A 72,089-nucleotide genomic window follows, 5' to 3' on the forward strand; every position below is an offset into this window, starting at 1 on the left:
TGGCACCAGAGACACAAGTCCATTTCAGTGTCACTAGGCCTGAAGAAGAGAGGTTTTTATTTTCAAATAGGCCTAATGACCCTTCCTTCTCATTTAGACCAGTAAACCAATCTGAGGTTCTCTATGGACTGTGTAATTCCAAGTGTATGAAAAGCTCTCTGGGTGCAGATCAGTTCGACCCACATCTCTTAAAGATTGCAGCCCCTGTCATTGCTGAACCTTTAACTCACATTTTTAATTTAACATTCTGCTCTGGTTCTATTCCAGAAGTCTGGAAATCAGCCCTAGTGACACCTCTACATAAAGGAGGAGACCCAAGTGATTTGAATAACTATAGGCCAATCTCCAAGCTTCCATGTTTAGCTAAGATGTTAGAATCCTTTGTAAATGAACAGTTTCGTTCCTTTTTGTCATCATATTCTATGTTAAGTCCTTATCAATCTGGTTTCAGAGCTGGTCACAGCACAATTACAGCAGCAACTGCTGTAGTAAATTATATAGCTACTGTTGTTGACAGTAAGAAACAGTGTGCAGCTTTGTTTATTGACTTGTCAAAGGCTTTTGACACTGTAAATCACAGGTTACTTCTTGAAAAACTAACCTCTTTTGGTCTAGATGAAGTTTCCTTTAAATGGTTTAAAAACTACCTCTCTAATAGAACACAGTGGGTAGATGTGACAGGATCAACCTCAGAGCCATTGAGACTAAATAATGGTGTTCCACAGGGCTCAATTTTGGGACCACTGTTGTTTACATTGTATATCAATGACATCTGTGCTTCAATAGAAAATTGTAAAGTGCATTTCTATGCAGATGACACAATCCTTTATGCCTATGCACCATCTGTAGAGCAAGCCGTGTCATATCTTCAATGTGCATTTGATTGTGTGCAGAAATCCTTGAAAGATCTTAAACTGGTTCTAAATGAAGCAAAAAAAAATATATGATCTTTACTAGACAGAGAAAGTGTGACCAACATTTGTTTATTGAGCAAGTTTCTCAATACAAATATCTGGGCATTTGGCTAGGTAACAAACTAACATTTAGAACACATGTGCTTGATCTCACAAAAAAGGTAAAAATTAAATTAGGTGCACTTTACAGGATTAGGTCTTGCTTCTCTTTAGAAAACAGAATGACCATTATTCAAGCAACTATAATGTCAGTCCTAGACTATGGTGACATTGTGTATATGCATGCAGCCCCTTCCACTCTGAAATCACTTGATGCAGTTTATCACAGTTCACTACGTTTTATAACTGGAGATGGGTTTAAAACTCATCACTGTAAATTATACCAAAATGTAGAATGGTCTTCCCTCTATGATAGGAGGGAAAGGCACTGCCTCCTTTTTGTTTATAAGGCATTACTGGGAAAGTTACCTTTATACCTAACTTCTCTTCTGAACATAAAATCAATCTGCCACAATACACGCTCACAGGGTTTTATATCTCTTCAAACTCCTCAAATTAAATCTAAATTTGGTAAATTAGCTTTTACATTTTTTGCATCAAATAAATGGAACAAATTGCAAGAGTTATTGAAATTAGATAGGTTTGTGTCACTAGACCAATTCAAGGGTATGATTGATGATATGGCTGTTGCACAATGTTCTTGCTTTGACTGATATTTTAGACCTTTTATATCATTATTATTATTTATACATTCCCCTTCTTTTCTTTCTATTTATTATTATTATTTTTATTTGATTTTTGTTATTATTACTATTATTATTATTTGCCTTTTGTATCTTTGTATTGTTCTTGTTTTGTTGTTTTGATTATTGTTGTTGTTTTGTAACTCAGGGCATTGCTGTAAAAGAGCTTGATGCTCAGTCAATTTCTCCCTGAATAAAAAACGGTTGATGATGATGATGATGATACATAATAAGACAGAGAGAGAGAGGCAATTAAATTATGACAGACATAATGTAAAAATGAAATTTGCATTTATATTGTGGAACCATATAATCAACATACAATTGTACCAACATACAAAAAACATGTAGCCTACAAACATGGGGCAATGCACACAAAAAAATCAACCATGAAATATTACATTATTACCATCAATTACTTCAACTAAGGCTTGAAAACTGCCAGTGGTACCCAGGTCAGACTAAAATGTGCAACTCCCGAACTCTGAACTCATGAAACATTGTAGCCTAGACTTTGGCGCGCACGCACACAACCACATCATGATGCATTGTAACACGCTGTCTGTAATACACTGTAACACGCAGCCCTAGCCAGCCAGGACGTCAAATACATTGAAACACGCAGTCTAGCGCGCACACAGCCCAACCACATCAAATACAAACAAGGGGGGTGTCGCAGCCGATAACGGTAACGTTGTCAGGGACAGGGGTATGCCTAGACGTGGACTTATCACTATTTTGATCCTCGTTTTGAAAAAAGTGGACAGGGCGCCTGCAGGAATGAATGCGATGGTACGCACACACCCACCTAAACCATACAGAAAAATAATATATTCACATATATGCAGCTTGAACATATTCCAGTATAAGCACATCTATGTTAAATAAATATATTTACATCTATGTGAAATACATATATTTCCATGTATGTATCAATATATTTCAAAATATAAGTAAATATTCAATATTGGCCACTTTCTTATATTTTATGCATATAATTAAATATATGGCAATAAGAAGCATGATCACATGACCCTTGATGAAGATTCTGATCACATGATCTATATATTTCAGACATATATTTCTCTATTATAGTTCATATTCTACTATGGTTTGATATTTTCCGCATTGATCATTAAATATTTCACTATTGTGTTTACTTAAAATTAACCATAGTATCAGTATAAAGAGGAAGAAACACACAACACTTCTGTTATCTTTTATTCTATTTTATTGAAAATCTTTGTTTTTGTTATGTCTCAGTTCTGTCACTTTGGCATTTATTGCCTGGCCCAGCAATCTGGAGTGAGTGTCTGGCCTGGGAACTGCTTCAGGGTGGCCTCTGAATAAGACAGAACATACAAATAGAACATGCAAAATATTAGTGACACAAATACAGATGCTAAAGTGCAGAAACACTGTTGTGTTATCACGATAATTGGAGATAAATACAAAGTGAGTTGGAGAGAAAGACATACAAATAAAATAAACTCACCAATTATCGTCTTAGTCCTCTTAGGGTCCAGGCATTCCCTCTAAGTGCCTCCTAAAAAATAGCACAATCAATTAGGACCTCAAATAGTTACAGTTTACTAACACAGAAAAGATCTATGATGGTGAGGCGAAAATGGGAAGCAGTCCACACAGACAGCCTAACACTTTTAAATGAGACAACACAACTAATATATCATATACACAGAAGAGAGAAGCACACAGATACACACTGAAAGGAAAAGTTAGTTTCATCCTCAAATTTTTACTAAACTTGTACAACCAAGAAGCTGCTATTTCATTAAAGTTAAACATGTACATTTTAATGTAAAAGTTCACATCTGTATGAAAACACTCGACAAACCTTGTTGAATAAAAGCCTTCAGACTCACAACCTCCTCTTGGAGAGCCATTATCGCCACCTCTTCTGTAGGTGGTTGTCAGTTCTTGGTTATCTCCCACAGCTCACACTCATAGAGAGCTCTACCAGCCTTCTCTGAAACCTGCAAGTGAACAAAATATACAGCATGAATGAGAGTGGCGTTGGTAAAGGGTATACTCGCGTAATATGTAATGTCCTGGGATATTCCCACTCATGAAGTGTCTCCCATCTGAGACTGTAGGGAAGCTGTACCAACCATCATAGAAAGATATGGTTGGAAAGGTATATTCTCAGTTCACTTTGTGTCCCCAGTAGCTTGAAGCTAATTTCTTTTCATTCAAAAGATCAAAACTACTCAAACAAATGTATAAATTCTCAGAAACAAAAGGTTATGTTCTGCATTCGAAAATAGACCTTTAACAAAAAAGTTATATTCATAAGTAAACATTAATTTTTGATTACCTTTGGTCTATGTGATGATGAAGCATCAACATTTGTCAGTGAAGCATACTATGGGTTGGGCTTGGGTCGTCTTGGTCTCAGGTCTTCTGGTCCATCCTCCGGTGTCCTTGATGTAGCTTTCGAGTGTTGCCTCTCTAAAATGTAAAAAAAGGGGTGTCAGTGCTCAAATGCACTACATGACCATACATGGTCCTTTTCAATACAACAATTCAACATTTACATTTCCATAATTTAGCACTGGTGTAAATGGTTTTGCAAGAATGTCAGTGCACAAAGTAGTTTGATGGGGCACAAAAACAAAACACATTACTTGCAATACCATTTCCATGAAATTAAGCACAGTACTTGTGTCTTCAATTTCTACACGTCCACTCTAATACTCTCCAGCACATAACGTTACCACATTACATCCTATCTAAAAAAAAAAAAAGCTAATGTTAGCTCTAAGTGTTGTCCATGATGCAACAATAGCAGCTAGCTAGCTAAACCACAGTGCATAATGTCTACACAAGGATACAAGGAAGTTTATTGTCACATGCATATAGTTACTGGAAGTAAGAAATGCAGTGAAATTATGTCTGGTGTCAGCCTATTTGTGCATCTACACCTTCCAAAAATAATTCAGTGGAAATGCATGGATTCCAGTTTCTTCCAGTAGCAGCAACTGGAATCCATGCATTTCCACTGAATTATTTTTGGAATCTGATCCCTTATCATAGCTGTTCATTCTTACTCGTTGCTCGACTTATCGTGACTAAATTCAAGATGGCTGTAAACGCTAAACTTCGTGAAGATACTGTCTGTATAAATCGTCTTGTAAGTAAACTACCAGTGCTTTTTCAAAGTTCTCAATGTCTCGTTTTAAATGTCAGGGCCCTCGGAAGTCTACCAATGAAGTGTGGAGATACATTGAGCCTCGTAAATGGGTGTAAAACAGTGATTTATTTGCATGGCTAGCCCGATGCCGAAGCACCACTATTGAAAAAGATGTTGGTAGCATCGGCTAACTAGCGCCAGATTTTGGAGTGCAGGGGACAAGCCGAGATGGGCTATGAGACATACGTTCACACTCGGTATCATGTTTCGATACACTTTAGGTCAATATCACACCGGAATTCTCCTTTAAGCAGGGAGGTTGGTAACGTTAATGCTGCTAGCAGTTAGCATAGAAATCTAGACACGCCCCTAGCGTCCCCTAAGGCTAGCTAGCAGTGCTAATTAACATTAGCTAGGCTACTGTAGCCTTCATACTGTATGATTCATATCAATCATTAGCCTAGGAATACTTTGTGCATTTAATGAACATTTTGTGTAATAATTCACGGCAAATTAATAAACTGAATATGGTGGTCCAAGAGCAGACCATGCACCAGTCCATGCATCAGCCCGACTGAGCAGTGATGACAGCATAGGATGAGTCAGGTAACGTTACGAAGCACTGCGCGTTAACGTTAATCGCGTCCACACACACAGGATATAAAATACACGATGATAAATATAAAATTCAATATCAAAACACTATTATTTACACGATTACTCATGAAATAACTGCTATTAACTGCACATTCACTATATAAAAATCACTGTTTGGAGGAAAGGGTTCGCGTGCTGTCGCCGGTTGGAAATGGTGAAAATAAATCGCGCTGATTTTGCCTATATTATTCAGTGAGGCGCGGTGGTTTATGGGATGAGTAGTTCCTTCGCTCGGAAATGAAAATATGTACACAGTCTTGTACCTTTGACTTTTTTGGGATTTTCTCCTCGTTTTTTCACTCAAAATGATATGTTGTATGCTTATGAGTTATGCCGTAGCTGGTTAGCCTAAGACATGCTGTAAAACTCTTATACGGATTTTTCCAAACGTCAATGGGCCAAATGAATGGGAATCTTACATCCGGCACCTAACTGCATTTTGGCTGTGGGCGGGACTGTGCAGCTCTATTGAATATATTCACCATACAGTGGGCAGTGCTTCGACTTGGCCAGCTTCACTTGCGGTCCGCGCGTGGGATCACGCGGTATCACGCGACTTTAATTTGTATTTTTCCAGTGAGACGCTGCAACAACCCAAACAACCAGTAGATGGCTCAAGTGAGCAGGGTGTCTCGTAAAAAGAAATGGAGCCTGGAAAACCCTACACAGACTTCACTACAGACTTTAGCAGACTGGTTTAGAAATAATGTAATAGCCAGAAATATGCCTGCCCTGCCCTAATAAAGAAATATTTGGTTAACTGCGAGTGAATCCCGTTTGCAGCCGTAGAGACGCAGGACAAATGAAACATTCTGGTTTTCTCCGAGTGCAACGATGATAGACAGACATCATTTGGAGTATTAACCTTCGTTGCTCAGCCAAATGCCTTCCTGTTACGTCCTGTTATCACGGAGTTACAGGCGATCAATTGTCTTCCGCCCGCGCCACAGCCACACACTTTGTGATAACGTTCTTAAATCAATCTTTCCCGTGAGCTTGCATACCAGTCCTTCCTTTTCAAATGTGTTGCGCCTGTTTGCACAATTTCACAAATAATCATATGTGATTAATAGTATGACAAATAATCCCTGTGCACGGGGACCGAAACAATGCATGGCAGCTTTTTCCGTGTTTATCACGTATTTTAACTTTCCCCGCTGTCTTGCCGTTTTAATGTTTTCCCGTAGAATATCCCATATTTTAATACTCTCATAACAGCCCTGCCATCGGGCCTGTCTCTGTGTTGCCCTGTTGCTACCCCTTGCCCTTCCAAAGAAACAGATGTCTTCAAATCATCGTTTTCATCGTTGGGGTGTCCCAAGCAGCTTTGAGAACATTTCAATTCACCCGACACTAATATTCAAAATGTTGAAAACTATTTCAGCATAGCCTATAAAGCAGTTTAATTAAATGGAATGTTAGTTGTAAACAAACGAGCTACTTGGTGAGGCTTGGCCTCACAGATGCGCTCGTGCCTTAGATGGCAGGAAAAATCTTCACGATAGGCCTATTAACTAACCACCCGATTCACGTTGGCTGGGGGGAAGGGGGGCCATCAGACAATTGTGCCCAGTTAATCCGGCCCATCCCCCAAAAAATCACACCTTCCCACCTCTGACAGCTTAAAAGAAGTCAAGAGGACTCCTTACTCACAGACCTATTCACAAACCTGCTGTTTTGAAATCCTATGCAGCTACAGGAGCTTCCAATCGCGAGGAAGCAATTTTGCATTGTAGGCATAACTAACATGCAATAATGCCGCCAACAACAACCAAAACTAGGCTAATCATTGTCAACATGTAAATTAAATGTAACATTATTGTGAATCAAATTAAAATGTTCTCTTTTGCAAACGTAGGCATAGTAACAGAATAATTTAATAATGTTACAAAGATACTACATCAATCCGTATGTTTCATTGGGCTACTAGGCTATTTGTTTTGCCTTGATTCATTTAGGCTAGGCCTTTTTATTCAGGGGCCGTATTCACAAAGAATTTTAAGGCTAAAAGTAGCTCCTAACTGGCGAATTTAGGAGCAACTCCTAAAAATAATGGGCGTGTCACTCCTAACTTTAGGACTCCTAATTTTTTTCACAAAAAGTAATTCACGAAGCATTTTAGACCTAAAAGTAGCACCTAAGTCTGGGACAGCTTAAGTCGAGAGGACTCCTAACTCACTAAGACCTATTCATAAACAGCTTTTTTGTGACATTTTACGTTGCGATGTTTTGAAATAGCCTATGCGATGTTTTGAAATAGCCTATGCACAACAGGAGCTTCCAATCGCGAGGGAACAATTTTGCATTCATAAAAGGGATGCAATAACGCCACCAACAACAACCAAAACTACTCATTGTTAACATGTAAATTAAATGTAACGTTTCATTGTGAATCAAATTAAAATGTTCTCCTCTTTGCAAACGTAGCCTAGGGATATGGTGACAGATTAATTTAATAATGTTGCAAAGGTAGGCTACTGCATCAATCCATAGGCCTATGTTTCATTAGGCTACTAAGCTATCTGTTTTGCCTTACTCTTTATTCATTTAGGCTAGGCCTTTTTATTCAGTTATTAATCATCTTCCGTCCTTCGCACTACTTGTGTAGCGCACGCATTCTCCGACCTGTCACCTGTCAGTCATCATCGGAAGAGAGGTGTTGGGAATTCCCGCGTTACAATCGTCAGCCAATCAAGGTGGTCACTTCAGTCAAGCTCGTGCATGAGTAATGACATCATCCATAGCCACGAAGACTCACTCCTAGTTTAGGAGTTGTCTGAAAGGCTTTGTGAATAACTTTTAAGAGAAAACTCCAATCTAAAATCTGTAAGTGCGATTTAGGAGTAGCCTACTCCTAGTAGTAAGATAAAAGCCTTTGTGAATAGCCTACGGCCCCAGTTATTCATCATCTTCCGTCCTTGTGTAGCGCACGCATTCTGAGACCTGTCACTCATCATCGTAAGGGAGGTGTTTGGAATCATGCCCGCCAGCCCGCGTTACAATCATCAGCCAATCAGCCAATCAAGGTGGTCACGCTTGCCCATTTACCCAAATTAATGGTCGAATATTACTGATGATCATTGTTATTTAAGAACATGCAGTGTGCGTAGGGTACCAAAAACATCTTGCTCGTAAAAAAGCATCATAACGCACATTCTGGCGGGTATGTTATTTACTGTAGGCTGCGCAAACCACATGCCTTTATTTTGGGCAAGCCTGCATTCATTCATTCATTCAACCTTTATTTATTCTCGGAGGGTCATTGAGGGAAGCCCTCATTTTCAATGAAGCCGAAATTACAGAAGCGAAGCAAAGCGCCCCACAAACAAGACAACATTCGAGGCCTTCTGTTGAAGAATTTTATATAAAGCCTGCGCTGACAGTAATCCTCCTGCCCCTGATAGGCCTACCACAGCTGTGGATAGTGTGGAATGTTCAAGTAATAACACAATCCAATGTGTGTCTCAATTGTCCCCCGCTGACCACCTCACACATTTCTCTAAATTTTGCAACGAACTTACATGACACAATGTCATAAAATATGCCAGTTTTAGGACACAGAATAATGTTTGTAATGATACCAGGTAGGCCAGGTATTGTCGAAGGTGCATGGTGAAGTGAAATTCTTACTTTGGAAAACAAACATTTGCCGATATCATCGCCGATCATCAGAATATTGCAACAGATTCTGTGTTCTGGACTGTAGGTAACTTGTTAAGCCAGTGGTTCTCAAACTTTTATTTCATTCCCCACTTTGATCAAGGGGCATGACTGATGATAGTGGAGATAACGTGTTATCCCGAGGCTTTTGCAAGTCAGCGTCTTCGACGGTAGTCTATTAAAAATATAAGTTTTCGATGTCCCAAACGGAGAGCCATACTTTATTGTTTTTAACGATCTCTATGCTACTCACAAAAATGTAGGCATGGGGACATGATGAAGTAGGTTATCCAACTGTCGTGTGTTAAATTATTGTGATTACGAGCCAGTGGTTTTCAAACATTATGCGTGACTCGGACATCTAACTAAATGCAACAGGCTCATATCGTCCGTGCATTCGCAAAATGAGGATGATTTTTTATGATAGTAACCTATACAAAAAGCACTTCATACTATCTTAATCTTGGAATATGGGGAGGGAAGTGGCGCGTCTGCAGTCAGCCAAATATGAATGTAATTCTGCGGCATAAAGCAGATGTAATTGTTTATTGTCAATTGACTACATTGCAGTCAAGAAGTAGGGCAAATTAATTTACGAAACCAAAACGTGGGTCATAGTTGTCTAAGCCTCTATTGCGTAGCCTGTTAAAAACGTCGCCAGATAGTATTAAATCGGCAACAACATTGTTTTCTGCAGAAGCCTACCCAAGGCTACAGATTAATTCTGAACAGTTATTTCTCTACTGGCTCAATTATCACACCACTGTTTTGATTTGCGTAGTTGCGTTAACCCCAACACTGACAATAATGTAGACAGCACATTTCGATTTCGATTTTCGTGTAGTCAAGCCTTAAGCACCCAAGTAGCCTAAATCGAGGTAATGTTTAATTATGCATGATTTATTTTGTTATTGAATTCGTAGGCTGGGATTACTCTCGGCAACAATTATGTAAGGGACGGCAGGCAGAGCGATGTACAGTGGCAGAGCGACGCACAGTGTCTGAAAGTGGTACTAAAGCTTCACGCAGCTTCACGCCGCGTAATGCGCGAATGAAGTGGTCATTTGAAAGCGATGCCCACTGTATATGTTCATGTAAGATATCCACATATATGTTACATTGCTGGGTCCCACATATACTTGCATATATACATTCTTGTACTATATATGTATTAAATATATTGTAGCCATCTATTTAAATATAAGCTGGATGTAGCTGCATATATGTGAATATATTTTTTCCCTTGATTTTTCTGTATGGGAACTTTCAACGCTTTGATAATATTTGTCCCGGTTAGGTTCCTGCATTGGTCAGTTAAAAAGTAGCCTACATACTGTAGTAGGCTAATAACATCCACATCCCAGATAGCAAAGGGGCGTTGAATCGACGTTGAATCAACCTCCGCCGCTTCAACCAAACCGCATTGAATCAATGTTGAAGCCAGTCGTCGATTCGACGGCAATTTGCTCATGCTGTTCCACGTCGAATCACCGTTGAAAAGGGGGTGACTGGTGACAGCGAATCGACCCCCCTTCAACCTTTATTCAACTAGCGATTATGGTCGAATTTTGGTCGATTGATTCATTCAGTTTCACTTCCTGTTTTATCTACAACAGGACATCATGAAATTACTCTTACAATAGGATAACAAAGACATTTTACTTAATCTCCTTCAAGGCAGAGTGCCAGATCTAGGCTACTAATGAACACACAGAACATCTTATCAAACACATTTTTGTTTATTTATGTTCCATCGGATCCAGGTTTATTTTTGTTCCATGTCTTGTCTTGTCATGAAGGCGCCTGAAAAGAAATAGAGAAATATTAACATTTGGTAGGCTACAAAATATGTCCAGCAATACGCCTAAATGAGATTTCTAAAAAGCTCGACTAGCTGATCTACCTGATCTTGCGCTGGCCTGCTTCGCCTCCCTACGCCTCCGTCTCTCTCCGGAACGTACTTCAACCACTTCTTCACCGTGCCTTCATAAATCATTATTGTGCTCCCTGGCAGCTGTTTTTGGAGTGCAGCTGAAAGAAAGAAACAAGACAAGACAAACGTTAAAAGAAAGGAGGACATTCTGATATAAAACAATTTTGAACGACAAAACATGAACAGGAAATTATACGACTCGTTTTTGGATGGTCAACCCCGTCAAGAGTGATCAACGTGGTGCAGGTAAGCTGTAACATTTTAACCTCTATACATGTCAATCATTTAGTTTACAAAGAAACTTAATTGAATTAATCTAACTTAGAATAAAACCCTACTAAAATGGGCACAATATCAGAATGCCTGGTGCAGCATTAGGCGTGCACGAGATCAAGAAACTAATCCCTGAGCCAGGATTGGTCAGTAGCCTAGCCATGAAGACAGAAGGTTGAAGGAGTTTTGTAATAACACTCTAAAGGTAATAAATTATATTATTGTTGGATGTAGTTTGGGATTAGACTATCTAGCCTAACCATTTTCTGAAATAGCACCAACATTTATCGTTATTTATTAATTTTAAGAATAGGCCTAGCCTACAGAAGGAGAATTGTTAGTTTTCTGGTCAAATTTGCTCGTAGGTGCGCAATCCGCCAAGTTCAACAGGTGTCAGAATGCTGTGTATTGACAGTCTAGCCCAGTGTTACTCATTGCGCGGCTCGTCAATCTATAATTGGTGGCTCGCATGCAGCTTCGGCGAGATTTTGCCAAATTTGGTTTTACTCATTTTGAGTAGGCCTAAACTGTTCGCCAAAGGCCATCATCTTGATAAAAACAAAAGTAGGCTCTGATTTAGCCTAGTCTACTGTGTGACTTCAACGAGGTGATCTTTAGTTTCGTTCTGCTTACAGTATCTCAATGCCACTTGCAACGCCTTTGAATGCAGTCCGCTGCCCTGTTTACCGGCAATGCTACAGCGGACTTAAACTGCCACCTTGTGGCGATAAGTTGTAAGACATTTCATACAGCTGCGTGTATCACGGAAAGCGCAAATGTGCTATGTGGCCGTTTCTAAATGGGACCCACTGTAGGCTATGTGGTAACACAGCCAATATATTTTTTCAAATGTGCTTCATAAACATACAATACTGCACTACAAAAACGCAAACATCTGAATTATACTTCTCCCTTCACCCAAATAATGAAGGTGAAAGGAAGTTATTAAGCCTTGGCTGTATATATTTAGCTATATTGGCTGTGTTATTTCTTTTTTGTGGGATATTTATTTATCTGTATTTATATTACAATATATATATTATATGTAGAAATGCACATTTGCAAATGTATGTTGTCGTAAAAGTGGCTCTCTTTTTGATTTTGCACTGCCAATGTGGCTCTTGTGTAAAAAATAGTGAAGATCACTGGTCTAGCCCATTCTGGAGCCAACTGAAACCCCCATAAGCATAACCCGGCTGTCATAGTGCGTTTTCAATAGGCCCCATCTCATACAAGGTATCTCAGTGTACAGTAGCCTACTTTACGTGATGCAGCGGTGCCAATGCGCTGCTTGTTCCTTGGAACAATAACAAAAAGATAGGCCTTCTTGTAGCAACAATTTGCATTTAGACTTCTCGTTGCAGGACGGCTGCAACAGGTTGAGCTTCTTGTAAAGACCCAGGAAGAACCGGGGCACACCGGGTACTGAGCTTTTGACGCTGAGGAAGACGCTGTGCGTCAGTTATTTGCACCAAATAAAGCAAAGTACCCCGTGCTCCGGTTCTTCCTGGGTCTAGTCTTTAGAGTTTTGCTGTTTTCCATCAAGGCTAAAAGTCAAAAACACATAATATGTCCCCTATATTAAAGACTTTTGAATCAAGAATGAACCAAGAACACATACTCATAAACTACATATTTTCTGAAAGCTCTGATCTCTCGATGTATACATTTTGACTTGTCACAACTTCTTTTAGTTACATTACTTTGTTAAAGTAATTGAAATAGTTACACTACTAGCCTATTACATTTTAGATAGGGTAAGTTATAATAGTAACACATTACATTTTTTGACAAACATACCATACAGTACATCACTGAGCATCGTTTCTTTAAAAGGTTTCTTGTGGCCTTTTCCTGCCCAGTTGAAAAGGCTAGCCAGGTTGTTGGTGAGGCCATTCTGCAGCATCCGCCTTACGGTCACTTCAGCAGTGTGCCCACCAACAAGAGTAAATGTAGAGATCTGACAAGACATAATGAACCAACAAACAAACAGATGAAAAGAAACATTGCATGAATAATTATGTACCATATTAGCGAACTCATCTGTGTCACATATTGAGTAATGTGTTCCTTTTGTTTTCAAGGATTATTCCTACAATTACTGTGAGTGGTGTAGTGGATGGCTGGAAAGAAGAGGTATGTTCATAATAATTTAAATTGATGTAATGTAATGTAAGTTAAAGTTTTTTGGTAGTGCTCATTTAAGTACCATTTTTTGCTTCTTGAGCGGGTTTTCCTTGATGAGAGCTTCTGCCTGTTCAAACTCCTCCATTGTGTTGAGAGACAGTTTGATGTTTGACGGGGAAGCTTCAGGGGTTGCCTGCCTCACCATCTCTCTCCTTAGGGCCCTAATGTCACTCCCCAGCTTGCTGATTTCCTCTTTCATTTGTCTGTTTTCGTCCAGCACTTGCGACAACAGCTGTATCACTTTTGTTAATCCAATATCTGTCAATTTAAGTTACTTAATATTAGAAATATGTTTTCTTACTGGTGTACTTTCACATTTCAGCTCATTCTGATGTATATGACTATGAATGTTTGTGTCTCCTTAACTTACCACGCAACAGCTGTTGGTGTGGCTGACGTGCATCTATATTTGAAAATCACAAGGTGCATCGATTAGATTTTTTTCAAAATTGGTGTATCTAAGGAAGAGTTTGTGTAAAATTTACCTTGTGTAAAATGCCCTTCATGTGAGTCTGCATGGTGTTTGAGAGAAAAGAAAAAGAGTAGAGTGTTAGAGGGCAAAGACTGGCGTAGGGTGTCAATGTTTCAGTAGTGGATGGGTAGGAAGGGTTAGGCCTAAATTACCTCTTTGGGTGGTTGATGACCCAAATAGCCACTCACTATTGATGTCTGCAAAGGAAAAAACACTTTAATACAGAATAAGATAATGGTATAGTTAGCATTTGAGTGTTACTGGAAATGGCATTAAACAGTAAACACACAAATGTTTAGCCTATCCTACCTGGCCCAAAGTCAATAGCTGGCCTTGCCGTTTTTCTAGGGGTTGGCTCATCCTCATCAGTGTCCTCACCTTGAAGCATAGGAAATGGCAGTTGAATTTCAGACTGGCCTAAATGGACAATCAGATATTTGTTTAATTCTGAAATATGTGTTATTGCTGTAGACCCGCACCTCCAATAGCCTCTCGTGGCAAGCTCCAACTCCTGGCTGTAACTGATGAGCCCGCTCTTTCAAGATTGCTACCTTGCTTGTAGCGTGGGTTTGCCCTTTGGAACAGTCATGGTAGTGGGTCAGCAACACCAGAAATATAAACAGAACACACTGAACTAACTTTTTTTATATATATATTTTGTGAGCTTTTCAGTTTTGCTTAGACAGGACAGAATTTTTTTTTACCTTCTTTTCCTCTTGTCCGGAATCTCAGCCTCTGACTGGAGATCTGTAGTTGCACAGTCAGGTTGCAAACACTTATCCAAATAGTCTTTGGCCTTACCATATGTTGCTGAAAGTGAATGACATGTGTTAGTGCAATGTAACATGTTGAATCTTAAAGAAATGTTTTAATGCAGTATGTTTCCTTACCACAGCCTACCAAGACCCTCACGTCATCAAAAACATCCCAGTTTTGACCTGGTGGAAGGTGGTTTAAAACGGATTTTTGGAGCCGCCAGTGGTCATAGGAGCCAGGCCAGTAACACCTCCAGCTTTCCCCAGCCTCCTCGAGCCAGCTGGATGGCACTACGGCAGCGCCTTTGTCCGTGAACTCGACCACCTTCCACATCTGTGCCATCTAATAAGGTGAATGAATGAAACACTTGAAAAAGAATAATATTTCTGAATGAATGAAACACTTGAAATAGAACAACAGTTCTGATGAGTTTTGAATGTGTGAAAAATAACCCTTGGAAATATATTTCCAGAATTTCCTATATTACAAGTATCTATCTATCTGTCTTAATCTACACACCAAAGTCACTATTGGTGTATATGCTGCAAGTGATCACTATGTTAAGTGATAGGTAAACTGCCTGTAACTAATCATAAACATATTAGCTACCTAAGCCTAACTATCTTCAAAGGCTTGCCGGGCTCGAGGCAGATGCCCCCTCCCCAGAGTTACCTTTACATAAAAGACAAAAAAATGAAAGAAAAATAAAGCACTTCGCAGGAAGAGTAGACGACGCTACTCAGCTGAAGCACTCTAACTACTCAGAGCATTCACAGCATTTTGTCAGATAGATAGATAGATAGATAGATAGATAGATAGATAGATAGATGGATTTTTTGTTATTTTTATAGGCTATATGTTTTTTTTTTTTTCATAGGGAAACGAAGAGACACGGTCAAGGGCACCAAATTGTCGGTATACATCAGTTAGATGTATCACCTGATGTATAGTAAAAAAAAAATTCCCCTTCACCATATAAGTCTCCAAAGTTTTTTAACAAATGCTGTCAGTACTCTATTGGCAAAATCAATCATGGGTGCAGAGAGGTTGGGACTGAGTAATAAAAACACACCCACAGAGAACAACAGTTTTCTGTTTTCAAATATCTCTCTTGGGAGAATGTGTTTCAGAACCACAGGCCCACTGTAGACCATGAACTGTCTTACTGTAGCTCTGTGGCCTTCCATCGGTCTATTTCTGCATGTTCTCGTGGTTTTCGGGCAAATTCAGTGGGAATATGGGGACGGAGAGCAATCAGTTTTGATGATATTGCTGTGATCACTCTAGATGGCTGTCTAGTGGCCAGATTTTTTCCCTTCATCCAGAACAGAATAAGTTTTCGAGTTACACCCAAACAGCACAGGTGCATGTAATCGATTGGAAACTGTGTTACCATCAGGACAATGCCAGTAAGGGGACTAGGATGTAGGTGGTGATCTGTGTCTGACATCAAAGCAAAGTCTTCATCAGACCTAAGCCTGGCATTCATCTCAGGGTATGTCATTTTATTTTGCCACACACCTACTTGATGGCACTTGTTGCACCCAGAGTAGCCATTGTGGGACTTTGTCTGTTTTATGTAAGCCCGTGCTGGAGCATCACATATAAAAGAACACACCATCACCTTCAGAGTTTCACCTCTGTAGGTCAGTCCATCTTTCAGTAACTGGGTGAGGTCATCTACAAATGTCTTCAGGTAATCATGCACATTAGACGGTTTTGCATTACCACAGAACAGACCCACAATGAAAGTTTTTTTCGTGTAATCGCAATCAATCATTGACAGGATTGGCCAAAACTGAACTTTAGAACTTTTGAAAATGGGTAAACCATCGATGTTAAATTGCAATCTGATTGTCTGAAGGCAACTAGGTAGGTGGATTGAATTCAATTTGGACAAAATTCCCTTAGCCAATCCAAAATGGTGATATTCACCCCCACCTAATGTTTCCACAGCTATTCTCCTTTGAGTGCCAAGAAGTGTCCTAGCATCTCTAGGCAGCTCTGGGTGGTATACTGTCAATATTGACAGAAGAGCAGTAACTGCAACGAGATTAATGCCAAAAGTCGCTGCCCATTGCTTAAGTTTCTCTCGTAGACTCATCTCCCCAGGATCACTTTCATCAGAGCTGGATGACTCACTAAAATCTTCGCTGTCTGTACTGTCACTGACACCACTGTTTGTACTGTGTTGACAAGGACTGTTCGCATAGTCTACAGCTGCCTCACAAAGTGGTAGATGTGATGAGCTTTCACTAAGCGGAACCTTTTCGGCCTGACTAATTGTCACATTGAATTTCTGCCAAATCTCATTCTCTGTCTCCCTTGCGTTTGACAAGACTCACCTTCTTTTACTTCAATAAGAGGCCATTTTTGTGTGTATTGGCCACTATTGAAAAATAAATTAGGCTGATACCTTTACTGTGAGCTTGAAATGGTCTTCAGTTTCCCATATACATGCAAATGGAAGGGAAAAAAACAAACACAAAATTAGTTTCAATGGCATAGTGTGGCAACGATTGACAATTACATTTAATATGACACAGTGAAATTAGGATGAATTTAAGTGTTAAATTAAATAACGTGATTTATAGTTTTGTAATATATTAAAATGGTATTGCCCAAGTCCCTCCACGTCGAAAAAAGCCTATGCATTCTTATAGGGCCTATGCCAACAACATATTTAATCAACTGCGCTCAGATTGGTTACTGCCTGTAATTCACTTCCGGTTCGATGCCTTTAAAACGGAGGGGGAGCGGCACAGCGCTTAGATGCTGCGCCACGGATTTGCCAGCTGGATAGATGAGGATGCTGTTGGTGGTGGATGGATTTTCACGTGGCATAGCAAGGTTAGCAGAATTGTTTCCTAAGCGTAATATAAAAGATTGAGTCGCAGTATTTGGTACAATATTATGTAGAATGGACCGACATGTCCACGGGTCGATTTCCCGTAGCGAATCGACCCTTTTAATGTCTTAAATTTATTTTAGTTTAAGCATGGGCTAACATTAGCTTCGACAGTTTCCCGGGGATTTAGTAAGGAACGCAGCGCGCCATGCTGACATCACTCAATAACGTTCTCTCTTAGAAAGAAATTGTACTAAATACCAATATTATGGATGATATTCGTAGTAATATTGGTATAGTAATACCGTAGTATAGCAAACGGAACAAATTTGTAAACATGTAATCGGTCATATTTTATCGACAATTGCCTTGGGGAAAAAACCTTAGACTGCGGTGTTAACTGCTGTAACGTTAACGTTAGCTAAACTGTCACAAACATTGAATCAAACTATTCCTGGCTAAGTGGCCCGCTTATGCCTCGCGCATTTTCGCTGTATTAACGGACATTTATTCTTTAATGATAAGGTAGTACATGTAGGCCAACTATAGCATGTTTTGATTAAAGTTCGTCAGCTAACGTTAATGTAGCCTAATAGCCAATCATAGCATTCTATATCCCAAGGGGAAATTCAAGGTCTCAATTCTAGTAGTGCTATTAACTTGATACACAAAATACCCGTCGGAAATGTAACTTAACGTTAGGCCTTCAATAGTTAACTTGACTTATATATTCATGACATTTATTTAAATGTCATGTGTTATGTTGCATTGCTAGTGGACTGTAATGTTAACTTTGTTGCATTGCTAGTGGACTGTAACGTTAACTTTAAACGTTAACTTCACTTTTAACGTTAGATATCAAGTCTAATCAACTCCGAGTTAACGTTTGCCATAGCTGATGGCGTTGGTACAAAAATAGCCCATATTCGTCGTAAATGTACAACATCTACATGTCGTGTTATTGGATAACGTTAACGAGAGGTGAAGTTGTTGACATTATCAATGGAGATCAAAGGTGCTCGCGCAGCAAATGTTCTAGGTTGTCGCTGTTGCCGTTGGCTAATAACGTTAGCATGCTAGTGTTAACGTTAGCACACTAAAGTGACTTTTTAACATTGTAGTCACTATCATTACACTTAAACTTACCTTTTCAACAGCTCAATGAAGGAAAAAATTGCTTAAACTATTTAACGCTATCTAATACTATACGCTATCTAAATTAATCTAAAACTCTTATCTATCTATATACAACAAAGATTACACTGTGATTAATAGTTAACAATATAAACAAACAAATATATATACAAAATCTATTCTACCTATCTTCTATTCTAAGCTAACGTTAATATTAATATAAAAACAAATCAATCTAAATATCGCTATGTATTGCTAAAAATGCTGTGTCTTGTCTGTCTCTTGTCTATCACCACCAACGTCTGCGCAGATTGTTGGTAGCTGGGGCTATTATAGTAGCAGCTGGTTGGCAAGCACGCGACTCTTAGATGTGCAGTATTCTGTTAAATAATCTGATAAGTGAAGTGCTCACATGGCACTGAACTCTTCAATTTACCCCCACATTTCGCTGAATTGTAACGGGCTACACCTCTGCGTTTGCTAACTAAGTAGGTTAGGTTGACCTAGCACCTAAGCAATGGAAGGCAATACCATCAAATGCATTACAACCATTTGTTCAGTAAATATCTTTCTTATTCCAGAGGTGAGGAAAATGACTTGCCTCTTTCATGCATCTCCTTTGTCCATCTCCTGTGTTCGGGGAATGTCATTTGAAATCACTCTTCAGGTCGTGATGTGATTAGAAAATGCATAAATTAACCTTAATAGTTCTTTTCAATTGAGACTCATTGAGTTCATATTTTTTAAATGAAGAAAGACAGTGAGTGATTCTGGTTTCTCTCTTCAAATAAACTAGGGCTGCAGCTATGAGTCTTTTTGGAATCGAGTATGCTAGTGATTATTTCATCGAATAACAAAATATGTATGTATTTATTTCTTAAAATATATTTTGCAAATTGATTAATATGCACAATAAATGTCAAGCGGTAAACTAGCCCTAGTCACTTCCAAGTAAATTTATTTATTTTATGTATATTTGTGCATCTGCAGCATCTACCTTTCCTACCAAATTACCTCATTTACAAAAAATATCTGCAGTTTTCACAGTGCAGTTATTCTACAATACAGTGCAGTAGTATTTTCATGTTTAAAATACAGAATTTCTGCAGTAAAGTACAGCAGGCTTCTGTGCAATGCAGTTTTGACGTCCTTGTCTTTTCTAGGTTTGAAATGATCTCAAAACTTTGGACATCTGCTGCCTTTTATGGATGGTTTCTTTGGTGTAATCACGCCAACTGAATTCTGAAAGTGGTGTGCGCGTTGGTAATAACAGTCCGTGTGAAACAATAACCCCTGAGCTGAGCAGGCCACATCGCAAGTGATGGAAATTAAGCGAAGCTTCGATGCAGATCATTTTCATCAATCATTTTTTGTAATTTAATTATTTTGAGTTACTCAAGTAATCAATTCAGCCCTAAAATAAACCTTTAACAATTCCTTTCATAATCAGCTTTCCATCACTACCATCTCCAGTTGTTGTGGAAATTGTGTTACCTATTTCAATCACAACTAAATAATATAAGCATGTGTTACCAAGCTGGACCTAAATTGATTCTGAGTCTGAACTATCTGAGCTAGATCAAGTTATTATGTTAGGAATGTGTTAAGTTCAATTCACTGTTAATAGGAAATGAAATTGGTTCATGCATAACACTGCTTTTGAAATTGTATCCTTAAAATTATTATCTTTTATGATTCCTTTTAGGAGTATTTGTGATGCACACCACACTACTCTGTGAAGTGTTCCTGACCTTCAGAAGGAACAAGGATCAACTGGAGGTCAACCTGGGAAGAGGATACTTGAAGCTGTTGCTGCCACTGAATGGCGCAACCCTGTTGTAAGAATTGTGCTTTCATGCTCATCTTTCATACACCTTCACTTTCAGCAGCTTACACACGTTTTGGATTATAACTTCTTATTCCACTGCTTGGTTGGTTGTATTTCCCATTGTCCTACGTAATTTAGAATGACCATTAACATTGTTATTTGAACACCAATGAAGTAGATCCAATTTTTTGAACGCATCACACTTGTATATTAATTGCTGGGGGGGGGGGGGGGGTATACCATGTCATAGTGTTAATTGTGTGGGGTTTTTTAGTGGTTAGGATAGCCAAATGTATTTACTTTCCATTATTTTTATTTTTGCTCCATACAGAAAGGACTCGAGCTGGAAGTCAAGTGTGCTGATCTTGGCAGACCTGTGCCATTGTGAGGTGTTGAGTGCGTCTTGGGAGAGCTGACATCTCTTCACAGCAAGAACCTTGATTGGTGCAGAGCTGAAGCATCACACATAAAGGAGTGCACAATCACCTTTAGAGGTTTACCTCTGGTCACTCCATAGACTCCTGAAATTAACGTGTTAAACCCTCGCAGGGATGACAAAATCAGACATTCAAATGTTTGTTCTACACACTTTTGTCCTCTGTCTTTGAGTGGATACTGTGATCTCCGGTATGTGAACGCTGCACACTTTGATTTTTGCTACCCCATATGGGATAGGCAGGGGTAAGTGAAATGTGATTCTCTGAAACTTAGGTCTTCTGTAGACTATAAAAACTGAACCAGACACAGACAAATCTTTTGTGACTGTAATTCAGCAATGCCAAACAGTACAGAAAGGCAGAGACAATGGACCATCCTGGTGTAAGTCAAACAGAAGGGGCTGTATACTTGGAGGTTAAGTCAAGGTATCAGACACCTTTGACAACCTCTTGACCACCTGTTGTAATGGTAGATTAGGCTTAGGTAATAAAAACACACCCACAGAGAACCAAGAAGTTTTCAAAAATCTCTTGTGGAAGAATGCACTTCAGAACCACAGGCCCACTGTAAACCATGAATTGCCTTAGCTCTGTGGCCTTCCATCTGTATTTCTGTAAATACAGGCGATGCAACTTGCCATTATGTTAGTTAGCAAGTTAGCTCTGGTGTAGCAAAAATCAAAGTTTGCAGCACTCGCGTATCGGAGATCACAGTATCCGCTCGAAGGCAGAGGACAAGTGTTTAGAGCAAACGTTTGCATTTCTGATTTTGTCATCGCCGTGAGTTCAACAGGTGGGATAATCCCAAATCCCTATGTAATTTTCAGTTAGTGATCACTGTTGATCTTGCAACATGTACACCGACCGTGACTTTGGTGTGTAGGCCAAATATGTTTCTCATGGTTCTCTTTTTCACACACTCAAAACTATTGTTCTTTTTCAAGTGTTCCATTCATTCACCTCTTTATCAGATGGCACAGGTGTGGAAGGTTGTAGAATTCCGGGACAAAGTCACTGCCATAGTGCCATGTAGTTGGTTGGAGGAGGCAGGCAATTTTTGGAACTGTTACTGGCCTGGCTCCTATGACCACTGGCGGCTCCAAAAATCAGTTTTAAACCACCTTCCACCAGGTCAAAACTGGGATGTTTTTGATGACGTGAGGGTCTTGGTAGGCTGTGGTAAGGAAACATACTGCATTATTACTGCAGTTCCTATGAGCACTGGCTGTTATTTTCCCATAGGAAAAATCTCAAGATCTCTAAGCAGCTCTGGATGGTATGCTGTCAATATTATTAATGCTAGAACTTTTGAAAATGGGTAAACCATCAATGTTAAATTGCAATCGAATTGTCTGAAGGCAACTAGGTAGGTGGATTGAATTCAATTTGGACAAAATTGAATCCAATCCAAAGCCAATCCAAAATGATGATATTCACCCCCACCTAATGTTCCCACAGCAATATTGACAAGAGCAGTAACTGTAACGAGATTAATTTCAAAAGTCGTTGCCCATTGCTTAAGTTTATCTCGTAGACTCATCTCCCCAGACTCACTTTCATCAGAGCTGGATGATTCACTAAAATCTTCTGTCTGTACTGTCACTGACACAACTGTTTGTACTGTGTTGACGAGGTCTGTTCGCATAGTCTAAAGCTGCCTCACAAAGTGGTAGATGTGATGAGCTTTCACTAAGGGGGACCTTTTCGGCCTGACTAATTGTCACATTAAATTGCTGCAAAATCTCATTCTGTGTCTCCCTTGCGTTTGACATAATATAAAACAATAAGAGGCCATTTTTGTGTGTGTTGGCCACTATTGAAAAATAAAATAGTTATCTTGTAGATTTTTGCTTGGTATGCTGTATTGTTTGGTTTACTATACCTCTTCATTAGCTGTACTTGTCTGTATGTTTTGATTTTATTTTAAATAAACTATTTCTTTCTGTTTACAATGTTGCACTACATTTCTCTTGATGTAATTTTCATGTATTCCTTTAACATGCAAGTTTTTTCAATTTTGTTTAATGGGTATTGAAACCTTTATCTGTGAAATCAAACTCTTGAGTAATTATTTCAAGGAAGGGGGGTCTGGAACTTCAATGGTGTATGAGTGGGCTTTGTGACTTATGTCTAAACTTACCTTTGAACTGTGTTAGATTATAAGCACATTGTGCATTGTTGAATAGTTTTACTAGGATCTCTAAATTGCAGCCTGTGTGTGCCCCCCTCCCTAAATGCCATTGATGTTGCATGATGTTAAGCACCGTGAGCTTAACAAAAATGACTAGATATACATATAGGCTAAAAGGAAAGTATATAGGCTAGGCCATAGTTTTCATTTCATGCCAGAAGTTGTACCAGGGATAGTATGACCATAGCCTATCTGCAGCTTAGGTAGGTAGGCTACAAGAAATTATGTTTTTCTAAACAAAGTTCGGGAGGAGCCTTCGGGATGATTGACAGCAATTAACTCACCCACTGCCGCCGCAGGGTAGGCCTATTTAAGCCGACCTCCTTTTCTATACGTCACACGCTCCGACGTTCGCGAAATCAACCAGTCCGCGTATCGTTTGCTAAAGACAAGACATGGAACTGGAAATCCACGCCTCTTCCAGCGATCTGGAGGACAACTTCGTCCCGCCAACACCCGACACCCAGGGCCCTCCGCCGGGCAAAAATAATCCTTTTCGTTCCCCTCGCTGCCAGCGTAGGGAACCCAGGACACAGGGTCGCAGAAGGTGCTCCTCTTCTGCCCCCGTGCGGGGCACTATTTCCCGCTCAGCAGCCTCAACTCGCGGCAGCACCAGGACCCAGCACCATGACCCTACCCAATGGACAGTGGCTCGCATCCGCAGTTTCGTGGTCGTGCTTCAAACAGTTCCATGCAAAACACTCACTACCATTTCCCAGTTTCGATGCAGTCACCATATCATCATTTATCACCTACGCCCACACTTCACTCGGGATCAAAGTCTCTTCCATTAGAGTCTACCTAGCTGGCATTCATTTAGTCTACAAACTCCTCCACGGCTCCGAATGCCCTTCCTTCTCTGACACCAGGATAGGCTTGTTAATCAAAGGTATCCGTAGGCAACAGCCAGTCCCCCAAGACTCCCGCCTTCCCATTACCTCAAGCATTCTCGCCACCTGCCTCGCTACCCTTCGCAAAGGGTTCATATCACCACATTCCGATTTCACCACCTCCGTTATGTTTATACTGGCCTTTTTTGGGCTGCTGAGATGTAGCGAGTTTACATGCCCTTCGTCTCTCTTCATTCCCGATGTCCACACGTGCATCGCAGATCTAGAGCAGCTAGACCAAGACACCATTCGATTTACCATCAAACAGAGTAAAACCGATCAGTTCCGAAAAGGACACTCCATATTCATTTTTAACTCCGCCTCAGATCTTCAGCCTTTACAATACCTATCTCACTACATCTCATACCGGTCAGCTCAAGCTTCGTCTACTAGCCCGCTCTTCGTGTCAGACGAAGGGCTACCCATCACTCGCCACAGATTCCAGACACTCTTAAAAAACATTCTAGTCAAATCTGGTTTTCCCGCGGATCGCTACTCCGCACACTCCTTCAGGATAGGAGCTGCCACAACAGCTGCGCTCATCGGCTTATCGGAGCAACAAATTAAAATACTGGGCCGTTGGTCCTCGGATGCCTACCAGTCTTACATCCGCTCCAATCTAGTGGATTTACGACTCGCTCAGCAAGCACTTATGTAGTTGGTAGCGGCTTTCTCTGTGATCTTTTGGGGTGCAAGCGGTCCAGGCACTCCAGGACCACGGACAGCTACCTTGCCAAACACGCACTTCTCCCATACATTCTAGTCTAGCTGAAGCAATCATATAGAAGGGCAAACTAGTGAAATAGCATTATTGAACCTACAACATGCTTGGACTGCATCCTGTCTTTATTAAATTGCTGCCCCAGATGCGTTGAGGCAGAGACTTTCTAATGTGGAGACACAGCACTCAAAAAATACTCCATAGAAATGCATGGGGCTAGTTTGTCACGCCAATATGGCCGTTGTCTACACATATCCCACCCCTTACTCGGCAAAACGTCAACATGTGAATACATTGAGCCAATCATGTGGTGTGATGTGAATACATTGAGCCAATCATATGGTGTGTTGTGAAGACATTGTGCCAATCATGTGTTGTGATCTCGCCGCTGGAGCAAGATTGGTGTTGTGAAGCCTTGCGCACGCGCAGTTCGACCCAAAGACTGTGCCCGATGAGTGCCCATAAAACGTTGGTATATGGCCGCCGAGTGGAGGGACTTGCCTAAAAGGACTTTGGTTGAGGTTACAACCTCATTTCGACATCCCGTTAATGACGTTGAAAATTAGCCAGCATATCAACGTTGATTCAACGGAGTGTTTTCGACATTCTCCGACAGTTGAAAGAATGACCTTCCACTCCGTTGATTCAACGGTGAATTTCGGTCGTCTGACGGAAACCGACCATTCTAACCAACAATCAACGTGGATTCAACGCCCCTTTGCTATCTGGGATGCAATATCTTTATAACAACGCCTAACAACGACCTATTTATTTGGACAACTTTGTATAGCCCTATAAAGGCTAAAGTGAAGCTAGTTTTGTTCTAGCGAAGGCTACGTTCACGTATGGCTTTAAACAGTGGTAATGCTAGCCTAACGTTTTGACAAGCAATAATCTTGCCTACCTTGTGCTTGCGGCTTGCCCATTTGAAATAACTCCTCTCGCTTTGCTGTCTCCATCCTTTCTGTTTTCGTTTGTTTAAAAAAAACGCGTTATATCCATGATGAGTCTCGAGTTAATGAAGTAGCTTATACCATTGTTTTCTGATAACCAGCATAGATAGTAATAGAAAACAACAAGCTAGCCTACAACTTCTGTAGCATGCCTGTGTATCTCTCCTGCTCAAACAAAAGGTGCGCGCGTGCATAGTTCTGCATTAAGTTGATTTTGATAACGTTACAAACTTTACTTTACAGAAAATTGTAAACAGCCTACTGGCATGCAGTTAATGGAATAGACTACTGTTCAGAGTTGAGAAGTTATGGTAGCCTAGGCCAATTTGGTGTGAATACACGCACACAGGGGAAATTCTCTCTCGTTGTTGAGTAGCCTGGCTGATACGCACAGTGCGTACGGCCATGGTTTTGGCGCGCATTACTGAGAACGTAAAGCAAAGACAAAGACAGGTGACGATAAGACACTTGTTTTCTTTTTTAAATGTCCCGCGCCGGGGCCCCCTAGTGGCCGGGGCACGGGGCAGCAGCCCCAATGCCCAAACGCGGCCCTGGCAATCACACATGTAGTTAATGCTTCACTCGGTTCTGGAATAGTTCCTTATTCTTTTAAACAGGCTAGGGTTACACCTCTGCTAAAGAAAAGTACACTTAATCCAACTGAGGTGAAGAACTACAGGCCTGTCTCCCTTCTTCCTTTCTTGTCAAAGGTTTTGTAGAAAGTGGTCTTCAAGCAAGTTTGTGAGTTTCTTCATCAGAATAATCTACTAGACCCTATGCAGTCTGGTTTCAAGAGTGGTCATTCTACTGAAACTGCTCTTCTGTCTGTGACTGAGGCATTGAGAGTAGCTAAGTCCTCTGCTCAGTCATCAGTATTAATTCTACTAGATTTATCTGCAGCCTTTGATACTGTTGTTGTAAGAAAAATTGAGTGCAAGCAGACAGAGGCAGGTTTGAATACTGAAAACATGGTAAAACATTTATTGGTTAACAATGGTGTTAGAACTACGAGCTCGGAGGCCAGCATCTGAGCTTGGAGGCCAGCACAGCTCACCGCTTATGGCGGTGGCCAACTGAACCTCCAGAGCAGTGTCTTCCCTCTGCATTTAAAGCGTAGCCCACCTTCTTTGATTGTGTCAAGAGGAAAGGACTCATCATCAAATGATTAATTGTCGTCATGTGTCCTCATGTGGTTACAATGGGTCATGTGAGCATTTGATTGACAAAGGTCAAAAGAGAAGTTTAGTTGACAAAAGGTTTGGCACGATCAAAGGCTGGGGTGATGATTAAAATGAATGTTAAAGTACATACACTCTGGAATTTCTCACTACACTGTTAACCATGGGCTTGTTCGAAAAGTTCACTCGTTCACTATATAGTGCACTATATAGTGAATCAGCCATTTTGTAGTGTTGTTCGAAATCCAACTGAAAATTTCGTTCACTACATTCGTCCCCTACAAAATCGTCGCGCGACATGCCTAAATGTAGGGTAAAGGCTTCTACATACCTGACGCACCCGACCGGTAGCGCGACAATGTGACGTCAAAATGACGTAGATCTCTCTGGCGCGCCAGGGTTTTGGCCGTGTAGCGCGAGGTAGCGCACCACTCATTTTTTTTCAGACGAGCGCGACAAGGCGGAAACAGGAAGATGGACTAGTTCGAGGGCAAGCGAGTTGCAGTGTTTTGTTACAGTCGTGAATTTTTAATAGTTTGCTGGATAAGTTAACAAAGTTACCAGTGAGAGTTGCAACACATGGAATTAAGAGGAAAGAATAGAAACGATTTATTTTCAAACAAAGGATATCTATTAAGGCCTGAACAAAATCTCTTTCCACTTCAGGAAATTACACAAACTCAGCCAGCTGCTAGCTAGCTAGCTAGCTAACTAAACTGTTTAAATTATTAAAATTTCCCTCGGGATGACTAAAGCACCTATCTATATATCCATCTATCTATCTATCTATTTACCTGTGCACACACCATGGAAACTACATGATAATGATGATGGTAGTTGTGAATAGTAGCAACCAAAGTCTGAAGTACCATCACAGAGGCTAGCTACTGGTGTTTCTTACTGCAGCTTCTTCTGCTGTGTAAGTAGTTAATGTTAGTCTTTTCACAACAGCGACACCTCTGTTCAGGAGAATATTGCAACTAGTGTTGCGACCACCACGCGCGAGTATAAATGGTTACGGCGCTTCTGTGACGTCACATTGTCGCGCTACTGGTCGGGTGCGTCGAGTATGTGGGACGTTTAAAGAGGCTGTACACTACCTAGACCATAATGCATTGCGGGCCATCCCGATTCCCGCGAAACTCAAAACAGCCGTCTGTAGCCTGACAGCTGACCTGCAGCTGATATCGCCAGCCCAGCTGAGAAGATGGACGCTATGATCTACAAATGTAAGTGATGTTTTGTTGTTGGTGGTTAATATAATGTTATGATAATGAATTAATTCCCGTGTAATCAGTTGAGTCAGAATTTAGTCATTGCAATATATTTTCAATTAACGTTACGATTTGTTAACGTTACGTTAAGGCAAAGGACGTGTATGTTAACGTTAATGGTAACACTAACGTTACCTCAGTTCGTTTGACATTGACATAAGATTTTTGCATAACGTTAGCTGAAAATACTCTCTTAACCCCACATGTAATTGTAATGTCACAACAACTTTATCATCCTACAAGCTAACGTTAGTTCTATTTTGAATTATTATTAAGAGTTTAGTTGACGACGGGATGAATGAACACGTAACACGTAACTTTGTAATGTTACAATGTATGCTAGGTAGTGGGCTAACTTACCGGTAGCCTACAGGCAATGTAGACTAACTTACAGGCATAGCAAAGGCTTGTCATTGCACTGGTGCAACAGAGATTGATAGTTTTGTAGCACAATCACTGAAACAAAGTGGCATTTAGAGCAAGGTAAACAAAGAAGAACCGTTAAGGAGATAACAACCTACATTTAAATATATTTTAAATACATGACTATTCTGATTAATGAGATGTATTTGTGCTCTGGGACTGATGAGGACGTTGACCGCCTCATCAAGCTGAGGAAGAGTAAGGAGAGGCTCTTCTCTGGCAAAAGAAATGCTGCCCAGCATGGATGGGAGTAAGTTGTTGCAGTTGTTGTAAATAGAAACATGAAATACATAATTAAAACTACAAAAAGATAAGAATTTAACCAAGTGATATTCATGTGAAATGATAGTAAAAATGTTCTTGTAGGGTTATCCTGAAGGAGATGGGGCTGGAGGCAGTGGTCTCCCCTGCTAGGGCAGGGAAAAAGTGGGAGAACTTAAAGATAAAATACAAAGTAAGTAGTTTGTGGCAATGCCAAGGTTTACATTTAAAAGTTTACAATTTTATAATTTTTCTCATTTTCTAAGCCTGATTTAACATTTAACCTGTATAAGGAAGACATGCATATGCTGACGGTAATGCAGTGGTTAAGGAGCTGGGCTAGCATTCAGTAGCCTGCAAAGTTGCAGGTTCAATTCCCTAACTGTGACCACATTGAATGTTGCAGGAGCTCAAAAACCCCCCCACAGGTGTGAGCACAGAGTCAGGGGAAACCACTGCAGGCACCTGGAAGTGGTACAGCCTTATGGATGAGGCGATGGGAGGAAAACCCTCCATCAGCCCCCCCAGTCCTCATCACATCCGCAGGGGGTGACCACTTCAGTGTGTCTGCAGTGGCTTCCCCTGAGCCGAGAGGTGAGGAAGAAGAGGAGGGAGAGAAGGAAGTGAACCAGAGGAAGAGGACAGGGAAGAGAAAGGTGGACCCTGTCCTGGACTTCCTTGAGAGGGATGCAGAGAGAGCGGAGGAGAGGGCCAGAAGGGACGAGGAGCGGGAGGGCAGGCTCCTCGGTATCCTGGAGAGACTCGTGGAAAAGCTGTAATGAGATTTTATATGTATTTTACTATTATTTATTTTGTGTTTTATTTTTTAATTAATTTAATTAATAAATTATTATCTTCAATTACATTTTCAGTATTATAATTGTTTTATGTTTTACTGTAGATTTTTATACATTGGCTTTGCATAAAGTAGAAACAGTGTTCCATACACTCAAAGCACATTGGGGTAAAAATATATGTTTTAATTTAGATGTAATCATGCCCTTCTGGAGCAACAGCCTGGATTTGACCCATCACAGCAGCTGCCAGTTGCCTCCTCACTTCCTCCCCACTAGGATCCAGCTGCTGTTGGGGAGGCTGATCCTGGTTGTCATCCCTCACTATGACCACCTCCTCCAAGGGCAAGTCGTCCAAATTCATAGCAATGTAGGTGAGCTTCACCTCCAGGGCCTTGTAAAAGATTGTCCTCCAACGCGTTTTTAAGATGCCAAAGGCCCGCTCAATTATAGAAGAAATGCGAATTTGGCAGCCATCAATGCTTCCCACAACCTTTGAAAAGGCTGGGGAACGTGCCAGCTGCGCAAATCCAGCGCCGATGCCGTCCAGCTCCATGACATGGGGGAAGGAGATAATTCTTTGCTTGAGCCCAAGGATTTTACTTGACACCCTGTGGACTATATCATGTATAGTGCTGCGTGGCATGGCAAAGGCCCGTGACACCACTCTGTAAGCGGTGGGACTGGCGAGCCAGAACAGAAATACTAGGACCTCTAGTTCAAGGCCCCAGCCAGAATACCGCCAGTCGTCAGTGCGCAAGAGCGCAATCAGCCTCATTATTGTTGGACGGCCAAGGCGAAAATCTTCCTTCAGGTCAGAGGTCCTGTCCAAAAACATCTGTAGCAGGGGCATATGTTCATTTCTGACACAGTATCTTGCAGGCTCCGGCTGTAAAGGGCACCAAATAAAGTGTCACTACTAAACTACTAAGTGTGTTTTATTTTTGTAGTTTTTAAGTTGTCATAGTGAACTACTTAAACAAGAAGTAAGATGGTAATGTTTTATGTACAACACTTGAAATATAAAAGTTGTCGACACCTCATTGCATGGCAATTTAAAATATATTTGCTGCAAGCCAATTATGTGAAAGGTTACTTGGTTCCCCACGTCAAGAGGAGGATCATGAGAAATAAGTTAGAATTCTGCAATATATTAGCAATATAAAAGATTTGTTTTAACTTCTGAAAGGCAAAGTCTGTTAGTTGTGGGATAACACTTTACGAACACGTTTGCCTAATTGTTGTTCCTATGGCTCCACCTTGTGGATATTTTAAAAAGGTGTACGCCTAACGTTAATGTTAAACCAACTTCACTGCAAGACAGATCCATAGCTCGTGAGATATTACTGTAACCGTAGCCTAATACTAATGTAACAGTTTTGTTTTTATCGGGTTTTTTCTTTTTTACAAATCAAACTCAGAATTGACAAAGGGTGTCGACAGACTTTCTATAAAAGAACAAGTAGTATTAAGCTATATTGAATGAAATCGTCCAGCCAAGAAGGGCGCTAGCATTAACAGTAACGCCGCTAGTAATAAATGTGATATTTACCCTTGCCATTTCGTTGACATTATGTCTGGCGAGTAAAATACGGAGACGTCTCGCCCTTGCCGTGTTATTTCGCCTTCTTAACCTGAGCACCAACACTTTAACCAACAGAGTCACAACTAAGGCCTTAATCGGATCCATTTCTAAACACTCACTGTATCGATGTTAGCTCACGTTAGTCAAGACAAGACGCTATACATGCACGAGAGCCTATGGAAGTTTTAAAAACGTTTAACGGTTATATCATGTTATATAGTTGATAATATCTTTAGGATTACAAATGTGTAGCCATATTTTCGTAGGCAAATTCAGCAACGTAACTAATGTAACCCCCATGTTGTGTTAGCCTAAATAAAGTTAGGATGTACACAGATCTCAGTTACACTGTTTTATTTCAATAATCAAATGTATACATGTATATTCAAATATTATTTCAATGCAGCTGCGAAATCCCAGCCTTAATACTCATCCAGAAACAGCACCGTTGTTGTCCATGGCCTCACACACGTGTGTCAACTTGCATTTATGTTTATGCGACCGAGATAATTGACGAAAATCCGGCGCATGAATATGTGGCAACAGCAACATCCCGAGTGTCCGAAATTAATAATCGACAGGTTCACTTGTTCCCTAGATAGCCCCCTATATAGTCCTCTATATAGAAAACACTATATAGTGAATGAGTGAGTGAGTGAACGAGTGAACTTTTTGAACAAGCCCATGGAAACCGATATTTTAGGCACTTGGCCACAAACTCAAAACGTGTCTCTCTGAAGCTCTGTTCTAGAATCTTTGCTCTGTTGTTCCCAGAGTTGCTAGGCAACAACAAATAAACGAAATGACAGTCTTTGATACCAATGGTATCAAAAGTGTACGAGTGATTACGAATGGATGTGTGTGGTTTGCAATTAGAATAAACAAGAAATAACATTTCCAATAATTTCCCATGATAAATTACATATTTGCACCTTCCTTACTTATGAAGCTCACTAATGCCACCGTATTTAGTAAAATGTAATACAACGTTGCCACCTAGCGTTCAGATGTATTTAACATTAACGTGAAATTGCTTGCTTATTCTTTCGTCAACTCCATGCTTTTAGGAAAACAATCTTTTTATCATAGTTCCCTCTTCAATGAGCGATTACCAGCTCGTTTTTGTAACAGAGATAGCTGTTTATTGTCCCTAGGTTTACAGAAACACCTATTCATATTAATACGTAGCCTATGGAGTGCTGCCGACCACTGTTCATTACATGGCCCAGAATGCCTTGCATGTCTTTACAACAAAACAACACAGTAAAACCTAAATGCCCGTAAACATATGCATTTGCATACTTGTAACATTTTTAATAATACTCTCCCATCATGATATTTAACAATAATGAAAAATTTAATTTGAACACCGTCAATGTGAAAATAACTGCACTACGTCAGCAATAAATAGCTAATGTTATCCTTACCATTTCAGTTCGTAAGTCCATACTATCCCATGGCAGAGCAAGGATTTCATGATTGGGCAAGGTTGCCCGGAGACATTGTGCATACTTGCAAGGCATTGTGATAGATGTACCAGTACAACTGCAAATGTGGAAGGTGATAGTTACCAAATACGGGTGGGTGGTTTGCCAAATGATGGAAACTTTTGGAATGTTTTCTCTTTTTTTTTTAGCTTATGCACCCTCACATTGGAGTCCCGAGTTCAAATACAAAATTTGGTATCAATATGTGACAGTGTTCCTGAGATATGGACGACTTCCTGTTTCGGAGCTTCGCCGCCGATTTCGTTTGGCTGTGACGGGCAAACGCTTTTGAAAATCAAAAATCCTTCTGGTAACTTTTGTGAGCCTTGGTCCAAGGATGCTGTACGTCAAGTTTCGTGGCGTTCGGACCAAATTTGTGACCTGTGAAAATTTAGTTTCCCTTTCTGTTCAATCCAATATGGCGGACGAGCGACACGCCCACCTGACGTCATCTTCGCGACCAACTTACACCGGTACTCACCGGACGTTTTAAAGTTGGAACGGTGTCTCTGTCTCAAAGGGCCTAGGCGCTAGATCTGACAAAAAATTAGGGAGAAGGGAAAAATAAAACTTAAGAAGAACAATAAGTGTGCTGCTTTGCAAGCACACTTAAATATACAAGTGTATTGAACAGAAACCACTAGATCTATCCCGAGATTAAACCATACCACACACAACATATCTGCATGGCAAGCAGACACTTATCAAGTGCACCACTGCATAGCTGCTACGTGATTTGTCTTGCAGACTTCATCAGTGCCCGCTGGTTACTGTTAATTTAAATGTGGGCAATGTAGGCCTAATATTGGTGATTTCGAGACTGCATAGCCTATACAGCAAGGCATAGTTTTTTTGGCACATGATTTGATCTTTAGAAGGCATTAGGCTATCTCTCGTCCAGCCATCAAGATTGCGAGAGGCGGTTAGAGCCGAATCTGTACTGTACCGTACTTTTGTCCTGTCCTCTGTCTTGCGGATGTTGCGTAGTGTCTCGCGGCACCGTCTTGCGGAAGTTGCGCACTGTCTTGTGGCACTGTATTGTGGAAGTTGGCTAGTGGTATCAAAGATTCTAGACAGATCACAAACAAAGCTATTTTTGTCTTTATTTGTTTCGTTGGAAAATACAATTTCAATGTCAATATTATTCTGCTGTAAAACATGTTTTTGTTTATCCAGCATTGTCTTGCTTAAGTTACGTTGTGCCTTGCAGAACTGTCTTGTGTAAAGGTGTGCTAGGTGTGTAGCGCTGTCATGATGGTTGTCTCGTGGAAAGTGTAAAGTTAGGTAAAACGCCAAATAAAAACACAAGTATCCGTTGTCGACCTCAGTTGCTTTGGAAATGTTTTGTTATGCCACCTAGGCCTATAGGCTACCTTCCACCTCTTTCTGTTCTGTTTGTTATTAACTTATAGCCTAGGCTACTTGTAACCAAGAAATATATAAATCACTTCTTACTTACAACAAATAGCCTACGTATATTAAACACTTAATGTATATTGTTGATATTCCACAAGCAGCATTAGTTCAAGTTCAAGTAGTTTATCGTCATGTAGGCTACGCATAAAGGGAAATATAGGCCTAATTAATGAAACTCCTTGTGCCAGCAACATTTTTAAGAATAAATAATAATTGTTTAGATAATTATTATAGGCAAATGTGTAAATATTGAGGCATCTTACCAAGTCTGTTAAGTCATAGGCTTGCTTAACCAAATGTTGTAGCCATCCATGGGTAGATGATCACAAAAACAGACAACTGGACAGTTTTGGAGAACACATTTTAATTCTAAACATAAGAACAAAAAAGCTTTGTAAACAAATCTAAATACGGAAAACCTTGCATGGTTCAAGCTCATGTTCTCTCTCAGAACAAAATACACCATAAACTTAACTTAATACCAAAAAAAAATCAAATTTCCCTAGTACACACATATAGTAAATAATGAAATGAAGATAATACATTGAAATCCAATAAGACATAAAGAAATAAATAAAAAACATTAAAAAAGAATAAATACAGAAAAAAACAGCAATGCTTGTTACTCCAATGCCGGATGCATGGACATGAACCCCTCAGCCAGAAACCTGCAGAAACCCTCGTGGTTCGTGACAATGTTAATGGAAACCTTCAAATGCAAACAGATTTCAAATTGGAAATAGCATGAGAATGTAGTGACAATATGCATGTTTGGTATGGTTTGGTTTATTTATTCTGGAGAAACCACACTGATCATAATATGGCATGGCTTTTATATTCACATTTCCTTACCTCAGGCATCATTACGTCGAGCACAAGGTCAACATCTATGATATCTTCATCACAGATTATGGCAGTCTGTAACATTTTTGCTAGTTTCCTGGACTAATTGGGGCCACAAAAGAGAAATAAATCTTAGAACAAAAACTTTACTAATTGCATTACTAATTGTATGTTTACTTAAAATAGTTGTTATTCATAACCAGTGCATTATTACTACATAAGCTACAGTGTATTCATATCAATCAGTTTTCTATGCAATCTAATGCTTTTCGGATGTCATCTTCAAATTCCTTATTTGACAGTTACTGTTTATAAGTTTGGAGATGTACTGTTTTGCAGCGACATGCAATGCTGACTCTACAACTGTTGCACTTTCCAGCCAGTTGGTGTAATAGATTGCCCATTATGAATCAGTGACAATAACTGAAAGACAAGCAATCCAAATAGATGACTGATTTAGAAATTTAAACTAGGTAGCATTTTAACCTTTTAAGTTATTTAACACCATCATTACCACACGTATAGTGAGTTTCATCACAGTTGAATAATTTTGTATACACCTAAAACTGGTGTGTGCACAACTTCTATCAATGTAAATACAAAAAAAAAGTAAAAATAAAAATCAGGTTGTCACATTAATACCATCCAATCAGTTGAGCCAATTAGAAGGCAATTATTATGACCGCCGCGCAGCGAAGCGGCGGTCATATAGGTTTAGTCAGATTTTTTTTTTTTTTTTTTTTTTTTCACATGATTCCCGGGACACTGAAAGACCGGGGTACACGAAACTTGGTGGGCATGTAACCCCACATGGATAGCATGGAACCATCATTTTTCGTTTTGATCTGTAGCCCCCCCCCCCGCTGGACTGGACCCCCCGAAAGGAGGGTAGGGCAGACACAGTTTTCTGTGAATATCTCGAAAACCGTAGGGTTTAGGAGGACCATTTTTTTTTCTCGATGTTGATCTCAAGGGGCCATGTCAACCCATTCCATAACCACTCATTTCATGTATAACTGCACAAAATTGGAAGTGTAGGATCATTATGACACCCTCTGTATGCACGCCAAGTTTTGTGGAATTCCGTTCATGGGGGGCCACACAATACATTAATTTATGTTACTATACACCAACTGGCCTGTAGGTGGCCGGAGACAGTTTTCTGTGAATATCTTGAGAACCGTAGGGCCTAGGAGGTCCACCTTTTTTATGTATGTTGGTCTTAAGGGGGCATGTCAACCCATCCCATTACCACTTATTTCATGTATAGCGCCACCTAGTTAAAAATTAAAAAGCAAAAAATTAGGTGTTTTCATCACAATATCTCTGGCTGACAAGGTCAAAACTGCGCGAAATTAAAAGTGTAGGATCATTATGACACCCTCCGAATGTATGCCAAGTTTTGTGTACTTTTGTTCATGGGGGGCCTTACAATAAAATAATTTATGTGTACATTTAGTGACGTACACCAACAAGGATTCCCAGAACACTGAAAGACCGGGGTACACAAAACTTGGTGGGCATGTACCCCACATGGATAGCATGGAACCGTCATTTTTCATTTTGATCTGTAACCCGCTGGACTGGACCCCCCGAAAGGAGGGTAGGGCAGACACAGTTCTCTGTGAATATATTGAGAACTGTAGGACCTAGGATGACCATTTTTTTCCGTATGTTTGCCTCCAGGGGTCATGTTAACCCATTTCATGTGCACAAACAGATAAACACACACACACACACATACATTCACAGTAATCATACGTATGACACATACTCACACAGTAGACATATGTACGCTTGCATGCACAGGCACATACTGCGGCGGTCATATTTTGTACCGCTCTGCGGTACATCTAGTTCACTATAGTACTTGGTCTGCACCGAGACCTGAGTTGATATTTTGTTCTCTTCATACTCCCATGTTGTGTGAATGACAAATAAAGCGTCTATCTATCTATCTATCTATCTATATATCTGTCTATCTATCTATCTGTCTGTCTGTCTGTCTGTCGGCCCAGGTGTGGGTGTTATTGTTTATCAAAGTGTTGGCTAAGGGGTTGCCTGGGTCCCCGGGCATGCACTGGCCCACACACTAACTGATCTGACTGAGTGTTGGCTGAATGTCAGCTGTGCTTGAACATTACTTGATAACAAAACACAAATCCAGAGCTACTACTTTAAAGCACAAGTCATCTTTATTAAAAATTCTAACAAACAACTTTGAAAATTCAAAAATCATAAAGCAAAGAAGGATTTTTACATGTACAATTTTATGTAAAACAATTTACATCTTTTATCTAAAACAAAACAAATAAAAAGGTCTAAGATACATACATACATACATACATACATACATGTACAATGATTCAAAGACATAAATGATTCTACATAATAATAATAATAATAATAATAATAATAATAACAATATGCTTAATTATAGCACCTTTCATTCACAGAATGCAGCTCAAAGTGGTTCACATTTGGAACATTTGTCATTGATGTCACGGGACAGTGGCTTGGTGTCACAGGACAGTAGCTAACTGTCACAGGACAGTCATCGGTGTCACGGGACAGTGTCTGGGTGTTACAGGACAGTCATGGGTGTCACGGGACAGTGTCTGGGTGTCTCGGGACAGTGTCTGAGTGTTACAGGACAGTCATGGGTGTCACGGGACAGTGTCTAGGTGTTACAGGACAGTCATAGGTGTCACGGAACAGTGTCTAGGTGTCACAGGACAGTGTCTGGGTGTTACAGGACAGTCATGGGTGTCACGGGACAGTGTCTAACTGTCTCGGGACAGTGTCTGGGTGTTACAGGACAGTGGCTAACTGTCTCGGGACAGTGTCTGGGTGTTACAGGACAGTGGCTAACTGTCCCAGGACAGTGTCTGGGTGTCACAGGACAGTCATAGGTGTCACGGGACAGTGTCTGGGTGTTACAGGACAGTCATGGGTGTCACGGGACAGTGTCTAGGTGTCACAGGACAGTCATAGGTGTCACGGGACAGTGTCTAGGTGTCACAGGACAGTCATGGGTGTCACGGGACAGTGTCTAACTGTCCCGGGACAGTGTCTGGGTGTCACAGGACAGTCATAGGTGTCACGGGACAGTGTCTGGGTGTTACAGGACAGTGTCTGGGTGTCACGGGACAGTGTCTGGGTGTTGCAGGACAGTCATGGGTGTCACAGGACAGTGGTTGCCAGAGGCAGTTCAATCCTCCTCATGCTTCACACATGAGCGGATCCTGGGAGCGCATGATAGGGGTTGCCCGTCAGATCTTGGACGCAATGCTACTGCAACATGGATATGCAAAGCTCACTCATGAAGTGTTGGTAACATTCATGGCTGAGGTAACTGCAATAGTAAATGCACGGCCACACGGCCACGAACCATGCTGCTCACACAGAAGTCTGGCACACCGCCAGTACCACCAGGACAGTTTGAAGGACACAACCTCTTCAGGGCACAGTGGCGACGTGTGCAGCATTTGGCCAATGTCTTCTGGGGTCGATGGAGGAAAGAATACATCAGTGGGCTCCAAGATCGGTGTATATGGCGGACGGCGAGACCAAATCTACAAGAGGGAGATGTGGTCCTGCTTAAAGAGGGCCAGGAGAAGAGGAACGATTGGCCAGTTGGGCTCATCACTAAAACCTTTCCCAGTGAGGACGGCAGAGTGAGGAAGATTGAGGTGAAGGTTGTTTGTGAGGGCGAGCAAAGACTTTACTTGCGGCCCATCAACGAGGTCGTCCTGTTGGTGTCTAAGGACACTGTTTAAGAGACTGAATTGTCTTGATATCCTTTTGAAACTGTTTACTTAGCTTTGTTTGGGTGACATCCTTAAGATGTCAGACTGGGAGTGTTCTGTCCCTGGGTTTGTAGTGAATACTTCCTGTTTATTGGTGTGACGGCCAGGCTGTCATTCTTTTGTCTGCTTCCTTAAATATAGGTTCAGGTGTGTCCGTGGGCAGGGTGACCACACAACAGCTGTTGCTCTGGGGGGTAGGTTTAGCCGGGCATATTGGGAGTGTCTCATTGGTCCCACGGCCTCTTCCTTCTTCATTCCACACTGGAACATGCAACATGCACACAGCACATTCCACGCATCCCAACACACCAGACATGACTGATTACCGACTCTATACCTGCTGACTTAGTTCTCATTACTTTGGGCGGACAATCGATTGTGAAATAAATCCGATGTTGTATTGCAAATTGCACACCTCTGTCCCCCTTTACTGTTCCGGCTTCCCTAGGCCGCAGCAATGTGGGGGCTCTTCAAACTATGGCTTGTGTTTTGCGTAGGTTTCTTTGTTTTTCGTTGCGGCATTTTGCGAGTAGCTTCTCCGGTAGGCATAAGGTGTGCCTTCGGACGCACCATTTTTTTTTTTTAGGCGGTGAAGGTGGGTAGAGCAGTCGTCTCGGGAGCACGTCCGGGGCTTTGGGTTGTTTCAGTTTGGAGTCTCGTGCCCCTGGTTTTAGGTGCTTAACAACCCCCCATTGGTAACCACTTGAAGAAATTTAGGGTCTACGTAGCATAGTTAAGTTTTTGAGTTAGTTAGTGGGAATGCATACTCGGGAGTCTAGCACATGAACAGCTGAATTTGAGCGCTTATATGTAAATAAGTTTGCCTTAGTTGGCAGATATGTCTGTAATTGCTGATTTCACTAGTGCTCCCTTGGTGGCATTCATTTCGTTGACTGGATCCGATAAAAGTAATAAAAAACGAATGCAAGATCTTATTAGGGCTGCACTCGTTGAACAGAGGGTGCTACCTGCTGATTCGAAGCCTCCTCCTGACGACCCTGTTGTCAATTTGACATACAAGCAACAGAAGGAGCTCCTCCTCCTTCGGTTAGCAAACGGAAGTCGCTAAGCAAGACCTGGAGCGTGAGAGGGTAAGCTGGAGCGCAAACGCTTGCAGTTAGTTGAAGAGGGTAAATTGGGTCCCTCAGGTCCAGTTGGCCCCGTGGGTTTCAATGTAGCTAAAAATGTGAGACTTCTATCCAAATTCGAGGAGTGTAATGTTGAAACATTTTTCTAATTATTCGAGCGTGTGGCTGAAGCCTGCGATTGGCCCGATGCAACGTGCACCTTCTGCGGAATGCGTAAACGCCCCAAAATTACACTGAATTTGCACAGGAACTCTCTGTTCGGAAATAGACTCTCAAAAGATTTGTCTAATCTGATCTTAGTCGAGCAATTCAAAAATGGTCTTCCAGATCAGATTGCCACTTACATTAGTGAACACCATGTCTCAACTGTGTCTGACGCTGCGGTCTTAACTGATGATTACGCGTGCACAAAATGAAGTCCTTTGGAATATAATCATTCTGGAATGACCCTGGTGCATGGGGTGGACAGCCATCCCGCAATGTTAAAACTAAAACACCTTCGGATAAAGCCAAGCCCCGTGCATGGAGCAAATTCGACCCACATAGAACCTGCAACTGTTTGGGTCAAGGGCATTGGAAATTTGAGTGTCCGGTACTGAAGGACAAAGTCAAAGCCCGAGGTGCTGCTAAGGACTCAGCGGTGTCCCTCCCTAGTCAGCCTGTCGGTGAGATCAGGCCCTGTTTCGATTCAACGTTCTCACCCTTTATTTTCGATGGGACTGTGTCGTTAGGCGCTGATGGCGAAAAGGTCCCCAATAAAATACTCCGGGACACTGGTTCGGCTGAATCCTTTGTGTTGCAATCAGTGTCCTTCGCCACTTCGTCCGATACTGTCCAAACTGTCTTTGTTCGCAGCATTAATTTGAGTGTTTTGCCTGTGCTCCTGCATAAAGTGCATTTAAGTTCGGAATTGGACAGCGGAGAAGTGTCGCTTGGGGTGCGCCCTGCACTCCCAATCCACAACGTCTCGTGATTTTGGGAAATGGATTGGCTGGGAGTCGTGTGTGGGCCGATGTGCCACCGGCTGGGTGTAATCGCATCAGTAAGCCTAATGCTCAACCTCGCTCTGATGCAGATAAAACTAATCACATCTGTCCCGTATCTGTAGTAACACATTCAGCCAGTCGCGCTGCCTCTGAAACAGCTGATGGCGACAGCCACACACTGACACCGTTGGCTGGATTGCCCGATTCGGTCCCGCGTAAGCAACTAATTGATTGCAGCCCAACAGGAGATTCGCCTGAACATGATCTGGTGCAGATAAATAACAAGAGGAAGACCTGCAGGGAATGTTCTTTGAAGCACAGCGGCACCAACGCACAAAGCACAACCTCTGCACCACGAGTGCTTAATTTACAACGTTGTTCGGCATAAATGACTCTGTATGTGTGTGTGTTTGTGTCTGTCTGTCTGTGTGCGTATCAGGGATGGAAATTAGCCCCCCGCCAAATGCGGGTGGTTTTGTGCACTGGCGGGTGTATTTGGTCAACTTACCAGCCACTGTGGCGGGTAAATAGAGCTAGCATACCACAAATAGTCAGATCCGGTCTAATTTTCATACTTATTGACGGTTAACAATAAGAAAGTGTCTGTAGGGATCATGTAACGCTACCAGCCTATAAGCGTAAATCACGCTGATTTGAAGTTCTACAACAACTACCAGTGAGCCGCCGCCCACAGCATAGCCTATAGTCACTGGTGCAGTGATTCACTTTTTGCCAATACCATTAAGAAACTGTCGCTATGCTCTCATGTGCCACTGCTAATTTATTTGAGTATGACTGTATGAGATCTGTGGAGCCTGCCGCCCCTTCTGAAAAAGCAGGAGGCTACCGTTAAACATAATTGTTGCCGAGAGGAATCCCAGCCTATGAATTCAATAACAAAATAAATCATGCATAATTATACATTACCTCGATTTAGGCTACTTGGGTATGGCTTAAGGCTTGACTACACGGTGGTAACGAAATAACTGTTCAGAATTAATCTGTAGCCTTGGGTAGGCTTCTGCAGAAAACAATGTTGTTGGCGATTTAATACTATCTAGCGACGTTTTTAACAGGCTATGCTATAGAGGCTTAGACAACTATGACCCACGTTTTAGTTTCGTAAATTAATTTGCCCTACTTCTTGACTGCAATGTAGTCAATTGAATGCTTGACATGTCATTTTTATTTTTCTGTACAATAAACAAATACATCTGCTTTATGCCGCAGAATTACATTCATATTTGGCTGACTTCTGCAGACGTGCAAAAAAAACACTGCCACTTCCCTCCCCATATTCCACTGATCACACATCAGCAGAGGCGTATCAAGCTTTTTAAAAGTGTGGGGGTTGTGGGATAGGAAAATGAAACAATCTGCTCAAATTATAAATAACTCCCTACAGGGACGTATTTTCTGAGAGGGGTGCTATATTGGTGTCCGGGAGTTTCTCCCCCTAAAAAGTTTTGACATTCTGATTGCTCCACACCATTTTAATGCAGTTTGGGAGGGACAGAAGAAGCAGCGCCCCTCATACTGTATGTGTGGCTCATGTGACATGTAGGCCTACATGATCTACCTGCTATCACTTCACTATTTGACACTACCCTACATGGAGACATATCTCTTATAAATCAAGAAATCATTTCAGAAATTATGTTTTATGCATATAGGTTAGCAGGCTACAATAAATTGCCTAACAGACAGCAGCCTAATTTCGAGGTATCACTAAAACCTACTAAATGTAAAGGACACAGAATAGTGACAGAACTATAAGCTCAAGTTCAAAAACGTTTGAAGTCTACCCAAACATATGCAAAGGGAATATAAATAAATTGTGTTGCATATAGCCAGCTTAATTAATGTCAATTTAAAGATTATGATTAGCAGTTATATGCTTTTTCCATTGATAGTTACAGGAAGCTACTTTGTAGTTTAAACTATTGTTGCTTCTAGTCCACGTTACCTCCAGTTTCACTTGCTGCAGGGACGCACACATTGCATGAGCGCTCATAAGTGTTCTATTTGAGTTATACATGCTGGAAATCTTAGTTCTCATGTAGAACACAAGTGTGTCTTGACGCCGCCGTTTGTAAGATCAAAATAAGATGTTCTAAATGGAACGCGATCGTATTTAAGACATTACAGTAAGATCTCGAGTAGATGTAGCCAGGGATGGATTACTGCACGGGCCTACTGGGCCCAGGCCCAGGGGCCCAAGGGGTCAGGGGGCCCTGAAGCCCAAGCCTTTGCATGGAATCATTGCCTCAATATCAGCAAATCAGGATGTAGGCTATGAATCTGATTGAATTTAGTATTGGCCATCCCCAAAATTCACCAGAATACAGGAAATCACATCAAACAAATTAAAAAAATTCTGGGGGAGGACCCGCAAACCCCCCCTCCCACATATACGACAATTAGTGGGGGGGCCCTTAATACATCTGGGCCCAGGGGCCCGAAAGTTCATAATCCGCCCATGGATGTAGCACTACGACACACATTGACAGTGAAATGCCGCAGACGTTTAATCAGATCAAATAAGATGTTCTAAATGGAACGCGATGTAATTAAGCTGTTCAGATCTTTTCCAAGCGTCTTGGAGATGTGTGTGTGCTGACTGGGCTATGTGTATATAGTTGATGACACCAAATTAATAAGTATTTCTGATTGGGGAAACTTTCAGCCTAGTTTTTTTTTTCCAGTCCGGTTCCATACCATTCAATCTTGCTGCAAATGATCAGACGTGTGAAGCACCGGGCATAACTTAATTTCGCGGCGACGTAGACCAGTAGGTTAATTGTTGAGGAGGCCCATAGTTTGAGAAAAGCTGCAGATCATAGACAGAGAAAGCATAATGCTCTGAGAACAGTACCGCTTTCACTTTAACTCCCTGCATTTCTACATTGTGACAAAAACTGTCAGTCAGACAGTGAATTTTGGATTACTAAATTAGCATAATGCGGTAACAATTATCATTTCAATTCTACCTGAAATCTGCTCACTGCAGAGTGCAGACGTTATAATGCAGACCCAAGCAGCAGCACAGCCTTGAAAGACGCACACTTTGAATTTGATCAGAGCGGCGCTGGTTCTTCACTGGCTAACTTGATGTGATTGGCTGGATGACCATTCAATCAAATCAACAGACCTATTTGTGTCAGTCTGTGTGTGCGTTATGGTAGATACGGTTCCAACTCTTTAAGGGAGCGTTTATTTCCATATTTTACTTTCATTTTAATCTGACAGAAAGTGTGGGGGATAGAATCGTGTTCCAGCAAAAGTGTGTACGTTATAACACCCACATCCCCCACGCTTGCTACGCGCCTGCACATCAGACATCAGGGGTGCGTTTCCCAAAAGCTAACTTAACTACTTTAGCAACTAACATGGTTGAAACTATGTAAGCACGACAAAACTGTTTCCCAAACGATAGTTTGAACTATGTTGGTGGAACTTACATAGTCCAATGCATTGTTACACTACGTTAGTGTTTCCCAAAACCATAGTAGCAACGAACGTTCGCAACCACTATCGTAAAGTTGTGTAGTTACAACTACACCTCTCGACCTGTGGTAGAAAGACGTCACTGACGCCAGTTATTTGTTTGCAAATTAATAATTATAAATATATTTAGGTTTCTAATTGATATTTACACTTCTAACCGATACATCCATATTTTAAAATGCCCAAGGCAGAAAATACATAAATTAAAATCAATTCAATTCAAGTCAATTTGCAGCCACTTGCACATAAGTCATAACCTGACCCTAGCCAGATGAATTTAGTTCCGCTTAGCTCCGCCTAGCTTCACTCACATCCATCTGGGACCTCTTCCATTGAGAGTGATTTCTGCAACCGACTTTATGGTTCAGCCAATCAGGACGCAGGGCGGGAGTTTCATAGATGTGACATAGCGTAGAAGCGACTGTGACACTGTTATTAGCGTCACGGGTTGGCTTCGATGTGAGTGGTTGAAGTAGCACGTCAATAGATGACAGACAAGTGGCTTATTCAATCAAATGCAAGGATTTTTTGATTAGGCCCAGCCTTCTGAAGCAACACTTCAATGGATCGGTTCCAGATGGATGAGTGGAGCTAGGCGGAGCGAAATTCATCTGGCTAGGGTCAGGTTACATAAGTCAGTCACACACCTGCAGATAATAATAAGGTGCGCACTTTTTGACGAGTCAGTTGAGAATATGTAGCCTTTGATTTTCATGGAGGGGGGGATTCCTTGTTAGTTTACGCAAACCAGGCCAAGAAGGCTGATTCTGATTTTGATAATATGATCTGCACAATAGATAAACTTAGGTAAACAACGATGTGAATATTGTTGTCAAAATCTTAACCCAGATTCGAACTCTTAAACAGGGGACTGATAACTGCTGCGCAACGGCGGCTGTCATCAGCCGGCCTTAACGCAATGCGCCACAGAATTATGTGCAGGTGTGCCCCGTTCACGTGATAGGCCTAGTTTGCAAGAAGGAGACATAACGCGTGAGCATGCCACACTATCCACAGCTGTGGTAGCGGGGGGTAGGAGGATTACTGTTAGCGCAGGATTTATATAAAATTCTTCAACAGAAGGCCCAAAAAAAAGGCCTGTCGTTTTCGCAGCCTACAGTAAGTAGGTCTTAGCGAGTTAGGAGTCCTCTCGACTTCTTTTAAGCTGTCTCAGAGGTGGAAAGTTGCGTTCGTTGGGGGCAGGGCCGGATTAACAATTCATAGACCCTTGGGAACAAATGTCTGATGGCCCCCCCTGCCCCCCAGCCAACGTGAATCGGGCAGTCAGTTAATAGGCCTATATCGTGAAGATTTTTCTTGCCATTTAAGGCACGAGCGCATCTGTAAGGCCAAGCCTCACCAAGTAGCCCGTTTTTTTACAACTAACATTACATTTAAAAATAAACTGCTTATAGCCTATGCCGAAATAGTTTCAACATTTTGAAAATCAGTGTCGGGTGAATTAGGAAATGTTATCAAAGTAGCCTTATGGCTGAAAGCTGCTTGGGATCCCCCCTGTCAATCAATATAACCATACAAACGCGCGGCCTGCTCACTCATTGTTTCAAAAAGAGTAATTTTGGCTTTGTGAAACTGGCCATTGTAGGCTACGTAAAAATAAACTTCCAAAACTAACAAAAAATATTTATCTTCTTTCAGTTAATTCAAAAGTTTCCAAAAAGTTGGGTGGGTGTGTGTGTGTGTGTGTGTTTGCCTGCGTATGTGTTTGTGCATGTGCATGCATGCGTACATATGTCTACTGTGTGAGTATGTGTCATACGTATGATTACTGTGAATGTATGTGTGTGCGTGTGTATCTGTTTATCCACATGTGTGCACATGGAATGGGTTAACATGACCCCTGGAGGCAAACATACGAAAAAAATTGGTCATCCTAGGCCCTACGGTTCTCAAGATATTCACAGAAAACTGTGTCTGCCCTACCCTCCTTTCGGGGGGTCCAGTACAGCGGGGGGGGGCTACAGATCAAAACGAAAAACGATGGTTCCATGCTATCCATGTGGGGTTACATGCCCACCAAGTTTCGTGTACCCCGGTCTTTCAGTGTCCCGGGAATCCTTGTTGGTGTACGGTCACTAAATGTACACATAATTTATTGTATTGTAAGGCCCCCCATGAACGAAAGTTCACAAAACTTGGCATGCATTCGAAGGGTGTCATAATGATCCTACACTTTCAATTTCGTGCAGTTTTGACCATGTCAGCCAGAGATATTGTGATGAAAACACCTTAGTTTTTGCTTTTTAATTTTTAACTAGGTGGTGCTATACATGAAATAAGTGGTAATGGGATGGGTTGACATGCCCCCTTAAGACCAACATACAAAAAAAAGGTGGACCTCCTAGGCCCTACGGTTCTCGAGATATTCACAGAAAACTGTCTCCGGCCACCTACAGGCCAGTTGGTGTATAGTAACATAAATTAATTTATTGTGTGGCCCCCCATGAACGGAATTCCACAAAACTTGGCGTGCATTCAGAGGGTGTCATAATGATCCTACACTTCCAATTTCGTGCAGTTTTGACTATGTTAGGTCACAGATACCTGCGATTACAACACCTAATTTTTACTTTTTTGTGTTTAACTAGGTGGCGCTATACATGAAATGAGTGGTTATGGAATGGGTTGACATGGCCCCTTGAGATCAACATACAAAAAAAAAATGGTCCTCCTAAACCCTACGGTTTTCGAGATATTCACAGAAAACTGTGTCTGCCCTACCCTCCTTTCGGGGGGTCCAGTCCAGCGGGGGGGCTACAGATCAAAACGAAAAACGATGGTTCCATGCTATCCATGTGGGGTTACATGCCCACCAAGTTTTGTGTACCCCGGTCTTTCAGTGTCCCGGGAATCATTGACGGAAATTTGGGCATGCGAAAAAGAAAAAAAAGAAAGAAAAAAAAATTCTGACTAAACCTATATGACCGCCGCTTCGCTGCGCGGCGGTCATAATAAATAAACGCTAATGAAGTAAACTTTTGACCATCAAAAATCGGTTATCTCCTGTAACTCCGTGATAACAGGACGGAACAGGAAACCACGTGATCCCGCGCGCGGACCCCGAGGGAAGCTGGCCAAATCGAAGCAATGCCCACTGTATATGTGTTAGTTAGTTAAGCAGTTAGTTACTCAGTGTGACTAAGTGTGTCTGTCTGTCTCTGTGTGTGTGTGTGTGTGTGTGTTAGTTAGTTAAGCAGTTAGTTAAGCAGTTAGTCAGTCAGTCAGTTTGTCTGTCTGTCTGAGACTGTTCCCTGTTCCAACTCAGGATTTTCCCCACCCCTTCGAGTTGGGGGGGAGGGGGTGTCGTCTAATGGCCCACAAGCTGATCTGATGTGTGAAGCTGCTCTTGGCCTGTCTCTGCTGGCTACTGTCATGGAAATAAGCTGTCATTAATTCGCAAGTACAGAAGTCAGCCTCATATGATGGGGGATGGTAGGCTCCAGCACTGGGGTTGGTGGCTCCCATCTGAAATAGTTTTTAATTTAAGTACAACAGCACATTTTTTGGGTGCACCTGATTTTTTTGAGATGTTTACATTAAGTATTTTTTGCTTGAAACTAGGCTATACACATACAAAACGACTGCTGTTCGAGTGCGTGTCTGCAATATATAGGGTAGCCTACTCTGTTCACTGAATGCTTAGTCAGTGCTGTGCAAAGAATTACACAAATAGGCCTAAATGGTTTTATTACTGCTTCTTCAGTTACGCTTCTCTGTTCAGGATCTAGAGTGAACAAAGTGACAAATATTAAATAGGCTAAAACTTGGCTGTAAACATCACTCAGTAGAAGCCAAGGCGAGAGATAGAAGGTAAGAAAAAGAGAGTTTGAAGAATGCACCATGCTCATTAGGCTATATTATTTTGTGCGCAACTGACGCTATAGCTAATGCATGGACATAACGTTGTTCAATCAGACAATATTTCAGGTGGCCTAGAGATTTTTGGGATTAATTAGAAAGCTTGCTGATCCAAAGTTTCCAAATTTTTTTGGTGGTAATTATTAAGGTCTGAGACCGAAACATTGTGTTGTGTAGTGTTCTAATGAATAATTGCATGCGGAATGGACAGTGTGCGAGATCTCTTTTAAACTACTGGTAATTATAACACAAAAAAACTTTTATTTAGCCGCAACAATCAAGTCAAGTCAAGTTTATTTATATAGCGCATTTCATACACAGAGGTCATTCAATGTGCTTTACATAAACAAAACCAAACAATAATAACAAATAAAAGCATAGAAAGGCAATATAGTCAAAGAATAGTTAAAAGGTAAAGATCATAATAAAAAGAAAACATAAAACACAAGGTAAAATAATTTAAAAATGAAGAATAATTAGTAAGCAAAAACAAAGGCAAAAGTAGTAAAAAAGTAATAAAAGAATAATTTTAGAATAATTTTCAAGGCAGATTCAGAATTTGTAACTTGGCACAGTTAGCAGAAAGCATCTGAGAACAGTTTGGTCTTAAGTCTAGATTTAAAACTGGCTACAGTTGGGGCCTTTTTGATGTCATCCGAAAGTTGGTTCCACAGCTGAGCCACATAGCAGCTAAAAGCTGCTTCACCATGTTTAGTTCTAACAGTAGGTTTTACTAGCAGGTTTTTCACCTGGGACCTGAGAGGACGAGAAGGTGTGTACTGCTGAAGCATGTCTGACAGGTATTTAGGTGCTGCTTCATTTACTGATTTATAAACAAGCAATAGTGCTTTAAAGTCAATTCTGTGACTTAATGGAAGCCAGTGCAAGGACTTAAGAATTGGAGTAATGTGGTCAGTTCTTTTAGTTTTTGTTAAAATCCTAGCTGCTGCATTTTGTATCACCTGAAGCTGTTTAATAGTCAGTTTAATAACAGTCCATTGCAGTAATCAACCCTGTTGGAGATTGTTAAGACCAACAGGCTCGTTTGTGGTGATTTTAACATATGAGACCACACGTAGATAACCGTTAACAAATGTTTATTAAAGTAATAATGTAGGGCAAACGTAAACTACAGTCAGTGTCCATAAGATGGTGGAAAAATAAAGGTGTAATGTAAGTCAGGGTACAATGTAAAATGCATTCTCAAAATAAAAGCAACGCAGCTTCTCCTGGAGAGAAGGGAACCCCGAACCCAGCCAGGTAGCCTCTTTATAGCTGGATCCCTGATCAGCTGACTAGCAGCTGACTAGCAACACCTGTGCACTGACTCCGCCCTGCAACACATAGAAAGAGAGACAGGCAAACAAACAGAGACCAACAGTATCATAACCAGATAAATGCATGAATGAGTTTTTCTAAGTCATATTTTGACATCAGCCCTCTGAGTTTGGCAATATTTTTGAGGTGGTAAAAAGCTGATTTAGTTATCGCTTTCATGTGGCTGTTGAAATTTCAGATCACTGTCAATTAATACACCAAGATTTTTAACTGTATCCTTTGCCTTCAACCCTTTTGTGTCAAGGAGAGTGGCAACCCTAAGTCTTTCTTCCTTTTTACCAAATATAATTACTTCAGTTTTTTCTTTGTTCAGCTGAAGAAAATTTTGAGACATCCAGGTGTTGATTTGTTCTATACACTGACACATAGATTCAAGAGGACCATAGTCGTTTGGTGACAGAGCTAAGTAAATTTGTGTGTCATCTGCATAGCTATGATATGAAATCAAATTATTTTGGATGATTTGTCCAAGTGGGAGCATATAGAGGTTGAATAATAGTGGCCCTAAGATCGACCCCTGGGGAACACCACAGGTCAAGGACGTTGGTGTTGAGGTACAGTTTCCGATGGCAACAAAGAAGCTCCTTTCTTGTAAATATGATTTTAGCCAGCTGATAACTATGCCTGTAAATCCAACCCAGTGTTCTAGTCTGTGTAGTAAAATATTGTGATCAACAGTGTCAAATGCTGCACTAAGGTCCAGTAGCACTAGGACTGATGTTTTACCTGAATCTGTGTTGAGGCGTATGTCATTGGAAACTTTAATGAGAGCTGTTTCAGTGCTGTGATTTGCCCGAAAACCAGACTGAAAGTAATCAAAATACTCATTTGATGTTAGGAAGGTGGTTAATTGATTAAAGACTACTTTTTCAATTTTGCCAATAAAAGGTCGATTGGATATGGGCCTGTAATTGTTTAGCATGGAGGCATCCAGGTTATTCTTCTTGAGAAGTGGCTTTACAACAGCTGTTTTCAGTGACTTAGGAAAAGTACAGCAGTGATACATTTACAATTTGAAGGACATCCGCCGCTATGAGGTGAAAAACAGTTTTGAAGAAATTGGTAGGCAGAGTGTCTAAGACACATGTGGAAGAGCTGAGATTCTGTACCGTTTTTTCAAGTGTTTCGTAGTCTATCAAGCTGAACTCTGACATCAAGTTTAGTTTCCCTCTGTTTGTTGCTGGAAGTTCAGGTTGTTGAATTTGTAATTGAGCAGATATGTTGAGTCTGATTTTGTCAATTTTACCTTTAAAAAAAGATGAAAACTCATTGCATTTATTAGTTGAGAGAAGTTCAGGCGCTAATTGTGAGGGGGGATTAGTTAACTTATCAAGAGTTGAAAATAGAATACGAATGTTATTTGAACTTATATTGATAATGTTAGAAAAAAAGGATTGTCTTGCTTTGCATATTTCAGAGTTATATGTGCGGAGCATCTCTTTATGGATTTCATAGTGGATCTGAAGTTTGTATTTACGCCATTTTCTTTCAGTGTTCCTACACTCTCTTTTTAGAAGTTTAGCTGCTGGATTTTGCCTCCATGGTGGTGCGTTCTGTTTTTCCTTAACTTTCTTGAACTGTAATGAAGCAATGTCATCCATAATGTTTGCCATTTTTGCATTAAAGTGATCAAATAAGTCTTCTACAGTCTGACAGTTGACTTGACTTTAGTGAAATTGCTTGTTCAAAGAGAGCACTTGTCTGATCATTTATGATTCTCCTTTTTACAATCATAGCTGTGTTTTGAGTGTGTGGGGACATAGACACAACAATCATAAAAACATATCCCCCCAAGATCCTGAAATGCGTCCACCATTAAGTTAAGGGTTAAAACTCAAAATCAGAGTAGTTCTGGTTTAACCCGAGTTTAACTTGGAATCAGCTAATCCTGTGTGAGTCGTTACACAGCAATCACGTTCAACTTCGTGCTCAGCTGCGTGTTAAACTCCAAAACTTTGGTTAGTAGTATGGTTTTAAATCGCAGCGCACAGCTAGAGCCATGCTAACTGACAGAGAAATTAGCCCAGTGTTTTCTTTTTATATCAGGAGCATACATATTTATTGATGTATCTATCTATTTACCTATCTAGCCTATATGTAGCATAGGTATCCCCAATTCAGAGCATCACTCTAATTTCTGAATTGTACAGGTGAATTTACTTGTTGAAAACTGTTAAATATGCCTCAATCTATACACCCAAGTGTTTTGTGAAAATAGTATCTGGAAATTTGTTTATTAGTTAACTGCTTAATTAGGGGGCAGCCGTGGCCTACTGGTTAGCGCTTCAGACTTGTAACCGGAGGGTTGCCAGTTCAAACCCTACCAGTAGGAACGGCTGAAGTGCCCTTGAGCAAAGCACCTAACCCCTCACTGCTCCCCGAGCGCCGCTGTAGCAGGAAACTCATTGCATCGGGATTAGTGTGTGATTCACCTCACTGTGTGTTCACTGTGTACGTAGTGTGTTTCAGTAATTCACGGATTGGGATAAATGCAGAGACCAAATTTCCCTCACGGGATCAAAAGAGTATATACTTATACTAATAAGTCACCTGTCTTGAGACAAAAAGAACATGCACAAGTAGATCTTTTGTGACTTAAATTAGTTTATTGGTCTGTGGCACTCACAGGGATGCAACTGACAAAACTTATGCAATGTATTTCCATTGATTGAACAGTTGGTGCTCCAACATTGCTGCAAAACATGAATCAACGGGATGGGGAAAATATCACCTCTCAATATAGCAATATAAAGTCTTTCTACCAATTTGTTCAGCAGCACATGAATAAAGGTATTGTTGCAAGAATATGGAAATAAAGCTTAATCTACAAACTTGTACGTCCCTTTAATTTCACATCTTTATTTCTTCAAAGATAACAAAAAGACTAAGAACACTTCTTTGACTGAAACCCAGAGATGACTTCAGAGTCAGAAAAGGATGAAATCAGTAAGCAGCAGTGTAGATATCTTACTGGATCATAGTTTTTGCTGATCATAAATACATTCAGTTTTATAGTTTTGTCACACCATGGTGAATTCAACAGTCTTTGCCCTTCAAAAATCCATCAGCCTTTTGCTCCCAAATCCAGAACTATTTTCACAATTTGGCAGCATACATCCTTTCAAGTGTCCTATTGTACTTGCAGAAGTCACTGTAGGCGTCTTTAATAGATGACTACTCATTGAGAGTATTTCTAGCCTTTAGCAATCATGTGAACCTAGAAAAAAATCAAAAGACATTGCAGAGAAATAATTAGATATATGGAATCATTCCTCATAAAAAAACAGCCTTCTGCTATAATGCCCACATTTCCTGGAATCAAGTCTTCAGTTTCCAATGAACAATTTTTCATTTATCACAAACCTACCTCTATCGATGATGGGTGAAGAAATGTTTACTTGCTAATGACATCTATTTATGAGGGCTTTCAGATTTACAATGTATGGAGCTACAGAATAAAATCATATCAAGAATTAACATAGATGATGGTGGCAAGGGTGCCTTCAGAAGGTAAGGTTGTTGCAGCAGCACTGAATAGGCTACGGCCAAATGACAGTTCAGCAAAAGAAAGGTTATGAAAGGTTAATACTCATGCATACAAATGAACGTGTCATCACCACAAAGTCAACAAAGAAAAGGTAACAGTTAGCAGCATGCATGCAATTCTTAGCTGGTTAGCTAATGTTACAACCCCAAAACCGAAAAAAAGTTTTGGACATAGACAACATATTAATGTTGAAAATAAAAATTTCGACAATTTCATGGAAAATATATTAATTTTGAATTTGACGCCAGCAACATGTTTAAAAGAAGCATTCAAATTACATTGTGTAAGCCTGTGTGCACAAATGATGAAACAGAGTGATGAATACCCTTACATCTTTACTTCTAAGAGACCCTTCCTCTCTGGGATGCTCTTTTTCCTACCAAATCATGTTGCCAGTTATCCTAATTAGTTGTGAAACATTCCTCCTTTTGTTTTCTTTATTATTACACAACTTTTCCAGCATTTTGTTATCCCTGTCCCAACTTTATTTGAAACATGTAGCTGGTATCAAATTCAAAATTAACATATATTTTCCATAAAATAATCAACATTTGATACGATGTCTGTCCATTTTGTAACTAAATTTGAGTTTAAGATTTTTGCATATTATTGCAGTACATTCCGGTTTTATTCCCATTTTACACCATGTCCCAACTTTTTCTGTTTTGGGGTTGAAGAAGAACACAGCTGGATTGTTGGTGGTCAGCTGCTTGTCATCTACTTACGATAACATTTGGCTAATTAATTAACAGTGTTATGAAATGTTTGTGCCACAATGGTTTCCCCTCCATATCACAACCTAAATAGAATAGGCTACACACAACAACATAATAACAATTCAATTGAACACTTATTTGATACTTATCATTAGGGAGCCTGGCAAACATGATATGTCTATATGTGACCCTGAAAGGCGAAACCAGTCGCTTTGCGCACGGTGGTATTTTGAGAAAATCCACAATAAACAAACGTACAGGTTAAAATGTCGAATTTCACTTTTTCGCATAATTCGACAGTATACAGTCTACACTTTCATATTGTGAACAAATTTCACCAGGGGCGTGCAGAGACCTTTGAAGGGGCAGGGGCTCAAATTTAAAAAAAGGGCACATGGAACAAAATTTTCAGAAAACGTGTTTTAAAACTTTATTTAAAACTTGTCTTTAGTGGGCATCTTTGCACTGCAGAATATAATATGTTTTATAGAACATAATGCATACGAAAGCTAGAAAAGATACACACACTTTGAATGGTGTAAACTGGAACTTAAGTTTTACATTCCCTAGCCTATAAAGCTTTAATCATCTGAACCTGAGCTGGACATTTTTTTAATTCTTTTTATTTTTGCATTTAAATTCTAGCATTATGCTATTTCAATGATGATGGTGGGACAGGCTATTATATGGTTTAGCAATTTGCAAAGTAGTCTAATGTACTGATAAACATTTGATACATTTTCATATTTATTATGTATCAAGAAGAATGGGTGTAAATAGCAGACAGAGCTGTAACACATTTTTCTCATTTCTCTCCTTGGTTCTGAAAATTCAATAGGAGTGCATGTACTGTAGGCCTACTGTAGCCAGGGCACAGACAGATAGGTCTTCATTAGGCTATTGTCTACACAGAGATCATAGGCTATACGGCTACATCTTATTGATTAAATTCAAAGCTAATTTTAATAGCCTAGAAATCTAGACGCACCCTAGCGGCAGCAAATATGTTATTGCCTAGTCTGGCTTGTCAGGCTATAATTTTAATGTTTATCACAGTGAACTACCACCATTAGCAAGCTGGTGTCTTGCAGATTCACGTGCTGTGCGTGTGGCCACTGAGTGAAATGACGCGTAATGTAGCCTACTGTAAAAAGAGAACGACGTGTGGAGTTGGGTTAGTTAAACAACTACAGTAGCCTATGTCGTCGGCTTATGACAATTTAGAAAAGGTTTGCCTACTCTGCTTTATGAACTAGGTCTACTAACCTAAGCTACTATAACATAGTAACCTAAACAGAATATGTTATGAACGTTCAGCCTTAGATTTTCGAAGCTGCCAGGTTATTGAAATGGATGGACATGACATGATTAAAACGGGTTTGATAGCCTACTTTATTAAACATGAAACAACTTTAAACATTTTATTCTCTATCTCTAAGCTGAATACTATTGCATGTTCAGATAGGCTAACTGCCAAGTGACCTTACCGTGCTCCCAAACGTCTCCTGCAGCACTGTGCCTGCGTGCACCTTCTGAGAGTTCACTGAATGTATGACGTCACGGATTGGTGGCCGCAAGGCATTTCAATTAACACAGAAAATTGTTATTTTTGTACATTTGTAATTTCACAAACTATTAATGAGACATTTTAGCGAATATTCACGTTGGAACTAGCGGAAGTATTAAAACATTTTTGCCCTTTTTAGGCCTTTAATGACAGGACAGTGAAGAATGACAGAAGGCGAGTGGGAGAGAGAGTCAGGGTGGGATCCGGAAAGGACCACGGGGCGGGAATCGAACCCGGGTCGCCGGCGTACGGTGCAGGTGCCCCAGCCAGTCGCGCCATGGCCCGGGCCAAGTATTACAAATTTTAAAAGGTAAAAAATGGGTCTTGTCAAAAGGGCACTTGGACATCAAAGGGGCAAAAGGGCAGGTGCTAGAGCCCCTGTAGTCCCCCTTCTCTGCACGTGCCTGAATTTCACAGATAAACATACATTTTGACTGTTAAACCCTTACTTTATTTAGGTGAAGATTCAACACATCAGCAGTCATTCCCTTTGTCCAAGCTGCTATAAGGGTTTACGGTAGGGTACGGTAGAGCTAATTTACTCATTAGGCTACTCATTACTCAATACAGCTCTATATCGTTCTTGGCAGATGTAACCAAATATGAATGTGAAAGACTTGCCTTTCAGGGCACGAACGGTCAAAAGCACAAACTTTTAGAAATATCCTGGCATCATTTTAGGGACCAGGAGAAGTTTTCCATTGAAGTAGGTTAGCACATTTTAAAAGTAGGCTATACACAATCTGTGTACACACAGAACTTCCTCTCCCCTTACTTCCCCCGAAATACATTAATTATATTCTATAGTGACACCTTATGACCGTCCCAGGTATTAACTAGGGGGCAGAAAGAGACTCATTGCACGATTGAAACTGCATAGTCAGTCATCCGCTTCAAAGTCACGCTACCGTAAGGCTAATCATAGCCGTTCCCTCACACTATCGCACATGACAATTTTCACTTAAAAAGGTGATTTTCTCCTCTTCTGGCGTATCGTGACCGAACCATGCCAACTTTGGATGCGGTTATCTTAGCGATACTTTTTGCAATAACCTCGATATACAGTAGCCTACATATCGTTGGAAAGCTTAGTTTATGGCCGTTGATGTGAGTACAACAACTTAATTTTGAAAAATATACCAAAACGTCTGGTTTCGCCTTGCAGGGTCACATATGTTGTGTTTTTCTTGTTTTTCCCCCCCTTACACTTACTAGGTACAGGTGCCATTTAGGGTCAAACTTTGTTTTAGCAAATTTGGCCCACAGGTGGGGGGTGAGCTCATTGGGAGAGAGGAGGCTGTGTAAGCCCAGAAATCACTCCACAGTACAGTAATTAAGCAGTTTTTATTGCATGTGGGGAAGACCACACACATGTTAACATCTAGGGTAAAAATAAAACTTTAAACATCTCTACAAAACACATCTGGTATGATTACCAATCACTTAGAAACAACAAAACTCTGTTTTGTAAACTCTATGTGCCCTAGATCAATTGTGAAAGGTATTGCCAACTTTTTGCTCATTCTATTCTTCTATTCTATTTTGCACACATTTCCCTTGATATAGTTTTGACATAAAAATTAAGAAAAAAATATATCTAAAGGGGTTTTAGGAGACTTAAAAAAACTGGAGGAGAAAAAAAACTGTTCTGTAACTCCGTTACCATAAAATGCCCCACTCCCCCAATGTCATTAATCGCAAAAATGCACCATGGTAAGGACACTTGATTTAGTATTTCATTTCAAATTGAAAGTATAGGAAATATTCTCAGGTTAAAATGTGTAACTCCGTTACAGATATGGTAACGGAGTTATAGCAAAGTCACAGAATTCTTTCTATATCTTCGGCTGAGATGTTCTGAACAGTCCCAAATTTGATGTGTATGGTCATGCTAAAAGCCTCTGAGGGCATGCCAAGTTTCTTGAAATTCTGTCCATGGGGGGCCATGAAATAAATGAATTTGTACATGTACATCTAGTGACTGTACACCCATCAGCTTGCAGATGGTGGTGTTGAGTGAAGGGTTGCCAGCAGGTGATGGTGACACTCACACACACCATTACCTACCCCACCCCCCAAGTTCATCCTAATTTATCCTAATTTCTGACACAAAGTGACGAGCAATGAGCAATTGTAAATGACAGATCAGAGCTAGTGAGAGGAGCGGGTGGAATTTTGTTGGAGCTTGGATCGCTTTTTAATTTAGAGGCCGGAGCGGCCGCTCTGTTCCGCTCCAATTTCGCTCCGATACTGCTCACACCACGAGTCTGAGACATGCCCAAATCCACCCAGAATTCATGTCTTCCTAATAAAACCAAGACCGTTGTTTTAAAAATTTCAAAGATATTGTAAGTTCGTTGATGGGGATGGTGTTTGCTAAATATTTTAGAAAGGAAACTGATAAGTCATACAAGTGTATTATTCCTGCAAAACAACTAGATACAATGTAGACCATGTGGTGACACTGTTTCAGTGAGTAAATATTCATTTTGGAATCTAAGAAGACACATTTCGCGCAAACATGAGAGTGTGTTACGGAGAGCAAAGAAAAACATGAGCAATTTGAATATGCTTCATATGAAGTAGAAGGCTGAAAGTAAAACTTGGATGCTAAGCCAGTATTCTTTAGGCAATTAATCCCACTGATTCCTTTAGTTTTACGTTTATGTGTATTGACGTTGCCAAGCTTGTTCATTGATGCACTATCAGTGTTGCATTTTAAAATAAATGTTCTATGAGGGAAATTGCCGTTGCTCTTAGTTCTTTGGGATTTAAGTTTTCTGTTTAAGGTGACAATTCGGCTTGTATTTATTTCTCCTTCATTTAAACTGGAGCGATTTCACTGGAGTGGGATGACGATACCTTCATCGACAAGTTGGATGTCTTCCCCTGGCTTAAAGTTGCACTCTATGACTTTGGCTACGTTTCACGTTGCCAGTGTGGGAAACACATTCGTAGTGTACGGGAAACACAAAAGAAATTTGCACGTGAGAACACGCAAACCTGATTTTTTAAATATTAATTAATTAATTAATCTTAATATTTTAGCATAACTGCTATAAATTATTAGCTAAGTTAGCTAAGTCACATAGTTAACAGCATTAACATTTAAAAAAAAAAAACTGCTAGAAAACATTAGCTAAATTAACTAAGTTAGGTAACATGGTTAACATTATTATCTTTGTTAACATAGTTAACATAACTGCTAGCAAACACTAGATGTACCGCATAGTGGTATAAAATATGATCGCCGCTCAGTCCTGTACATCCGTTCCGCGAAAATAAATCACACTTCAATTTGTCACCATATTTTACTCCATCCCCCACTCTTGAAACATTTGTGTATGCTTGTTTGGCATGCCTGAGTGTGTGTGTGCGGCTGCACAGAAAGTAGCCTACTGGTGCTGAAAAGGTGAATAGATTGTAGAATAGCCAAAGAAGATGTAGCATTGTTTAGAGATTTTAAAGGTTTTATAACAATCACGAGTAGGGCAGTTCATCACAGTTCATCCATTGCAACTGGATTGATGAAAGGTCACTTACACCTGTAGGCTACATTGTATTTGGGAAAAGCAAAAGGTATCAGCATAATTTTATTTATTTATTTATAAACAAAAACATCTGTCAGTTCCATGCCGTTTTCAACAGCTATCAAAAACAAAGGTCATTTTTGGATGGATGGATTTTTTGTGAATGTTTCTTCTTCTACATAAAATTTTAGTCATCTTTAGTTCATGTAATACTTTATTGTCAATGCACAAATTAAGTAACAGTAGTCCGAAACGTTATTGTTAATGCACAAATTAAGTAACATTTTAACACATTTTAACGGGCCAAAGTTGAAGAGCTGTTGTCCGTTATTGTTCGTGCAAATATAGGCTGATTCATGTTCCCTTGCACTGTGTAACTGAGGTCCATGGCTAGTCTGGCTTTCACCAGACCAAGCTCAATCTTTTAAGAAATCAAAAAATAAATAGCGAGCAGATCAGGCTGGGTTCACCCAGCCTAGTCTAGGCACCCGATATTGTTTAATTTTCCGATTGAGATATCCACGCTCTGGCTATTCTAAATGCAAAAATGCATCAGGGAGTTATGACAAAACTGTAACTAACAAACTAGATCCTAATAGAAAGCTGTTAGCTTCCCTAAGCTACAGGTAGGCTTATAAGGTAGGCCTATTTACAACATAAATTGTCAATAGGGTCATTCCACGTCAGTTCAACCAGGGCCCACGCATTTAGGTCTCAAAAAATTCTGAAAAAATTACAAGCAGACTTAAACTGCCATATCGTGGCGAAAAGTTGTAATAACATTCACGCAGCTCCATGAGTCAAGGAAAGCGCGAATGAAGTAGCCACTTCTAAATGGGACCCACTACACAGTAGCTTAAGGTGTGTTGCTAAAGCAGCCATAATGAAATGAAGGTGTCATTGTTTGGATACTTCAACCACACGTGCTTTTTAATTTCACAGACTACAACTACCAAGCTGGAATCAAAGCACATCGATTCCCCTCTCTCACACCATGCACGCACTTAAAACAAAATAAACAGGCGTCTCAGTCTCACGCATGTATAGGCAAAACTGTATCAGACCGGTGTAACGTTGGTAAATCTTCCATTGCACAGAATGATTTTGTAGCACGTGCAATAAATGACAGTCGAAAGATACAAACAGTGCTGCTATCAATTTGCTTGGTATAACCGTATTTATAGTTTTCTACAAATGCAATCAATCAAATGCCTCCATCACTCAACCAACGCTAACGGTAACATTACCTAGGTCCTTATTGATATTACAAGATTAACGTACCTGCAGTAAAAACCAAGCATGTCCGATAAACATCCTCAGATTTATTTCGGCTTCAAGGAGAAATGGGAATTACACTTCATGTGAACATCGTCCTATCCTTATTAGATGTCCGCTGCGGTAAATTACAGTCCTTGTAGGAAGCGTCCATTGTTTTTTCCAACCCACTTTTAACTTCCAACAAAATGACGTCTCACTGCAACGATGCGCCATCTAGTGGACAAACGACTACTTATCGCCAATACTGAAAATGCAGCCATGATGATGATGAATATTTATTTTGGCTTTCTTTTAATCCTACTGAATTTGTAATTATGTATCGGCCGTTCTAATACCGATAGTATGTGGGTGCCTGTGTGTGTGTGCATGTGTATATGTGTGCACCGCCATCTACAGGCCAATGAGTGTACAGTCACTAAATGTACACATAACCTAATTTTTTTAGACCCTCCCATGGATGAAATTCTACGAAACTTGGCATACCCCCAGAGAATGCCAGGTCAATCATCCACATAAAATTTGGTCCAGTTCTGAACATCTGAACTGAAGATAGGAGCGATTAAAGCAGAATAATATTGCATTTTCATTTTTTACCGGGGGGGGTCATATAGGGATTGTCAAAGTTTTTTTTTTTTTTTTTTTTCCCCGTCAGAGCCATTTCAACTTAGCCTGGCGGGCCATCCTATATCATTGAAATGTATAGTCTGGCATCGAACCATTCACCTCGCTTAATCCAAGGGGCGGGCAGAGAATTGTCTTTCAAACTGCCTAGGCATGCAATAGGCCAGTGCTACGACCATATCCGTATCCGGTTGGCAAAACGGCAAATACATCCTTCTTTGAAAGGAATGACTTAAGTGCATTGTGTTGCTCAACTTTCAAAGAAAAGCACAAGTCCAACTTCTCCAAAGTTGACGCCAACGCCGATTCAAACAACCGCTCTTCGTTCGCCATAGCCACCTTCCTTGTTGTTCACCGTTGCAGGACTGTCGTTATCCTGTTAAGCCCGCCTTAAGACTCTAACAAAATAGAGCGCTGTGATTGAATAGTATCCACGGTGTTACCCAATAGAAATCCCTATGGTTTGATACTAGACGTACAGGCTGAGCAAATTAATTTGCCGCCGCTAGGGTGCGTCTAGATTTCTAGGCTAATTTCAACTGTCAGTTATCGTCAACTATCTACCTAAATAATTTAACCATTTAAACTATCCACCTATTTAACTGTTCAGTCATTCCAACTATATTAAACCTCATCTACCTAGCAACCAATATAGTTTGTTTTTACTCTATATGATATTTTACATCATATTATTGCATTTTCATGCACTGTATTTCCTTCAGGAAATGCTTTTCTAGTTATTCTCTATTTTTTTTATTCTTCTTCCGACCAAGTTTGACATTTAATGACACTAAAACCACTGAACCGTTTGACGTCATTCAAACACTCCTACAAAAGGTCTTTTAACAGACAATTGTACAATGTATTTTTTACATTTGTGAACTTTATACTTTTTGAGATATTTACGATAAAAGAGCAACAAATTCCCATTGAGTTAACATTGACCACTGTGGCGGCAACTTTTAGCATTATGACGTGACCTGCAGCTGAAAGCAATCACCACTGGAGCGGTCTTCTGAACGTTCGTCTTATCGCCTGCCGTGATCCCACTTTAGGCTACTTGCTCGAAACTGACTGTTCTTCTCTAATTACAGACAAGGTAATTGGTCCGATTTTTGGCATTTGACTCATTTATGTCGTCAAACATTATGTTGTATGAAATGATAGGTCACAAATAGCCAAACTAACGTTATAACGTTAGGGGAATAGTTAACGTTAGCACCCACCTTATCAGCGTTAATAGGCCTAACAGCTACTGTATGTCGTCAACTTTAAAGTGACCGGTTAGCCGTAGGTTCCGATAACGACAATCAAACCTAACATTGCTCCCAGCTAATCACTGACGTTAACGTTACATTTGCTCACTAACCAGCATTAACGTTAACGTTAACCAGATACAGTAGTCTAGCCTAATCATATTGTACAGATACTATCTGGCTCTTGATTAAATACACCTGTGGAAAGGGACCTGATAAAAGCCATACTGTTTGGAAACGGACGATATGACCAAAGTATTGTTAAAACACACTACAGAAGTTGAGGTACAGTGGGTCCCGGTTAAAAATTGACACTTCATTCACAATCAAGGTGATTCACGCAGCTGGGTGAAATGTAAGTACAACTGCAGCCGCTTGGGGGCAAACCTCATTAGCTTCAGAAAGCTGCAGGGAAGGGCAGGGCACAAAGTAACGCGGGGTTAAATGTACGACTTTTTTCCTAGTTGTAGATGGTTGATCGGGGCAGGCTATTGGTCAGTTAACCACATTACTATGAGACGGTGTTCCACAAATCAGTCAGTATGGACGTGTTTTCACGTAGATCTACAGCAAAACGTCTTAAGGCATCAAAGTAAATAGGTGGTAGCTTGTCTTTTGATTACGGAGTTGTGGGTGCAGCTCACTGACTAATAATCGTCTTGTAGGCTAAAAATGAACACCGTTTTGAAACATGTAGTCAACACATAGCAGGAGCTATCTTATCTTAAAAGAAACGTGACCCAGCGGGGTTAGTTGTAACGCGCTGTTACACTGTAGGCTACAATGATAATAAGCCTACAAAAATATGCGCGTGTTAGTTTAGTTTTTGTGATGTTTTGTACTTTTGCCTCATGTGTTTTCAGGTTTGAGGGCTTTTCTTGGCAAGATTGACCTTGGTTAGACTCTGCATATGTTATTTCTCCGTATGGAAAATAAAGTCAATTTTCGACACACGTCTGTTATTAGTTCAATAACAAGTGTTGCTTGTTAAAACATATGACTAGTGAAACTCAAATGATTTTAGAAATATTTAGCCAAAGCCAAAAAGTGTTGTGCCCCGTGCTCCCCCACTGCTTGTGAAAGAAGGGGGTGGGGGAGGGGGGCTTAACGTGAAAAATCTTAATGTCCCAACACGGCAACAAGTCGTTTTACTCCCCGCTGGTCTTCATAATGGTAGGCTACGGGAAGTGGGGGGAGGGTATGGGATGACCAGAGCCGTCTTCGCTGATGCCGGGCTATGGACTGACTAAGCCTATGAGCAGAGTTCCTGACACAAGAAAAAGTGCGTGGTCCACCATGAAAGCCTTATCCCTCACCTGCGCATCCTAAATGGAAAAAAGACTATACCATTATGTCATTATAAGACTTAGTTTTCTGTCTTTGACTTAGCCTATTTTATGAAAACGATTGAGAATAACATTTGTGCTATTCAGAAAGCATCTTCTATCGTCTTTCCAGGCACACACAGCTCTTTACCATATAGCCTATCGACTGCCTTAACAGATAGGCTATGCTCTTGGGTTTGGCCTCACAGCGAACTCAACCCTCCTGTTGCATGCAGTTTGTTAAATAAAGCGATGCAGATTACATTATTTATTTCTGATGAATTGTGTCTTTTGCAACATCTGCTTGTTAGGCTGGGCTACTTTCAATGTCCTACAGGTAAATGTTCAACAATTGCTGGTGTAGGCCTACTGCTATAATCAATTAGCTAAATCATTTGTCCAGCTGTTTAAACATTTTTTCATGCTACATTCAAACGCAAAAAGTGCTTTGATATATTTTTCGTTGTCGTTTGAACGGCAATCAGGCATGTTGCGGTTGCAATTTAAGTGAAATTTATACAATATCCCAACCTATCCCACTCTGATATTTAGTTGAGTTGTTTCGATAAGATAAAATTCTTATTTAAATTTTGGGTTCATGTTGAATGATGACACGCACACAACTTGCAAAACATTGAACTGCTTTGAGTGAAGTGTGCTTGCGAGTTGCGTTCCTTCTGTAATTAATTATACTAGATGCTCTTCTTCCCACTGAAAACAGTGGCAGTCCTAGCTTGTAGCCTATAGCCTAACATATTTTTTGAAATCAATTTGTGGTGTGATTGACATCAGACTAGTCATTAGCTAGTTCGTTGTGCACCGTTTCCCCACTCACTAAGGTAACAAACAGCCTACTCCGATGAATTCTGTTTTTTTGTCAATATTCTTGTCGCCCTCCCAGAATTCTGAATATCTTTGCTCGCACACTGTAGGAACTGTAACGTGATTAATGACACTTACACCCAACTCTGCTCAGCTACGACTAGAGAAAGAATCTCCCGTGTGTAGCCTAAGTTCACTCCAAGTTGGCCTACTCCATAAACTGCATGGCAGTAGGCCATTTCTATTTATCTATGAAATTTCCACATGCATTTGTTCAACTTTATGAAGCAGAAGTACGCAGGCTATTTGCACACATTTTCTTTGCGCAAGAAAGAGAAAATACAGCGCACACGATTTTGGGCTGCACTTTGAAACTCGTTCTGGCGCCCCTGCCTTGTTGCCTTTATGATTTCCTTATAACTTTCTTATACTAAATAGGAAATGCAAACAATGACATGCCCAACCCTGGAACTGACTGTCTCTCTCTCGTGCGTGCCTACGTTTCAAATTATGCCTACGTTTCAAATTATGGTAGCCTAAGGTAACGTTCAAGTTAGATCTGCTGCATGAAAGAGAGGAAACCCGTGTCCTGCTTTTATATTTGACAAATAGGTCCACCTCTTCTCACAGTTCCAATGCATGATCCGAATAATGGTATATTTGTTAGTCAACTTTGCAAAATACATTCGAGGCTACACTCGAAACATTCGGGGCTGAAGCCACGGCAAAATCGGCTGGCGACGCCCCTGATAAGATATATAAACTCACGCTATAGTATTATCATATTTGTTTGGTAATGGTTCAACTGCCTCTGATTGTTCTACTGACTTGGAAACTGTGTCATGGAAGCAGTAAGTCAAGTCGCATCAAAAGTAGTAGCAGAGCCCGTCTACGGAGAGCCTGGCCACTCTGTATTAAGTCCCATTGTACCGAATTTTGGTTGCAGTTCCACCAGAGTTCCACTGGGGGCGATGGCCATGAGTGCAAAATGAATGGGAGTCAATGGAGCTAGATGGCTAAATTTGTCTCTTTCACCTGATTGTCGTTGACAAATCTCAGATTTGATTGTAGTTTGTATAATTTCAACATGGGTTATAGGTCAAAAGTTTAATGAACGAGTACTTATGTCCTTTTGATTTCTTACAGGTTGGGTCGTTGTTGCCCATAACATGCTAGCATTGTGCTAATGAATGATGTCATCAACACGTTTGAAAGGCTTTTTAGAACAATTAAGTGACTTTAAAATATATAATATTCAACCAAGTGTATTTTCTTTGTCTCCCCTTTCGAATACAATATTCAAATTACTTGAAAAAAAATGATATCCCGAGAAAAGTGGATTTTGAGGGGTACAGCTCCATAGATCTCCATTCATTCTGCACTCGTGGACAAGCGCCCTCATGTGGAACCACAGAAGGAACATTCTCTGGTAGTAGTGGCAGAACTCCCAAGTGACACCTTGTGGTTGTTTGTGTCAACTGCAGTTTGTGCCATTTCTGCTGAGAAAATGGGGTGCGTGATTCATGAAAGAACCCGTCCAAACTTGGGACCCACTGTATAACGTTTGTGTTGTCAACATAGGCTACAGAGTATGTTTACTTGGCCTAGGCTAATGTTACTCATTTCTGCATTAAATTGCATTTCTGGCCTAAAATTTAAAGTGTAGCCTGGCACACGAATCAAGCTTCCCAGTTGTAGTACATCCTAGAGTAGGCCTACATCGTAATCTGTAGAAAAAATGTGGATGACAAACCTAGCAAGCTGTATAAACTGTTGTAGTTGGTTATCAAGATATATAATATCAGAATGGTCCATCCTTAAGACTCAGTTTATGATTATCAACAGCAACAACACACCCTTTGCCTACAAAGTGTTCTAAGCTGTTTACTTGAAACTGTTTGGCTATCAACTATCCTTAAACTGAAATGAATAAAACACGAAATGTTGCTTTGTTTGCAATACTATAGGCTAGTATATTTAACTACCATTACAAATTTATGGTGCAACAATCTCACTTAAATATCTAAGTTGTATTGAACAATTGTACACATTCCTTGTTTTTGGTATAACTCTAACTTGTTTGCTTTTGTCTTTTAGGTTCCAGACCAGGCCAGACCAGTGTGGTGGTGACCGTGTATTACATTTCGTGTGTGCCTGTCTGTGTGCACATCCTGCCAACTATATATCGCTGACATTAACACTTACATTCATTCCTAAAAACATGTGACCATGTTACAAGGACACTGGGCCATGTCATGTAAGGAACTGCCTTACATGGTGCTGCCAAAAAACGGAAACATAGCCTACATTGCAGAGCCACTTCAACTTCATTATTTTATGGTGAATAAATGTTACACTACTGTGCACAGCCCCATGCTTCTCTGACGTGACTAAGCTAGCACATTAGCAACAGTTAGCTAACTATGCTAACATTAGTTATCTACAAGTGACAATCATTTTATACACAATGCTGGCAATGCTGAAACCAATTAACATTTACCTTACTTGCATTGAGTTGACTGTGTGGCTTAATCCACAGATGTGGTGGAGCACAAACATCAAGGCTCCCAATACATTTCTATGGAGCCGTAAGGTGAAGGTGACGGGCCATGTCTGCCTGCACGGAGCTAGTGGACTGCCATTGGCTCATCTGCGTTCGATGGGAGGGGTTTTGCGAACGGTCAATTGAGTGCCTGTCACTTTAAGACCATGAGGCTAATTAGTGCCCATCACTTTAAGCTCTGCGAGTTTCCAAGGAAGGCAGAGTCTCAGTTTTAGGCAACTGATATATGGATGCAATTAATCATGTTCTCTATGTCATTAGTTAAAATAAAGGTTCAAAAACCTAACTCAAAGCATATCTATTTGTCTCTTGTAATGAATATTTCTATGATGTGATGAGTACTAAACAATGGCAGGGAGACATGACATGAGGTGGATAGTAAGTGCTAGTAAGTGTAGCCTAATTGCAATGGCACTCATATTCTAGCAGCGGCGGAAACACTGAGTAGGTGGAAGGTTCGGCAGAATCCGAATCCCATCAAAAAGCTTTAAGATTCGGCCGAATCCGAAACCGAACCTTGGATTCGGTGCACCCCTAGAGCCAGATTGTATGCTTAAAGACTGAGACAGAGTAGATAGTTTAAAAGTTGAATGTAGATAGTGTAATTGATGTTGATAGACAGAACGTTTAATGATGTTGATAGGCAGATTGTTTAATGGATGTTAATAGATAGTTTAATGGGTGGATAAGTGAATGGTTTGAAGAAGATGGATAGATAGAAAGTTGGAATGTGCCTTATATCCTCGTAGAATGGAGAGACACAGACATAGTGCGCAAATTGAAGAAGGCAAGTGCCACGCCTCCCGTCATCACTACATTCTACAGAGGGACCATCGAGAGCATCGTCTCCAGCAGCATCACAGTGTGGGGCGGAAGCTGCACAGATCAGAACAGGAAGACCCTCCAGCGCACTGTTAACACAGCTAAGAGGATCATTGGAGCACCACTCCCCTCCCTGCAGGACATTTACACCACCCGCCTCACCCGCAAAGCACTAATGATTGTCAAGGATACAACCCACCCTGCACACGAACTGTTCAGCCTCCTGCCCTCCAGAAAGCGGTACAGGAGCCTCCGCTCCCGCACCACCAGACTGGCAAGTAGCTTCATCCACCAAGCAATCAGGATGCTGAACACTCTACCCACTCTCCCATCACTGACAGCCCCCCCCCACCCACCAGCCAGCCAGGAACCTAGGATCCCGTCTACCCTAAGTACAATGAGTAGTTTTGGTTGTTGTTGGTGGCGTTATTGCATCCCTTTTATGAATGCAAAATTGTTCCCTCGCGATTGGAAGCTCCTGTTGCACATAGGCTACGCATTTCAAAACATCGCAACGTAAAATGCCACAAAAAAGCTGTTTATGAATAGGTCTTAGTGAGTTAGGAGTCCTCTCGACTTAAGCTGTCCCAGACTTAGGTTCTACTTTTAGTTCTAAAATGCTTCGTGAATTACTTTTTGTGAAAAAATTAGGAGTCCTAAAGTTAGGAGTGACACGCCCATTATTTTTAGAAGTTGCTCCTAAATTCGCCAGTTAGGAGCTACTTTTAGCCTTAAAATTCTTTGTGAATACGGCCCCTGAATAAAAAGGCCTAACCTAAATGAATCAAGGCAAAACAAATAGCCTAGTAGCCTAATGAAACATAGGATTGATTTAGTATCTTTGTAACATTATTAAATTATTCTGTTACTATGCCTACATTTGCAAAAGAGAACATTTTAATTTGATTCACAATAATGTTACATTTAATTTACATGTTGACAAAGATTAGCCTAGTTTTGGTTGTTGTTGGCGGCGTTATTGCATGTTAGTTATGCCTACAATGCAAAATTGCTTCCTCGCGATTGGAAGCTCCTGTAGCTGCATAGGATTTCAAAACACGGCAAAATTCCGCAGGTTTGTGATATAGGTCTGTGAGTAAGGAGTCCTCTTGACTTCTTAAGCTGTCAGAGGTGGGAAGGTGTGATTTTTGGGGGGCAGGGCCGGATTAACTGGGCACAAATGTCTGATGGCCCCCCTTCCCCCCAGCCAACGTGAATCGGGTGGTTAGTTAATAGGCCTATCGTGAAGATTTTTCCTGCCATCTAAGGCACGAGCGCATCTGTGAGGCCAAGCCTCACCAAGTAGCTCGTTTGTTTACAACTAACATTCCATTTAATTAAACTGCTTTATAGGCTATGCCGAAATAGTTTTCAACATTTTGAATATTAGTGTCGGGTGAATTGAAATGTTCTCAAAGTAGCCTTATGGCTGAAAGCAGCTTGGGATCCCCCCCCCCCGTCAAGCAATATAACCATACAAACGCGCTTCCTGCACTCATTGTTTCAAAAGGAGTAATTTTGGCTTTGTCAGAACTGAAGAGCTGTGGACGGCACGGCACGGTATGCCCAATGAAAATAAATTAACGCAACGCAACACAACACAGACCCCGCTTCTCTCGCGTCAGTCACTGACATGAACGAAACACAGAACCCGCTTCTCTCACGGCAGTCACTGACAGTAACCTAGAATAAATGCATGGGGAAAAACACTTCCCCATGACAAAGACATCGTAAAACACTGAAAGTTAATATTTTGTCAACATACATCTGTCCTTTGTCAAATGTATTATGTTCCAAGTAGCCTAGGCTATGCATAATTCTGCTTCAGTTGAACAAATACATTTGCTTATTTCACAGAAAAAAATATAAATAGCCAGTTAGGGTCTACAGTGCAGAGTTGGTAAGTTATGGTAGGCCAACTTGCAGTGAACATACAAACAGGGGAAATTATTTCTCTTGCAGCTGAGTAGCCTCAGGTGCGCACGTAGACATAAGGCCGAACATGCAAGCGCCAATCGTGCGCTCACGACAATCACGCCGTTAAACTTAAATAGGTTAACATCAATCTAGAGTTTATACGTGTGCTTTTAGAAAATATACAGTGGGGAGAATAAGTATTTGAACCCATGCTAAATTTGACTAAAAAGAGGAATATAAAAATCATCTGTTAGAAATTGATCTTTATGCCTTAATTAAAAAAATGAGTAACAATCCAACCTTTAAAAGACACCAATTTTCTTAGTGAATGAAGAATTTATCGTAAATAAATAAATGTTCTTCCTTAAATTGCAATGCCATCGGAGTGAGGTATGTTAAATTCCCATAGAGGCAGGCAGATTTTTTATTTTTAAAGGCCACTTATTTCATGGATCCAGGATACTATGCATCCTGATAAAGTTCCCTTGGCCTTTTGGAATTAAAATAGCCCCACATCACATAAGTTACCCTTTACCATACCTAGAGATTAGCATGGTGTGTTTTTCAGTCAGCCTATTAGCTGGTTTGATGCTCATTAAGTTCAATGTAAATCAAACCAGCTAATTAGGCTAACAGGTGGAAACACTCCGGCGATGGAAGGAGTTTGATCCTTCCCTTTGATAGAATTGATGTGCTTGGACGAATTGGCATGAGACTCTACTGTGCAAAAGTGACAAAATTGTTTATCTCGCCACACTTTGTTAAATTTACATTTCCCCATAACCCCAGCATGAAATGGGTAGCTAGGTAACGTACACAAACCTTGGCTTGTTGCTTGTGGTCTGTGTCTGTGTTAGTGCTGTAGCAAAGTGACGTGTTTGGACCTGCGTTGCGTTCTCAATTATTGGTTCCGCCACTCTGTATATAGGCTACGTTAATTAATCAAAATAATAGTGGTTGACAAATTTTGAGGAGAATGCGATACGGAGAAGTTACACACTACACAAATTTTAAGACCCAGATATCAAAATTCAAGACTTTTTCCAAGTCTTTTTAAGGTATTATTTCCAAATTCATAAATTCAATGTTTTTAAGACTTTTTAGACCCCGTGGGAACCCTGTTTAAAGTCTACTTTGATCTGTGTTTTTGCTTGGATTTTTTTTTGCTTGCATTAAAGACATACAAGTCACTCTATAATTATGTAACTGGAAGCCTTTATAAAAAAAGCCAAACAAATACCGGTAAATAAAATTAACTGGGTGCAATAGTTATATCATAACAAATGACTCACCTATGTCTCACAGTGAGAGATAAGAGAGGTGATCTCAGGACTCATGTGGCCAGTGGCCTTTGCAGCTTCCACAATGGCTCTGCGATATATCCCTTTCTTCTTGCGATTAAAACGCATTTGGAAAAATTCACAAAATGGGGAAAGTTTGGCGACAGACAACAGAGAGGTGGTGGGTGAGCCGAACCATGACACCTTTGCTTCGGGCCAAGTAGTCTCGAATTTCGCTGTCTCTTTACAAATACCACTAATGCTTAGGACTCTGGCTGGCCACCAGGGGAACCCATGGATTTTTCCCCAAACCACATCACCAACCGTAACTGCATGACCTTCTTCAGTCACAAACTTGGACATGCTACGTGTGTGCAGACGGACAGTGAGGGGTGGCACAGTCTTACTTCCTCCATGTGAGGTGGAGGAGACCGCAACATCATCCCCAGGGGCCAGGTCACACAACTCTGGTGATGTACGATCTGAATTTAATGATTTTGATTCATCCAAACTGTCACTACTACAGACAGAAATACTTGAGGAGTGAGTCTTTCTCTTATGAAAGTTGATTAGCAGGGTGAGGTCACCACGCCCTGCTTCTTCATATGAGCTTTCTGACCATAACTCCAATGAGGCCTTGTCTCCTGAATTATCCAACTGTGAATGTTCAAAACCAGTTCCTTTTCTACACTTGAGGTCATCAGTCATTAGCTTAGCTTCATACATAGAATCATATTTTTGTTCTTCACTAGCACAATGTGAATTCAAGTTAATCTTTGGTGATGATATTCCTTGGGGCTCCGGAGGTCTTGGAAATTTTAGTTTAGGAATGGATACTGTTAAGCCTGTTAGGGTTGGATCCATGGCATGCATGGTCTTTACAGTCACCTGATTGTGACCATGAATCCCAAGTCCATTTTGCAGTAACTGCTTTGGGCAGAATGGCTTGACTGAGCCATGTACTCTAGAAGGGATTTTCATGACCTCACCTTTACCTTGAGGAGTACTATATGAGATCTTTATCACAGGACTACGGGGAACCATATCTGAAGCAGGGGATTTTTCAACTTCTGTTTTGTCTTTTCTGAACCTTTTGCTAACATAACTGGGCATGTCCACTTTCCTTTTAGTCTCTCCAAAGGTGTCTTCATCATTATGTTTCAATCCCTTCATGGGGGATTCCTTAACATTTCTACCCTGAAGGGAATTCTCTTTCCTGGCTGACAGGT

The 72,089-nt window shown here is 40.6% G+C and overlaps 2 protein-coding genes and 4 long non-coding RNA genes across 9 annotated transcripts in view; 3 read left to right on the forward strand and 3 right to left on the reverse strand.

Annotated features, from left to right (window-relative positions):
• Positions 1-2,911: 2,911 nt before the first annotated feature.
• On the reverse strand, positions 2,912-4,462 carry LOC121685351. Of its 2 annotated transcripts, XR_006023336.1 has the most exons (5): positions 4,312-4,462; positions 3,993-4,126; positions 3,513-3,651; positions 3,153-3,203; positions 2,912-2,999 (listed from the first exon to the last, which is right to left on the reverse strand). It is a non-coding gene; the product is annotated as an uncharacterized LOC121685351 (long non-coding RNA). The 2 variants fall into 2 exon arrangements; XR_006023335.1 differs by lacking the exon at positions 4,312-4,462 and having other exon boundaries at positions 3,993-4,175.
• A 6,163-nt stretch (positions 4,463-10,625) lies between these two features.
• LOC121685350 lies at positions 10,626-18,758 on the reverse strand. Of its 2 annotated transcripts, XM_042065823.1 has the most exons (13): positions 18,741-18,758; positions 17,163-17,185; positions 14,881-15,088; positions 14,695-14,800; positions 14,470-14,564; positions 14,300-14,368; positions 14,143-14,187; positions 14,004-14,030; positions 13,889-13,921; positions 13,541-13,776; positions 13,132-13,291; positions 11,029-11,156; positions 10,626-10,928 (listed from the first exon to the last, which is right to left on the reverse strand). In XM_042065823.1, exons 3-13 carry the CDS (start codon positions 15,086-15,088, stop codon positions 10,917-10,919), a joined length of 1,119 nt encoding a protein of 372 aa, XP_041921757.1. In that variant the 5' UTR covers positions 17,163-17,185; positions 18,741-18,758; the 3' UTR covers positions 10,626-10,916. The 2 variants fall into 2 exon arrangements, with proteins under 2 accessions (XP_041921757.1, XP_041921756.1); XM_042065822.1 differs by lacking the exon at positions 18,741-18,758 and having other exon boundaries at positions 10,628-10,928; positions 17,163-17,343.
• LOC121685354 lies at positions 11,165-14,973 on the forward strand. The gene is made up of 3 exons (XR_006023339.1): positions 11,165-11,304; positions 13,416-13,467; positions 14,886-14,973. It is a non-coding gene; the product is annotated as an uncharacterized LOC121685354 (long non-coding RNA).
• Positions 15,737-22,739, forward strand: LOC121685353. The gene is made up of 2 exons (XR_006023338.1): positions 15,737-15,803; positions 21,478-22,739. It is a non-coding gene; the product is annotated as an uncharacterized LOC121685353 (long non-coding RNA).
• LOC121685352 lies at positions 17,464-21,192 on the forward strand. Its single transcript, XR_006023337.1, has 3 exons — positions 17,464-17,596; positions 20,434-20,566; positions 20,888-21,192. It is a non-coding gene; the product is annotated as an uncharacterized LOC121685352 (long non-coding RNA).
• Positions 22,740-52,202: 29,463 nt separating the features above from the next.
• pwwp2b (PWWP domain containing 2B) overlaps positions 52,203-72,089 on the reverse strand; it is a 33,978-nt gene continuing 14,091 nt past the window's right edge. The window contains exons 2-3 of one of the 2 annotated variants that reach the window (XM_042065917.1): positions 71,268-72,089; positions 52,203-52,833 (exon numbers count right to left, since the gene is read on the reverse strand). The exon at positions 71,268-72,089 is cut by the window's right edge and continues 431 nt beyond it. In XM_042065917.1, the coding sequence (XP_041921851.1) occupies positions 52,817-52,833; positions 71,268-72,089 (839 nt within the window). In that variant the 3' untranslated portion in view covers positions 52,203-52,816. Of the gene's footprint in view, positions 52,834-70,872 lie in introns of both variants that reach the window. The other variant, XM_042065916.1, reaches the window with a different exon arrangement.

Source organism: Alosa sapidissima, chromosome 16 (genome assembly GCF_018492685.1).
Source record: "Alosa sapidissima isolate fAloSap1 chromosome 16, fAloSap1.pri, whole genome shotgun sequence".
In the NCBI taxonomy this organism is placed as follows: Eukaryota; Metazoa; Chordata; class Actinopteri; order Clupeiformes; family Clupeidae; genus Alosa; species Alosa sapidissima.

Excerpts from the sequence above, each read along its gene's own strand:
- LOC121685350 (XM_042065822.1), bottom strand. The coding sequence starts at position 17,252 with ATGCCATTGAAACTAATTTTGTGTTTGTTTTTTTCCCTTCCATTTGCA. Across the intron at positions 15,089-17,162 it reads ATTTCAAGCTCACAGTAAAG|ATGGCACAGATGTGGAAGGT; the intron begins GTATCAGCCTAA and ends TCACCTTATTAG. Across the intron at positions 13,922-14,003 it reads TGAAGGGCATTTTACACAAG|ATGCACGTCAGCCACACCAA; the intron begins GTAAATTTTACA and ends TTTCAAATATAG.